General features: G+C 36.9%; 3 protein-coding genes across 7 annotated transcripts; 1 reads left to right on the top strand and 2 right to left on the bottom strand.

Annotated features, from left to right (window-relative positions):
* Positions 1–7,252: 7,252 nt before the first annotated feature.
* Positions 7,253–11,969, bottom strand: LOC127810287 (protein POOR HOMOLOGOUS SYNAPSIS 1). Of its 3 annotated transcripts, XM_052349674.1 has the most exons (9): positions 11,641–11,969; positions 10,757–10,873; positions 8,866–8,931; positions 8,671–8,774; positions 8,350–8,540; positions 8,199–8,257; positions 8,011–8,038; positions 7,693–7,797; positions 7,253–7,556 (listed from the first exon to the last, which is right to left on the bottom strand). In XM_052349674.1, the coding sequence occupies exons 1-8, from the start codon at positions 11,896–11,898 to the stop codon at positions 7,739–7,741; spliced, it is 882 nt and encodes a 293-aa protein (XP_052205634.1). In that variant the 5' UTR covers positions 11,899–11,969; the 3' UTR covers positions 7,253–7,556; positions 7,693–7,738. The 3 variants fall into 3 exon arrangements, with proteins under 3 accessions (XP_052205634.1, XP_052205633.1, XP_052205635.1); XM_052349673.1 differs by lacking the exon at positions 7,253–7,556 and having other exon boundaries at positions 7,571–7,797; XM_052349675.1 differs by lacking the exon at positions 7,253–7,556 and having other exon boundaries at positions 7,571–7,797; positions 8,199–8,254.
* Positions 11,970–13,348: 1,379 nt separating this feature from the next.
* Positions 13,349–20,136, bottom strand: LOC127810684 (ribose-phosphate pyrophosphokinase 4-like). 2 transcript variants are annotated; one of them, XM_052350277.1, is made up of 7 exons: positions 19,695–20,131; positions 18,724–19,039; positions 18,479–18,574; positions 18,046–18,114; positions 16,364–16,492; positions 16,145–16,244; positions 13,349–13,884 (listed from the first exon to the last, which is right to left on the bottom strand). In XM_052350277.1, the coding sequence occupies exons 1-7, from the start codon at positions 20,039–20,041 to the stop codon at positions 13,751–13,753; spliced, it is 1,191 nt and encodes a 396-aa protein (XP_052206237.1). In that variant the 5' UTR covers positions 20,042–20,131; the 3' UTR covers positions 13,349–13,750. The 2 variants fall into 2 exon arrangements, with proteins under 2 accessions (XP_052206237.1, XP_052206238.1); XM_052350278.1 differs by lacking the exon at positions 16,145–16,244 and having other exon boundaries at positions 19,695–20,136.
* A 37,932-nt stretch (positions 20,137–58,068) lies between these two features.
* On the top strand, positions 58,069–65,851 carry LOC127810210 (glutamate--glyoxylate aminotransferase 2). Of its 2 annotated transcripts, none has more exons than XM_052349551.1 (14): positions 58,069–58,355; positions 59,306–59,411; positions 60,115–60,180; positions 60,319–60,436; positions 60,937–61,018; positions 61,130–61,217; positions 61,358–61,516; positions 62,313–62,486; positions 62,575–62,706; positions 63,065–63,130; positions 63,308–63,372; positions 63,874–63,965; positions 64,068–64,224; positions 65,490–65,851. In XM_052349551.1, coding segments are annotated over exons 1-14 (1,437 nt in total). In that variant the 5' UTR covers positions 58,069–58,353; the 3' UTR covers positions 65,620–65,851. The 2 variants fall into 2 exon arrangements, with proteins under 2 accessions (XP_052205511.1, XP_052205510.1); XM_052349550.1 differs by having other exon boundaries at positions 58,070–58,355; positions 59,210–59,411.
* The last annotated feature ends 6,238 nt before the right edge of the window (positions 65,852–72,089 follow it).

Genomic DNA, 72,089 nt, shown 5'->3' with positions numbered 1-72,089 from the left:
ACATTGCCTTGCCTCTCACCGATCGTCGCAAAGAGGGAGGATCCGCAATAGTCAGCGTGAGGTAAGGTGACACAGCTGCCAGAGCGAGGCGAAGGCGACGAAAAGAAGGTGGCGATTGACGATTGCAACGAGTGGCCGTGGGAAAAAGAGGGGAGAGAGGAGGAAGCCAAAGGTAAGGAAAGCAAAATTGCAATTTTTATAAGGATATTTTAATTATTTATGCACTGAATGCAACCCAATGTGTGACCCTCAATATACAATAAGCGTTTTCCATGATCTTAACTTAATAGATCACGCATCAATTTAAAAAAGTAGACCCATGGGCCTAAGTTCAATAAACTTTGTTTTCAACTAAATCCATAAACTTTATTTTACCTTGAAAGCTTTGATCAAATCAAGACACGAATTGGTCTAAATTTTTAATTCAATTGTGAATAATGTTCCATCTAAGGTAAGTATGTTCCAACCAACTCAATTCACTGACTATAAAATCCATAACAAATGAGAGTGTTTAAACAAATTTTAGATCATCATAATTGTGTCTCTAACAAAATTGAGATTTTGTTAATTATATATATTCACGAAAACAACATGCAATGATAAAAAAATCTTCTAGAATGAGTTGTATCAACCCCAATGAATGCAATATAAGGCACACTTGTAAATGATCTTGTTTATTTGTTTATTTTTTTTTTTTTTGGTTTTGCACCACACGAACGCCCCCCCTGATGCCCCTTCTAAGGAGGAGAGTTAAATCTAGCATATTCGAGCAAGTGGCTGTAAAGAGATTCGAACTTGGGATCTAAGCTTTCCCACCCTTTGCAGAAACTGCTCAGGCACCCCTAGGGGGCATGATCTTGTTTGTTTTCTCCCTAACATTATCTTTTATCAACTTATAAGAGATTGATACTAGTTAAGGTTGCAATTGAATCGAGCCAACTTGAACTTCGTGAGCATCGACTCGATTCGGTGAGCTAGTTTCTAAGCTCAAGCTCGAGTTCACCAATAGTCTCAGGCGTACCAGAACCTGTTGGCGAGCTCAAGCTCAAACTCGAATTTGTTAGAATTATTTTTTAAAAAACTAATAATCTGATATGTAAATAATTAACAAATATAACTTTAAATCAAATATGATAATCAACAAATATAACATCATAATCAATTAATAATAACTTCAAATTATAATAAACATAATATCGTTCACCATGTAATAAGAAATCAAATTACTTGTCTAGTTGTTTTCAAAATACAACATAATAAGAATTGCTTTCAATTCAACTTTAAACTGGTTGCTCCAAACATTAACCTGCAAGTTCAAATTGTAATATTAATTAATAATCACAATTATATATTTCAAATCACATATCAACCTACAACTAAAATACCAACATATATTTCAAAAGTCTCCAAGAATCATATACCCTATTTTGTTTCATACAACAATAACTCTATGGTATAAGAATGCCAGTGATATCTTTGTCCTATAAATAAAAATATAAAAATTAATATTTTTTACTAATATCAACAAACAAGTAATAAAGGAGAATAAAAAAAAAAAAAATTATACTTACTTTTATTTTCCTTTTGATGCCATAAAAAGCTTTAAACCATTCTCACAACATAGCAACAAATGTGTCTGTTTCCAAATTCAAATGATATCGATCTATAACCCATCCACCAGCATTAAAAGTCACTTTTGAAGCAACTGTGGTAATAGAAATTGACATGACGTCACAATCCATCTTGGATAAGATACGAAACTTCAAATTATTTGTCCTCCACCATTCCAACACATCAAAGACATTGTCATCTTCATTATAAATGTAAACAACTTCCTCCAAATAAACATCTAACTTTGACTTTGCCAATTCAATGGTGTCAATAGTTCTTATAAAACTATCAAATTGTGTCCTACTTACTTTTCCTTTGGTGTTCAAACTATTGTCTGAAGCAATTTTATGAATTTCAATTTGTTTTTCATTGTTGCTTAATCTATGACTCTCAATATACTCATTATATAACTTGTATAAAGTGTCTCAAACTTTTTAAGTGAATAACAAGAATATCATTAGAGTAAATCTTAGAAAAACACCATTCTATCAACTTCATCTTATTTTTTGGATTCAAGATAGCTGCAATTGATTTAAGCAAATAGCACTCACCATAATACTAATCAAACTTTTTTTTTTTTTTTTCATTTTGATAGCCGTGGCATTCATGAAATCGTCATCATTCAAACTTGCATCATCTAATGTTATTTTTATGTGCCACAATTTAGGAAGAAACAAATTTGAAGTTGTATATTTACTATTAGAAATTATTTTAGTAATCTCATTTGTAAAAACTATGATAATTTCTCTTTCATTTACAATAGGGTCAATCACCCTTTATATACAATAAAAGATTTACAAAATAGGAAAGAATATGAAAGGAAACTATGAAACAGGAAGCATAACAATTGGAATCAATGTGTCTGCTTGCTTAACCGCTTCTCCATTCCGCCAACTCCTTGACACAGTTTTCAAATTACAACTTTTGTAAAATAAAGACTAAAATAAGCTCCTCAAAACTTATGCCTCAATATATACTCAACTGAATAATTATTACATATTGAAATAAATCAATCGAAACACTGTAACATTCATTCATTTATACAAAACTCATGTTCATCCTTAGGATACATCCACTTTTGCTACTGTTTAAAAACAATTTTGAAAACATATATACCGCATATGTCAAATAATACAACTCAACATCCAAACATGCATATCTAAATTCCCATTTTGATGTCCAATGTGAATCACCACACAATCATCAACAACAAAGTATGAAGAACAAGTTGTTTGGCTGCTGGAACCGACAAGAGTCAACTTCTACGTGCCCCAAAAGTTGACTTTCCAAAGCCCAAGAGTCGACTTCTCAATGTCTTGAGAGTCGACTCTCCAAGGAGGAAAAGTTGATTTTTGTTGTTGCACGCAACCGCGAACGCCCAACATTTGTTTAAGCTAAAATTCATTGATTTAATACTATATTTGACATATGCAACTGCATATATGCATTAAATACAAAGCTGAGACTCTGATACCACTGATGAAAAACTTGTGTACAACCGTATGTAGAATTTTAAAAATTTTATGCCAATAAATGCACACCACAACAAATGCACACAACAAAATATACACATACATGACATACACGTAGCTTGACTATTTAAACAACACGCATATTCATCATCTAAATATAAATACACACATACCTGTTGTCCGATATAGATAGGAACATAAACAATTTTTATACTGAGACCAATCCACCTCACGATGTGGTGGTCCCAGTCAATCCACACTTATTATGATGTCCGGTACTCTTCCAGTTTCCCTTTCCCGAGCTAAACACAGGGGTTGTCATATCTCACCTGTACCTATGTCTCAAATCTTCACGCGTAACTATTACACATATTAATCTTTTGTGGCCACAGAATTTACATAAGCAAAAGAAGACAACAACGTGAAGTAGTATACACTACTACTTCAATTTTGTTAAGCTCAAGGGTAAGTAAATATGATTTTGATGATAACAAAAATATTTTTATGATATAAATGTATTTTTTATTTATGCAAAATGTAAATTTATTTTGAATTATAGGTGGATTGTCTTTAGACATATTTCCTTGTTTTGATCATTTATGTCTCAAAAGTTTATGTTTAATTTTTTTTATATCTTGATAAATGTATTTCTTACTCATGTATAAAGTAAATTTATTTTGAATTAAAGGAGAATTATTTTGAGACATATTTTCTTTTACTCATACAAAAAGTAAATTTATTTTGAATTAAAAGAGAATTGCTTTTAAACATGTTTTCTTGTTTTAATCATTTATGTCTTAAAAGTTTATATTTGAATTTTCAAATCTTGAATTAAAAGAGAATTATTTTTAGACATGTTTTCTCTTACTCATGCAAAAAGTAAATTTATTTTTAATTAAAAGAGAATTGATTTTAGATATGTTTTCTTGTTTTAATCATTTATGTCTCAAAAGCTTATATTTAAATTTTCAAATCTTGCTTTCTCATGCAAAAAGTAAATTTATTTTGAATTAAAGGTGTGACATGTTTTCTTATTATTTGAGAAAGCCTAAACATTTTTTGAATTTCAAACTTCATATTAATCTTTTCTTTAATGACTAATGTGTTTGAAAGATGTAAATATATAGGATAAGTATGGAGGCTCAAAGTGTAGAACAAACTTGATAGAGCATTCAAGCAAGAGTGAGAAGGTTTGAAGTGCTGGAAGTATGTTAACTGGTGGAATTCTCAATCGCTGGTGACTTGTTTGTAATTGTCTCTGATTGTAAGTTTGTTATTTTTACTCACTTTTTGTGTGAGGGGATTGTATTTGCTAATAGTGTACTAGTGGTTCTTGTTTGGGCAAGGGATTGTATGTTGGTTCTAGCTACAATTAAAAATTAGTGTTAGTTCTAGCTCCAATTAAAAGTTAGTGTTGATTCTCTCTAGTGGAACCTCAAACTAAGTCTTGAGAGAGAGGATTAGGCTCTTTAGAGTCGAATCTCTATAAATTTTTTTTGTTCCTTGTGATTGTGTGATGTTATTGTTATTAATCTTACTGCAATAATTACATATTAAGATCACAAATTTAAGAGTTTTCAAAAGAGTTGAAATTATTAATTTCTTTGAAAAGCCAAATTCACCCCCTTTTGGGTATTTTTCTAGGCAACAAATTTATACTACCCGAAATCAACCACCACCAAGCCCCCAGCCTCTCCCAATTTCTCACCACGTGGCTCTCAATTACGATTGTTGGGTGGCATTGAAAGTTGACTTTTCAATAGGCAGAAGTTGACTTTCGAGGAGGCAAAAATTGACTTCCGCCACAAGAAAGTCGACTCTTTAGGCTAGCAAGTCAACATTTGATTCGTTAATCCCTGATACTTTAGGCACATGATGCTAATACCAGATGTGACGTTGCATTAAACTTTATCATACCAAGATGATGCTTGCAATGCATGCATTCAACCCTCAAAAAACCATCAGAAAGTGTAACTTCTTTCAAGTTATCCAAAACTTTAAACGTCTTCTTTCTTTTTGTTTTTTTTTTTTTTTTTCTCAGAAGGATTTTCATCTTTATCATCTCCAACATCCACTATATTCTCAACTAGAATTCCTTGAAAATCGTTGCTTGTTTTATCAATTACATTCATAATTGGAATTGAAGATAAGTCTTCAATAGATGGAATGCCAATAGAAGGCACCAAATCGAAACTAGCAGATAAAATTTGTTATCTTGAAATAACATAAAGAAAAATCTAAGTATATAGACTACTAAAATTAAATAACACAACCCCATAACCAAAAGACAAATAAAAATATAATCACTAAAATTTACTTATCAATCCATTACTTCTTTTGAGGAATGGCTTTATGTAGGATATCTAACCTTATTCTCAAAAAAGTGCATATTGATTTAGCAAAAAAAAAAAGAAAAAAAAATGCATATTAAAAAAATAACCAAAACTGAAATTAACCAATGCAGAATAAATTAATCGACTACAAAAGAAAAGATAGCACATAACAAGAATAACATAATTTAAATCTTAAGAAGTTATGTAAAAAAAAATTAGATAATAGTGGAATCAAATATTGGTATGGTATTCAAGAAAACAACCACTGAAATGGAGATTGTGCAGTGGTGATGGCGGAGAAGGAGAGGGTGTGCGGTGACAACAAGTGGTGGTAGAGAGGGAGGAAGGTGTTGAACAACGAGTTGTAATAGTGGACGGTGCTTTAGAGAGGCGACAACGAACGACGATAGGCAAAGACAAAGGATGTGTGGCGACAACAATGAAAAGGCAATAACAAGTGACAACAATGCAACAAGGGTGTGTGTAGTGGCAGCAGGGGAACACAACACAACAGGTGATGACAGAGTAGTGAAAAATGGTAGGTGTGATGGCAGTGATTTAGCCTTAGATGGAGGTTTGCGGTGATGGTGATGGTGGCAGTAGCGACGACAGGTGCTGTCTGTGCTTACCTCTTTCTCTTGGCTTCCTTCCCCTTTAGCCCTCAATCTTATTCACTTCTTAGGGTTTTTAATTTAGACAACTATTTATATATATGGTTTTTGGCTAAACCTAATTTGTTATTTTGCTTTGTTATATATACATATATTATATTATGTTAAATGATTAAATTAATATATATAATAATTTTAAACATATTTAATTTAACTATATTATTATAATAATTTAAAGTTTGATACATTTATGTTAAATAATATATTTATAAATAAATGTATTAATGTATTTATAAACGAGTTTATTCGCGAGCTATTTATGAACTTCTAATAGAGCATATTTATGATCCTCTAATCAAGTCTATTAGTATTCATAAGTTTCTAATCGAAAATGTTCGCAAGTTTCAACAAACTAACTTTTACTGAATTTAAACTCAACTAATATATATTAACAAATGAAATTGAATGAGTTTTTGTCAAGTTAAACACCAAAGCATTCATGAACAGCTCGACTCATTTACCAGCCTAATGGCTCATTAACCAACACCTTTGTTTTGATAACTAGCTTAGTTCTTTGTTAGGTTTTACAAGTGCATTCAAACCTTCAAGTGCCTTCGCCAGTAAGTTTATCATTGGCTAAAGCATTAGAAAATCTTCCCGAGCAAGCTCTCAGGCAATCCTAACAAGTTGTTTTGCAAGCAACAAGTCCAATTGTTTCAAAATATTCACTGTTATCAAAGCCAGAACATAAAGCCAGCACCTCACCTCAATCCAAATCATATGAATTATTTGGTGCAAATTTTCAAAGCATCAATTATACTAGTGTAAAATTTTCAATTTCATTACTTATGTTAGCAATATTGTGATATATTTTAGACAATAATAACATATCAAACTTTAATCATATTAATTATATATATTAAATATTTTTAATATTTAAATATAAACAAATTATATTGTCAATTTTCTCTTCAATTCTATCTATTATTATAAAGTTTTTTTTTTTCTGCCTCCTTTTATATATATATATATGTATATATATTTAAAAGTTGATATTGTTAAATCTCATGCCCGAGTATCACATTAAAGGAACTGTTCCATTGTTACTTAAGCATGCAGCGGACCTAGGTGACAATGCCATCATCCTAGAAATTATTGTGGCTCAAAAGTATCAAGTCAACAAAAAAATCCTAATGACCAAAACCATTGAATTAGGGTCACATGTTAATGGTAAAGTTAAATTTGTAAATGCATTTGTGTTATTGTTTTTTGGTCAACTTGCCTTATAATTATTAATATGATTAGGTGAGAGTAACTGATTTGGGACATCATAACTTGTCGTTGACGTGTGCCAGGGATCCACAAAATTATTTCTCTGTTGACTCAGGCAGCATTTCTTCAGATTCAAGCAAAACAAGGGGTGCAGGCAAAAGTTACTTCAAGTTCAGTCACAACTTGGTTTTCCAGGTCAAATTATAGCAAATACTTGAAGTTTGCCTTGGGACTCTCTGTCCAGCAATACTTATTATCTACACAGGTTTGATACTGCTATCAGAATAGAGCATAACGGGAATGAACGCATGGGGGATATCTAAGGACTTGAAGCAAGCAACATTTTACAATGCAAAATGGATTTACATGGATTTGATGGAAAAGAAAATTTACAATGATTTGGCATCCAGCAAGTTTACGAGGAAAAGCAAGAGAAGGGTTACAGCCTCGTATCTTCGTCCATTTCACTGAGAACTTTCTCTACTTTGCCCAATATATCTGGCGGTAACATAAAGCAGATCCAGACAACATTATGAGTGAGATACTTTCTGAAGCCAACAATTTTTAGAGCAGAATTCAAGTATTAGCAACTCAGGAATTTTCGGTGCATTATCCAGTTTGCAAGTGCATGCCTGCTCTTCTATTTGGCATACAATGGATAAGCTTCACAAAAACTGCAAATGGGTTAAGAGCATTCAGAAGAACGCATACCTTGGAAGGAAGGATCTCCCAAATACCTCTGCAACACAAACCCAAAAAAAAAAAAAAGAAAGAAATAGTGAAAAGAAAGAAAAGAAAAAGGGAGAATAAGAAGAAAAGAAGCAGTAATATCACACTTTCAATTCTGGTACTAAAGCATATTCGTTAGTGACATAAAACCACTGAATCTGATGCAATACCATGATTTGGGATTTAAGATCAGGCTGATCGGCTTCCCTAGATACAATTGGCTGTGCTGCTGCTTTGCAGTTTAGATCAAGGAAATGGTTATTAAGATGAACCATAAATAGAGAAGCCTTAACGCGTAATAAGTGAAGGTTCTCAATATACCTTTCTCAGGGTGACAGCTCATCAACAATGATGTGAAACTGGGTGGCAATGCCGTAAAAATGCTTTCAGGGTCACAATTCAGTAGAATCTCCTGGGAATTTGAGTTTTGAGCAACTTCATAATTCAAATCTGATTGGACCTTGTAGGCTGATGTGTCTATGGTAGCCACACGATTCCAGTCTTCTGTAGCTCTGCAAATGTCAGAGATCTCAATCAAGCTTCATTTGGATAAAACCATTGTTCATTATGTTCAAAATTCTTTTAAGTAGTATGTAGCTCCAAAGGAAAAAGAGCAGCGTAATAATTAATCTTATTCACTACCTGTGTTGGGGTTCATCAGATGGAACATACTCAGATTGAGACGAAATTTCAGATACATAGTTGTCAGAAAGAAGCCCTGTGCCACTAGCCATACCCATGATCTCCTGGGAAAAAGGAAGAAAACATCAACACCAAGAATCACCATTTGTTAAAAAAAGGTCAACAATATAATAATTATTTGTTGCAATACTTCACCTTCAGAGGATTCATGAATGTTTCTATTTCATGGATTGTTGAAAACCGTAATGCAAACTTCTGGATCTGAAATCAAGGGGAAAGGATTTTAGTTGGTTCAGGTTTGCTGCAACAAATGGAGGTACAAACATCAAATTATCATTTCCCAAATGATGTCAAAATTAGATTGCCAATAGGATAACTTCAAACAAATGATGGCGAAAAAGGGACAGTAGTTATGACGGAAGGTTCTCTGCTAGTTACATGCCACAGATCAGTGTGTAAAGCACATCATTTTCTTGATCAGATCTTCAACTATTCCCTCATGTCACAGTTTGACACCCAAAAGATAAGCAGCATATAAAGATCCTTCACTGATGAAAAGAAGTAATATTCTTTATCATGTAAGGATTGTGCAATTAAAGCATGTGATTGTTGTTGTTGTTTTCTTTATTGTGTAAATTACAGTCTGGTAAATTCTGAAATAACTTTCAGATATTTGTCTATGTTTGATATCCCCACAATTATTGGAGTTAAACCTGATAAATGACGTTCTAGATAATTCTAAACACATACATATTATACATGAATGCATATATTTATGAATTAGAATTTACATGCATGTACATATTTGTGTCTTTGTGTATTTATGCATATAATAAATGTATTAATGTCTTAGGTATATGCATAGTTTAGTGCATGTTGTCAGAGACTATAACTTCCTTGCGTACTCCAACCAAGTTTTGTATGGTCAACTAAAGTGTGGTCAAATGGTATGGCGAGGTAAGGCCTTATAATGAACCATTATCAACTGCAATGAAACAAATTAGAACGGATATTTTTCCTCCATGTCCCCTAAGTATTACTTGTGTCAGTTGTGTGTATATGCTAAGTGGTACAGTAATTTGCCTACCAAATCTCAACAGTCGTATCAGAGCTAGGTTGATTATGGGAAGTAGCCATATAAGAGCTAAGTTAATCTTTTGAAGTTATCATATCGGGTCTTGATTGATTGTGAAAAATTACCATTCAGAGGTAGGTGGTCATGGGGAATCTCTATATCAGAGCTAGGTTGATTATGGGAAATAGCCATATAAGAGCTAAGTTAATCTTTTGAAGTTTTCGTATTGTCTTGGTTGATTGTGAAAAATTACCATTCAGAGGTAGGATCATGGGAAATCTCTATATCAGAGCTAGGCTGCTCAGGGGAGGTTGTTATATTGAAGCTAGGACAAACATAGGTACTTGCCATTCCAGACTTTAATGATGGGAAGTCACCACAAAAGCCACGGAGCTTGCTAGGTGCCACGCAAATTATGGAACATAAAAGTTGGATGCGTTCTAGAGATGATTTGGAGGCCAAGAAAAAATGTACATTTCTTGTGAGAAATTATTGTTCTCCTAGTAGTATGATAGGGATAAACATAGGGATATTTTGACTGTAATGAGTAGATTTAGATTTAGATTAGGATCTATCTTGTTTTGTTTCCATTTTTATTAGCTAATTATAGTTATGATCATAGGAGCAGAACAATGAAGGGAAACAAATTAGTAAACAGTGTGCAGATTGCAGGGGAGCTCCATCCTCCAACCTGGAGACTAAAGCATTAAGACAAGGTTTCCAGGTCTTCAACGATCACAAGAAAAAACTTCTAGAATTTTATTTATTTAGTCTGATTTTATCACAACTGAAATTTGGAGTAATTAGTTTAGTTTGGATTTTATCACTGTTGAAATGTAAACCTAAAGATCTTCTCATGTATCTCCAATACGCTTCAGTAAATGGGCCATGAGACCTTTTCCTCTTACTTTCCTTGGATATTTTCTCCATCCGCAACATCAGAAAGATGGAAAAAAGGATCGAGCAAAAAGCTATATCAATTTAGATATTGAAGAGTATTCTGCAGCATGCCTGGCCTGTGCAATCTCTGTAGCCCACAAAAACAACTCTGCTGCCCCTGGTAGGAAATCCAGATACACATGCCACATGAGGCCAGGTGAAATTCAGCTTGGAAATATAGTGCTCCTCCTGTAATATTAAAAAATTTACAGCCCTAAAAATGCTCAGAATTTCACAAATATTCTTTTCTTCACAGACTCAGTAAAAAAAAAAAAAGGGGGGGGGGGGGGGGGGGGGGGGGAGAGAAACAGATATACTACTGGATTGAAAGACACCTCATCACATTGAAAAATTAGATATTATGTAAATGCTAAAACCATAAGACCAATTGCAAGCAACTGGAATAGAAGCACAAGTTAATTCAAACACATAGAATAGAAGTTCAAGGATAACCAAAACACCATAGAATAAGACTTTTTAAGTTCTCCAGAAGGAATTCATGCAGGTTCAATCGCAAAGCAAAATCTTCGCCAAAAGTTCGCTTGACCTAATCCAGATTGTACCAGAAACAACATATATAAACAACTGACGACCGAATTCAAGTAATTCAAGCAGGATCCATTACAATATATATATATATATATATATATGGTCGAGATTTGGCTTGATCGAATCCAGATTAACTATAAAATGATACGAAAACCTCGATTCACAAGTTTTTGCATAGTCAAATTACTAAGATTGTATCCAATTGATGAGTGAATTCAAGTAATTCGTTCAGGTTTTATTACAAAAATAATAATAATAATAATAATTCGTCAACATTTGGCTTGATCAAATCCAGAAGAACCATAAAATCATACAAACACCGAATTCACAAGTTTTTGCATCGTCAAATTACAAAGTAAGGCCGAATTCAATCGGTAGATATTCATTTGGAGTATTGCTAGACTCACGTGGATTTTTTGGAGGAAAGTGACGGTGAGGACGTAATCGGAGATGGAGGGATCGGGGGTGAGTTTGAGAGAGGCGATGGAAGAGGAGGAGGAGATCCAGGTGCCGCGGAATCGGTGTCGCCATTGGTCTGTGAGAGGATCGAGAGAAGAAGGACAGGAGGAAGTGAGAGAAGGATAGTTGAAGAAGCGAGAGTACTCCACCTCCCACTCCACTCCAATGGCGCTCGACGTCGACGCTACGACCAGAGATCCCGCCATTTTCACATTCAACTCAACCGTCCCTGTGTCCTCGATATGGGGGGCTTTTTATATTTATAAATAAGTTTCCAGTATAATTTGGAATTCCTTCCCGGTTATTTCATTTCAATTTGGACCATCGACTCATAGATGGATATATGATACATTATAAATGATTAAAATATCTCTTGTGTCTCATCGCCTTATCTCATTACGTCTCGTGTTATCTCATCACCTTGAGTAATAAGTATTTTAATTATACGTTTTAACATTTTACGTCGTCTTACCGCCTCACTTCATCACATTAAATGTGGGATATTTTAAATATTTTAACTACATTATGTCGTTCCTAAAATACTTAAGGGTGCGTTCTCTTTGCTTTTCAATTTTTAATTTTGAGTTTTGAATTCATTTTCAGTTTTCTGTTTTAGTAATCTATTTTTAGAAAATTAAAAACGCGTTCTCTTTGTCATTTTGAAAAACTATTTCTCAAAACAGAAAATTAGAAAACGCGTTCTCTTTGAAATTTTAAAAATAATTTTTTTACGATATTTTATTCAATAAATTTGATTATTTAGTAAATTAAAAATATTTAATGTTTATAAGTTATTAAAAAAATTCTATATTTTAAAGTTAATGAATTTTGTAATATTTTTTTATTATAATAATAAAATATAAATAAATAAATAAATAAATATATTTTAAATTTTGAGTTTGTTTTAGATGAAAACACTCAAAAACAACTTTTTGTTGTTTTGAGTTTTTTTTATAAATATGTTTTTTGTTTTCAAAAATGTATTTTTAAAAACAGTAAAGAGAACGCGTTTTCATTATTTTAGAAAATTAAAAACTAAAAATGACTTGAAAACAGCAAAGAGAACGCAACCTAATAGTATTTTTCTTTTAATTTTCGTTTTTCTTGACCCAACAAACTGTGACCAATTATGTTTTTACTATAGACAGAATTTAGATCAATTATCTCATTTTTTATTTTTGAGGTAATATATTTTATATTTTATTTTTTTATCCCTATAACCATTGAATAACAAATACTTATCAAACACTCGTTCCCTAATTAATTTACACATTTAAAAAATATTTTATTCTTAAAAATTAATTTGTATTTGATCTATGTATTTTGTCAACATGTAAACGCCCACAGTCCACGTCTTATATTACTACTAGAATTAAAAAAAAATAATGAAAAGAAAAACACAACTAGAGATAATTTTAAAGATTCAAATATAATATTGAAAATTAAAACATAATTGAAAAAGTATTTATGTTCATATATTACAATAAAGAGTAGAGACTTAAACATTAAGAAAATATCTTTTAAATTTACATAGAAAATAAAATAAAAACTATGTAAAAAATTATATGCAGGTGGGTAACGGGTAGGTGACCCGCATTCAACCATACTTCTTGAACACAATCATGTTTATTGTAATAAAATAGCCCACCTTAGCCGTGGCAAAAATCTAACGGTCATTGACTCATTGGTTCCGTACTTGGAAGAGATCAAATAGAATAAATGTACAAAAAAAAAAAAAAAATACAAACAAACAAACAACAAAATTGTGAATAGAAGAGGTCATGTTCAGTAGGAACTAGGAAGAAAGACTCAGTATCCAAGTTTGAAGATGCCAGAATATTGACAATTTGGCATCCAAATGAATCCTTCAGAATGATTCCAAGCTTAACATGGCCAAAATCTTTCAGATAAGCCGACATGATTTTATTACCTAAAGCAGCAAGATGAACGCCAATCCATTCCTAATGCGTCTCTTGAAACTCCAACGCTCTGAAGGAATAAACCCATGATCTTCCAGTCACTAAAGTGCCGTCAATCCCTTGCAAGAAAAAATGCTACCTAAATTTGAAGGGTAGCTGCTATCGGAGCTGCAAGGCTAAGAACTTCAAATGGCGGTCTGCCCTTTACAGCCCGAACTGTTCGAGGACACGAGTCCGTGATCCAGAAGTACGTAAATCCCTTCTCGGGGGACCCTGTTAGAAGAACAGGCGAAAACAAAGGAAAAGGTGATGAAACATGTACTCTTATCCATGTGTAAAAAAGCTTATTCAACTAAATAAACTCATCAAGAATTTCCAGCATGCAAGTCAGGTGCAGGACAAATCAAGAAAATTAAAATCCTCCGAGAAAAAAGTTATTATGGAAATAAAGTTCTAAAATGTGAGGAAATAAATTAATAAGGAAAATTTGGAAAACTCATTTTAGGAGTTCTCTAGGTTCAGTTCAATTTTCAAGAACCGTGGTTCCCAAATCTCCATTCTCAATTTAGAAAATTTTTGTATTTGAAGAAATTTTCTAATTTTTTATTTTATGCGGAGTAATTTTCCAAAAAACTGGGGTTGTTTTCCACAATTATACAGCCCTTAAGTTTCTGGAGGTTACGAGGCTAGGGTTCTAAGCCATTGCAAAGAGGCAGCGAGGCCCCTTCATAGGCTTAGATAAGCTCACCTTATTGTGAGGTGAAAGTGACTCCAGACAACGGGTGATGACTCTTAGGCCAACAATACAGATGAAGAGTTAGCTTCCAACCAATGAAGCAGTCTTTCTCCGGTTGGTTAGACAACAATAAGATGTTGCAGAGAAATAGGTAGACAAATGCCTGAGGCTGAGGCAGGAGTGCACCAAGCCAATCTTGGGTGAGGTGACCCTATACTCTTTTGGTTCTATGTTGCAAGGTACAGTCCCTCATGTGCTACCCCAGCCAAACCATGCAGATCCCCTTCAACCAACTGCTCAAGAAAGGGGTATTGATGGCCATGAGCCAACCTAGCATGTTGGAACCATGTGGTTGCCCAAGAGAGAGGCCTTGATGGTTGGAGGATGTTGTGTGGCAAATTAAGATATCACAACAACATGGAAGGAAAAATTATTCCACATGTGGGGCCAGGGTCGAGCAATGTGAAGGCCGTGGAACAGATTCCCACAATAGCAAAGAAAAGGCATGTGGTTCCCAACACCTAAAGGGCAATGAGAGACAAAGAAAAAGGCAAAGAATAGTCATGGGATATGACAATGTATTGTACATGAATATGCTGGCTCTTTGAGAGTTCTTCAAGGTATCCAAGGTATCCACACTTGGGTTACTCATCATTTACTAGTATACTAGAGGCGTGTACTTCTTGGTCCTCTTGTACTAGGGAAAGGTCTCCTCTCAATATTCTAATGCCTACAGAATGGTCTATCTAATACACAAATGTATCTCTATTAGAATTTCAATTATGCTCATATTCATCACTGTAGGAACAGGGTTCAAGCTTCTACAAACACCTTTTTATTAATGGACTCCTGACATAATAAATTCCTACCTCTTATCTCTCAAAGATTTGTATTTTCAAAGTTCCATAGAGATATGCTATCCCCATCTGGCCTAAGACAGAACTCTTACATATTTAAGTAACAATTAAGGTGAAATAGGATCAGGATCAATAAATCTCTTCATGACAAATAGATCTGAAATTGAAGGAACAAGTTTGACAAAATATCACAAAAAATACACTACCATATTATATTCAAGAATCCCATTAAGCATCACAAACATTTTTGTTCTCACACCATAAATATTGTTAAGAGCTCCAAGACATGAAAGAGTGTGAAAAGGTTCTTGTTTTCTATACTTCCTATCCAATCGAGTGGTTATTGATGCAAGAAACTGTGACCGTATTGGGTTAGGTGGATCATTATTATCAGTAGTAATTCTAGCCATTGAATTTTGAAAAGACAGATTTTTTACACAATCAATCATTTATTAAATGAGTTGTTTTCTATTGATGAAATCCAATATGAAAGGAGTAATTTTTTGGAGATACTTCTTTTTTTCTGCTAATTATTAACAATTGGGTATTTGGAGTTATTATGCTATTAGAATTAGGGTTTATCTTTTTAAGTATAAACATTCTTTTGTAGGAAGAAAATAGGACATCTGTTGCTCGAATAATGATGAGAAGTCTTCCTTGCTCAACAATTAACACCAGAAACCAAGGCAGTTAACACAATGGAATTGGAGACATGATAATTAACTCGCAGACATTCTTCAGATATTCAACAAGAAAAAAGTTATATTATGTCAATTTAAAGCAATTTTAGAAGAGACTGTTAGATTTCAAATCTTACAACTTGATTCTGAAGTGGACGTTTAATTATCTCAGTGACAACCCCCACCCCACAAAAAAAGAAAAAAGAAAAATTATGGAACACTATGAACAAAATGGAGTATAGGAAGATGATATTGCATACCTCCATTATCATGTTCAAAGCGTTCCCATGACCTATTGGGAAAAATCCCATGTGTCACATAGGCACTAATTTTTGCTGCTCCATGTTTTGCCAACACTTTCTAGAAAATAGGGGAAGGTAAGTATCACTGTAAAAAGCATAGAAAAGAAAGTCTTTGGAGTTCATTTTCTACAATCAAAGATTCAAAAAACAACAAAACAAGAAGTCTGACTTTCATACCTGGCACTCAATGAGAGTGCTACCTGATTGCACCAGATCATCAACTATCACAACATGACGGCCTCTTGGGTCTCCTTCTTTGAGACGTACAATCCTTTGATCACCATCCCGAACTTTGGCACAAACAATCTGAAGATCATGAAATGGATTACACACATATAGCATAAAGGATGATGCTGTGGAACAAAGGTGAAGGAGAGACCAAGTATTTCTGCTGGTGAGATCACATAATAGGTTCTATAGATGGTGTATAACCTCATGCCTCCAGCATAACTCACAGAATAACACATCACTTGAAATAGACAGGAACACAGCTGTCTCAATAACCTACAATACGATCAGGTGCAGAAGGATCTGGAATCCAGTCCAGATGGAGGAAAATAAGAGAGGCACCGAAGTTACAAAACAAATATAGCATTTGAAGATAGAAGAACCCATTCTTTTGGGAGGACAAAAAGGGGTGGTTAAATATACTTTGTACCCTTATATTCTCACTCAATCCCACTTTGCTCCTAATTTAGTCAATCCTAAAGTCAACCCCTGCACAACATTGGCCAAGAGGTGCATCTAATCTCTAGAGAAGCCATGCCTTTTACTACCATGCATGTTGCATGTGATATTTTTTCATTGGAGTATTTAATAGAATATTTCTAGTGAAGGTGTACTTCCTATTCAATCCCCAATAAAGAAGAAGGGTTTCCTTAGGTAACCAATAATAGCGTAAAACTTGTCGAAGCAAAACATCATAAATTCTAGACAAATGAGAGGTCAAAGATATAGAATTCACATAGCTGACCCCACCTAGTAGGACAAAGGTTAGCCTGTTGTTGTTGCAGTAGTTGTAGAGTATTTAATAGAATTTCACATCCAAGCTAATATGATGCAAAAATGCAACTACCAAGGGTTGACTGTAAGTCTGACTAAATTAGGGGGTCACTTGGGATTCAGGTAAAAATAAAAGTGTGCAGAGCATAATTTACACCCCCCCCCCCCCCCCCCACCAATAGAAAGAAAGAAAAAGAAAAAGAAAATTCTTTTTATGTTTTTTATGTCTGTTGTTGTATCATACATCAAACATCTTGTGAAATATCCTAGAATGCACCACATTAACTTTCAAATAATTTTCCAAAAAATAGTAAATTAATTACCTCTCAATCATTATGCAGTGTTACAGAAAAAGTGAAGTCTTGCAGTTGTTATAGAACAGGTTCACCAAATAGAAAGTGGAAGGTGACTATAAGGTCTAAATAGGTGTACTTGAGAAGATCATTGAAGCTAAGGGCCAGGCTAAAAAGGGCAGGTGAAATGTAAGGCATCAAACTCCTGTCTTGCATCAATCACAGTGGCATGAGAAAGACTTCCTATCTTTGAGTTCTTGCTTCATCAGGACCCTGTTAAGTAGCAACTCCAACTCAACAATCAGAGGTTTAGAACTCCATGTAAAAATACAAATACTTGCACCTAATCAACCTTCTATATATACATGACAATCAAAAGGTTCACTCAATAACTTTGAACAGAGTAGATGCAATCTCCTATGCACAGCGGCATGCAGCTTTATTAGCAGAAAAACAACAAACAATTGGGTGACGAAATTCATCCTAGAGATGTTTGGTTGATTTGATATGTATCCAATGGGGTGATGGTGGGAGTAAAGAAACATTTAAGGTCAGGAACAATACCATAGGGAAATGCTGCAGCTGGTTGTGGAACCGTTTCCATGCACCATCATCAGGAAAAGCAATGGATATCTAGAAAAAGATGGGACAGACAAGATGTCAGATATTGAAAAAAAGGATAATCAAACCCGTCATCTAAGCTCAAGTCCACAATGTCCATCTGATCACACTACTGAATTTCAGCTAAAAACTCTGGGTTCATTGCAAATTATCTGGTTTAGATTTCCAACAGAATTCTAGAAGTTGAAATGTTAAAAGTCCTTACTATTTATCATGTTTACTTCTTATACATTTGTATATTTGATTATTTTATGTCATGGGTGCCCTTCATGAGAACATTGGTTTTATGAGCAAGAACCCATGCAAGTTAGATGTGCTTCACTTGAGAAGGTGAACTCAGAACCAAAATGTTAAAGAGAGCAAGGGGGGGAATTACACTGTCTGAATCAGGGAGCCGTTGAAGCCTATTCTTAAGCAAAGGTATCCCACTATCAAAGCAAGGTAAAACATTATCACCAAAGTAGAATCTCTCCTGAAATGCAACAAAACAATTAGCACAAAAGTGTTCAATTTATTGGAAATACCACTCCAGCTAAAGAGAATTATAAAAACTCAAAAACATATCAATTACGGCACTACGAGAATAATGCCAAATTATCAATGCCAACATATAAGTCAAACCTGCAAAGCATGGATATCGAAAATAACTAGACTAGTAGGCCCTCCCCTTGAAATTGGAATATTTGACAGTATCCTAGCAAGAGTTAAAGCTGTTGCAACATCTCCTTCATCCTCCATCCGCTCAGAAGTGCCCGTTGGGAAAAATGGAAGGACAAGAGTGAAAGAGGAGACAAATAGCTTGGGTAATGCATAGATAACAGAGAGTTGCTCAAAAATCACTCCTGGAGAACTAAATGAGGCAAGAAATGCTACGTGCTGTCCCCGAATTCCATGAGCATTTGATATGAACAAGTTTGGGAATCCATCCTCAAATGTCCTAATTCAATACATAGCATAAAGTTTATTCAGACACAATAACTAGGTGAAACAGCATCGAAGGAAATTGTACAGCCTGTTTGGCATGAAAATGAAATCATTTTGTTTTCAAATGAAGTAATTCATGACCGGTTAAATTGAAATAAGCTAATATATGAGACATGTGGGAACCAAACATAATAGCTTACTTCTCAATATTTGATTCCAGGACATCTATGTTTCGGAAGAGACAATAAAACTCCAATTTTTCACAAAGCAAATAAAGTTGTCTGTTTGCACTCTCAAAATTTCTTTTCAAGCTTGGCTTTCATTTGTGTTGGTCTCAAAACAGGAATAACAGAAACTTCAATCAATTCCATTTTTGTAGGAAAAGGCCCATTTGGCAATGATTGAGATCCCAAATTGCTCAGCTCATCCAAAAAAGAAAGAATGAATAAGACCTGAACCCAACGGGTGGTTTGGCCGCAAACACAAATTATGAACCTTGATTTTTTTTTTTTTTTCCTGGCAATGCAAATAGAAAACATAATTCGGACCCGCACCAAACGCAGCCCAAAGTTTCCAGGTCTTCGAGCTCTACAACCAATTGCCATTGCATTCGCAGACAAGCCAATTTAAAATGGATAAAATTCACAATTTAGCGACAACGGAGCTACCTCCAGGTGATGTTACGGAGCTCAATAGCATCGGATTGAGCGGCAACGCGCTCGGCGAGATCCTTCATCTCGGCACAGTAGAAGAGGCACACTCTCTTGGCGCTCTTCAAACTTGAATCCAAAGCCGCAGCGGAAGCCATTGGAATCGACGATGAAGGAGGCGGCTTCAGGATAATGTGAATCGGATCGCTTCCGGAGACACAGTCAATCGTCCACTTCTGCGAGCCCTCGAATCCCCTGAGATCGCATCGAATCTGGATCTTCGAAAACGACCGAAGGTCTGGAGGCTTTAGGGTATTGGTAGGGTTTCTGGACGGAGAAGAGAGTGGATGCGGAGAGGCCGACATACGAGCGATGCGGTTAGGCTACTGGCGTTGGAACGGCGTCGTGTCCCTCCGGTTTGACGCACTTCCATTGTTCGCTGCGCGCGTAATGGGAAGAAGATGACCGTCATCTCTCGATTTCCAGTTATGCCCTTGCAGATTCAGTGTTGATAAGAGTGAATTTTGTCCTTGATCGGGAAATAGAGATTGTTTTTGGTGGTTAATTTGTCTATTCATACAAGCTTGTTTGTCTATTCATACAAGCTTCCACGTGCCATCAAAGACAAAATAAATATTCATATTTGTCAAGTAATAATTATTATAATTTTAAGGATGAACAGTCAAAGTAATCACGTTTCTAGTTAAATTGATTATTACATGTAAAAATTAAATAAATTAATTATATTTTAATTTTAAGATCAATTTAATTACTATATTTTAAAAATTATCAAATAAGATACTATATTTTATATTCAAGCAATGTTTTCTTAATGCTATTTAATAATATTTTTAATTTTATTAGTAATATTTACTTTATTTTTTTAAATAAAATAACTCATGCCATCTCTGGATTAAACTTTAAATTCATATTAAAAAACTCTACATAATTGCATTTTACGTCTTTTTAAAGTATAGTAGTCAATATATTAAAGTGTAATAATTAATTTAATATTAAAATTAAAATGTAATTACTTATTTTAAACTATACTTTTATTTTTAAATTATAAGATACGGAGATAAGAGTGAAGGCCATATCTAAAGACACTTCATATTTTTATATATCATTTGAAAAAAATAATTTTATTGACAAAATAACATATTTCATGTAAAACATTGTGTTAAGAATAATTTTACCTATTTTTGTCTTAAAAATAATATTTTATAAAGAGAAAACCAATTTTTTGTTTAACCTTATGTGTGCATATATGTACATGTGATCCTATGTTAAAATATAGAGTGGTGTTTTTTTTGTATTTGAATTTTAAATTTATTTTCAGTTTTATATTTTGAGTATGTGTTTTGAGATTTTTGAAAATACATATTTTTTGTTATTTAAAAAATTATTTTTAAAATAAAAAAACTAAAAAATGCATTTACTTTTAAAATTTTGAAAAAACTTATTTTATGATATTCTATTTAATAAGTTTAATTATCAAATAATAAAATTAACTATTTTTAATGAAATTTTACTATTAAAATAAAACAATAAATTTGATTAATAAATTACTAACATACATCTTAACAATATTTTATATTAAATTATACACTTAATAATATATTATATGTTATCCTATTTTTTTTAATTATAATATAGATATACTACAATTTTTTAAATTTTAAATAAATATATAATTGAATTTTCAAATTTTAATAATAAATTTTTCTTTTTTTTTTCTCGTCTTCTCTTTTTTTTTTCTTTTTCTTTTTTTCTTTTTTCTTCTTCTCCTACGCCCTGCATCTTCTCCATCGTTAGCGACCACTGCTAGTCGAAGATTCACACGATTAAAGCCTACTATTAGAAACTCCAAGTTAAGGGGGTTAATATATACAAAAATGAGCCAAATTTAATAGTTTTTTTTTTTTAATTTTTGACCATAAGTGAAAAACGTACTGCTATTTGCCACTGGCCACCGTCGCTGGTACTTTTGTAAGCACTCCCGCCCAGATATCTCAAACACCCGAACTACCTGAACGGGAGCGCTTACGATAAGAACAAGAATGGAACACCAAACGCGAAAATTACCCTGGCATGCATACATACGAAATACAACAGTGGAAGCAAAACTATATCTATGCACACACATGAGTACTTCGCTGAAGTAGCGGGCACATAGCAGAAAAAACATATACACACACCTGTGCCAACAATGGAAGATACAAGAAACGACCCGGCACAGTAAAAAATAAAGGAAAAAAATCCTGCCAAACACCAGAGACTACAGGGGCAAGCTAACTGTACACCCTACCAACACGGCTGGCTGTTAGGTGGTGCGATCCTCGACTTCAATTTTTGCTTTACCCTCACCTGGAATAATGTAAAACAAGATGAGTCGCAAGATTTAACAAGTTTATAAGAAAATGAATGCTATAAATTAAATAGTAGGAGTGAACTCTCCAAATACAGTCCCACATGTACACACAAGTCATGAGACGTTACAACACATTAATAAAGCATAAGGAAAGCACATACCGATCCTTGGGGCCCACACAAGACACCCGGCACCCAAGTCCCATACCAACCTGCCGCTGCCCTGAAAGGCAATATAAGTCTTCCGCAAACCTGTGCGCATTCCTCGGGTCGGTACTCCCGACACCCGAGCCTCTGAATAACCGAGCCCTAGGTTCCATTGGAACGGTATTCTCGTTCGAGACCATTATACATATAGTAACCGTGCAATGCACATATAAAATGCAAGGCGTAGTAAGCATCAACTAGATACACTGACGCCCATACATCCAGGCATCAGGCAGATGCTTCACCCACATAGTAAATCACACACGATGCATATGCTTGTACTAGATGCAATCTAACCATGCTATAATGCCCGTGGCCAAGCATAACCAGAACATGGAAACCCCAGCATGCTGCCCATATCCATCTGTATAACAAACCATGCAACAGAAATAAAATATAACTAGTCATGCTATAACCACATAATAGTAGAGCTAGTCAGCAGTGACTGGCATCGGTCGACGGTCAGTGGCTAGGAGTGCTCGGCCGACGGCCTAAGAAAGACCGTACCATAGCCACTCCAATGTCACTAAACAGCCGACCCCTACCCCCACTGCTTAACAACTCTAGCCTATTAGCAGCCACGAGTCCATAATCTAAGAACCTAATCCCCAGGTGAGTATGGCATCATTCCCACAGGCATGGGGTTGACACAAACCCCCGTAGGCAATCAATAAATAAAACTCTCGAAGCCAGCTTATTAAATTAAATTTAAATTGAACCACTTAAAATTCCATAATTAATTAAATGGCTAAAACAAACGAAATGAGGCTGAATAAATTGACAACGAACGAAACACCGTAAAGGGAATAAAGAACTTGCCTCGAGGGAGATATCCTTGGGCTCGTTCTGTCCCAAAGTGCAATAATTTGCCAAAATTAATAAAATTAAGCTCTAAACGAAATTCTAACCGTACAGAATAATTAATACTAGCTTCTTTACTTACCTGACTAATTAAATCCTTGATTAAATTTGATTTAATCCTGATTTTCCTCACCAAATTCTTCCAATTTCCTCGCGCATGCGCACTATTTTTTTTCCAATTCTGTTGGCTGTTTCTGCTGCGAGAAAAACGCCCGAATTAGGCTTAAATTGAAGCAAAAATGAGCAGTTGGGATGAGGCCACATGGCAGCCGCTAGGACCAGCGTTGGAAGCCACCACCTCTTAATGAAACGACGTCGTTTTTGGACACCCAAGGTTGATTAAAAATTAGCAAATTCCCAGCCTCGCGCTCACCCCCCCGTGGAACGAACTCGTGACCAGCCTCCCATGGACGCCGACGACCACCCGCGCCACACGCTGCCTTCATACATATAACGCGCGCATTAATATATAAGGGGACCCTTGGTCTCTTTTTCGAAATCTCACTAGCGCCCCCCCTCCATCTTTTGAAATTCATACTCCAGCCCCCTTTTATATTTACACTAACACCCGAGACTTCCAAAAATCTCCCAATTCAATTTATTTCAATGTTTCCCTATTTCCTTAAAACAAAATAATTTATTATTAATAACAACAAGATATATTAATGTTCCTTTTAAATTAAATTACCCCAATAACGAATAATAAATTAAATTATGATTTACGGGTCGCTACAAATCCTCTCCCCTTAAAAGAATTTCTTCCCAAAAATTTGTATCTGGCTAGGCAAATAATTGAGGGCGAAGTCGCCTTATGTCCTCTTCTAGCTCCCAAGTAGCCTCCTCAAGGGTATGTCATTGCCACTGGATCTTTACATATGGAATCGTATGATTTCGGAGCACTTTTTCTTTTCGATCTACAATACTAGCTGGCAACTCGGTGTATGATGCGTCCTCTTGCACCACGAGAGGGTGATAATCAATAACATGCCTGGGATTTGCCACATACTTGCGAACTATAGAAACATGAAATACATCATGTACGTGAGCTAGTTGAGGGGGTAAAGCTAACCGGTAAGCCAACGATCCGACTCACTCCAGTATCTCGAACGGTTCCACATAACGAGGACTCAGCTTGCCAGATACTCCAAAGCGTCGAACACCCCTCATTGACATGACTCGAAGGAAAACATGGTCACCCACAACAAACTCCAAAACCTGGCGTCGTCTGTCCACGTAACTTTTCTGACGGTCTTGAGCTACCTTCATCCTAGCTCGAATCAACTGGATCTTCTCTATCATCTGCTCTACCAACTCCGGTCCAAGCAATGCTCGCTCCCCAATCTCAATCCAGCAAAGCAGTGATTTACACGATTGCCGGTACAACGCCTCAAAAAGTGCTATCCCGATATTGGCTTGGAAGCTATTATTGTAGGCAAACTCCACTAACGATAGATGGTCATCCCAGCTCCCATAAAAATCTAATACGTAGGCGCGAAGCATGTCCTCCAAAGTCCGTATGGTCCGCTCTGACTGCCCGTCAGTTTGAGGGTGGAAGGCTGTACTGAAAGTCAACTGGGTCCCCATAGCACTTTGTAACGCCTACCAAAATCGCGAAGTGAATCGAGGATCCCTGTCTGATACAATACTAGCTGGTACTCCGTGCAGTCTCACCACCTCGTCAATGTATAACTTGGCCAGTCGATGAATAGGATAGGTCTGCTTAACAGGTAGGAAGTGTGCTGATTTAGTCAACCGGTCGATAATCACCCATATCGAATTGAATCTCCGGTTGGATCACGGCAATCCCGAGATAAAATCCATAGCTATGCGTTCCCATTTCCACTCCGAAATAGCTAAAGGTCGTAACAACCCCGCGGGTCTCTGATGCTCAGCTTTGACCTGCTGACACACCAAACATCGCAATACAAACTCCGCTACGCTCTTCTTCATGCCGCTCCACCAATATTAACGCCGCAAGCCCTGATACATCTTCGTCGCTCCAGGATAGATATTGTAGGGAGAACGATGGGCTTCCTCTAGGATCCTCTGCCTGATGTCCTTGTCATTCGACACACAAATCCGTCCATGGAACAATAGCAAACCGTCGTCTCTCTGGTTGTACCCCAATGGTCCAAATCTCTCCATATCAACCATGATCTCGCCAAGCTCCACATCTTGTTGCTGTCGATCCCAAATCTGATTCTCTAGATCTGAATGGATACTCATGGCAGCACAATAAAGGGTAGGATTATCTGGTGCCACAGAGATGGTAAGATCACTCATCTGTTCCAGTAAAAACCATTCTTGCACCATTATAGCTGTAATTGATGCTCCACGGCGACTTAAAGCATCTGCTACCACATTAGCTTTACCTGGGTGATAAAGGATCTCGTAGTCATAGTCTTTGAGTAGCTCTAACCAATGGCATTGTCTCATATTGAGTTCCTTCTATGAAAAAAAGTACTCAAGGCTCTTGTGATCGGTGTATATCTAGACTCTCTCGCCATAAAGATAATGCCTCCAAATCTTCAATACAAACACTACGACCGCCAACTCCAGATCATGGGTAGGATAATTCTCTTCGTGCTTCTTCAACTGTCTGGAGGCATAAGCGTTCACTCGGCCGTCCTACATCAAAACGCACCCTAACCCTGCATATGAGGTATCACTGTATACAGTAAATAACTCACCACTCCTGGGTATCGTCAGTACTGGCGCTGAAGTCAAACGTCGCTTCAACTCCTGGAAAGATCTCTCACAAGACTCGTCCCATATAAATCGACACCTTTCCTCACCAACTTTGTCATCGGAGATGCTAGACGTGCAAAGCTTTCTATGAACCATCGATAATACTCAGCAAGACCAAGAAAACTCCGAATCTCTGTCACTGTCATTGGTCTCGGCCAATCTATCACTACTCTAATCTTCTCTAGATCTACTAAGATACTCTCACCTGAGACCATGTGTCCCAAGAATACCACTCGGGTCTGCCAAAACTCACATTTAGAGAATTTTGCATACAACTGCTCATTCGTGAGCTTTTGTAGAACCATTTTCAGATGCACCTTGTGTATCTCAGGGCTCGGTGAGTAGACTAGGATGTCATCAATAAAAACTATTACAAAAGAGTTCAAATACTCCTTGAACACCCTATTCATCAAATCCATAAACACTGCAGGGGCATTGGTCAGCCCAAATGGCATGACCACAAACTCATAATGTCCGTAACGTGTACGAAACGCCGTCTTTGCAATATCCTCATCTCTGACCCGCACCTAATGATAACCTGACTGCAAGTGTATCTTGGAGAACATTGATGCACCACGCAACTGATCCAGTAAATCATCCACACGGGGTAGGGGGTACTTATTTTTAATTGTTACTTGATTAACCTGTCGGTAATCAATACACAGTCGCATAGACCCATCCTTTTTACGCACAAATAATACTGGGGCCCCCCATGGCGATGTGCTCGGTCGAATAAAACCTCTATCCAAAAGATCTTGTAGCTGCACCTTGAGTTCCTTTAATTCATTAGCAGCCATTCGGTAAGGAGTCTTGGAAATGGGTTGCATACCTGGTATCAGATCGACTGGAAAATCAATCTCCCGGTGCGGCGATAGTCCCAGCAACTCATCTGGAAATACGTCTGGAAAGTCTTGCATCACAGGGTAGGCAACTAACTCCTTCTTCTCCTCAGCTATCACGGTCACAAATGCAAAATAAGCTTCACACCCTCGTCGTATAAGCCTCTCGGCGTGCATAACTGATATCATCGGCGTAGTCACAACTGGCTTCACACCCCGGTATGTAACAACTGGTCTCCTTGGGTACTCAAACGAAATCACCTTCCGCCGACAGTCAACTTAAGTATAATGCCATGAGAGCCAATCCATACCCAATAGTAAATCAAAATCCTGAATAGCTAGAACAATAAGATCCCCTAAAAATACCTAATCATGAATCCCTATCTCGTAATCCCTGGCCATCTCACTCCCCAACAATACCATCATTTCGTGTGTCGTAACAGACAAATCATATGGCAAAGGGTTACACGAGATCAGGATCTTATGTAATAGATGGGGTGCTATGAAAGAGTGTGTAGAACCTGTATCGAATAAAGCACGCGTATCATGACCATTGAGAGAAATGATACCTTGTACCGTGTCGCTGCCCTCAGCCGCCTCAACTCCTGTCACTGCAAATGCCTTCCCTTGCATCTGCAGTCTCTCTGTGGGCCCTGGGCACTGTGCTGTTAGTAGGGGTAATGGTGCTACTGGACCCTGTGCCCTCGGTGTAGTCTGCCTCTGAGCTGGCCTGGGTCTCGCTCCTCCAGTCCGCAACCCTCCTATCTGGGCTGGCTGTGTGCACACATTCGCCCGATGGCCTCTTTGTCCACAATGAAAGCAAATGATGTCCTGACCTATAGCTGGTGTGGCTGGTCTAAGCCCTTGTGGACAATCCCTCCTCAAATGCCCTGGCTGGCCGCATCGATAGTACACGTCTCGGGGCACATCCCAGCACTATCCCTGATGTCTCTGTCCGCACTGCCTGCAAGGTGGAAATCCTGAACTCTTATTGCCAACGTCCCACTTCCTCTTCTTACTGTTGCCTCCTGTGCCCTTCATCACTAACTGATCCGATCGAGTCTCCAATCGGTCCCACTCAACTACATGAGCTCGCTGGACAGGTGTAGGAAAATCGGGTGCCTCAATGCCGGCCATGGCATGGCGTATCTCAACTCGCAACCCTCTCTGAAACTTGCTAACTTTATAAGACTCAGGGGTCACCAACTCCGGGGCATAACGTGATAAGGCAACAAACTCTATCTCGTACTGAGTGACAGTTTTGTTCCCTTATTTCAACCCAATGAACACAAATACTTTCTGCTCTCGGACCCAAGGAGGAATGTAAGTCTCATTGAATGCTGCTACAAACTGTGCCCATGTCGGGCCCCTATCACCAAATCGATGTCTGGTAGTCTCTCACCAGCGCTGGGTGTCTCCTTGTAAAAGAAAAGTTCACAGTCGGACCTTATGTGCCTCTGCACAACCCATCGACCTCAGGTGCTTCTCTACTGCCAACAACCAGTCCTCTGCCTCTGTCATGTTTGCACCTCCTCTAAACTCTGGCAGACGTAGTTCCATAAAATCTTTGAGTAGTGCATCACCGGAACTATCATTTGGACCCGACGTACCTGAGTGTGATGCTTGGGCCGTAGTGGTCCCATCTTCATGACTGCACTGCTGACGTAACTGCGATGCCTCTAGTACATCCACAGCCCGTAAAATGCTCACTAATGTCTCCTGCATACCCGGAGGCCCTGGATGTCACTCACCTCTTGCACCTGTCGCCGGTGCCTCAAGAGTAGGAACAAGATGTCCTCGACCTCACGCCGACGGTCGACCACGACCTCGTCCGTGGCGTGCGTCCATGATTCCTACATAACCAAGAATAATTAGAACACATTTTAAAATTAAAGACACAACCTAACATCCTAATTTTACCTAACAGCCTTGGTGTACAGTTTACTCGTTTCCCCAAAACTAACTCAACGACGCTCTGATACCAACAATGTAAGCACCCCCGCCCGGATATCCCAAACACCTGGACTACCTGAATGGGAACGCTTACGATAGGGACAAGAATGGAACACCAGACGCAAAAATTACCCTGGCATGCATACATACAAAATACAACAGCGGAAGCAAAACTATATCTATGCATGCACATGAGTACCCCACTAAAACAGCGGTCACATAGCAAAAAAAACATATACAGACACCTGTGCCAACGAATGGAAGATACAAGAAACGACCCTACACAGTAAAAAATAAAGGACAAAAATCCTGCCAAACATCAGAGACTACAAGGGCAAGCTAATTGTATACCCTACCAACACGGCTGGCTGTTAGGTGGTGCGATCCTTGCCTTCAATTTTCGCTTTACCCTCACCTGAAATGATGGAAAGCAAGGTGAGTCGCAAGACTTAGCAAGTTTATAAGAAAAGAAAGGCTATAAATTAAATAGTAGGAGTGAACTCCCCAAACATAGTCCCCACATGTACACACAAGTCATGAGACATTTCAACACATCAATAAAGTATAAGGAAAGCACATACCGGTCCTTGGGGCCCACACAAGACACCCGACACCCAAGTCCCATACCAACCTGTCGCTGTCCTGAAAGGCAACATAAGTCTTCCACAAACCTGTGTGCACTCCTCAGGTCGGTACTCCCGACACCCCTAGGCTCCCTCGGAACGGTACTCCAGTTCGAGACCACTGTACATATAGTAACCATGCAATGCGCATATAAAATGTAAGGCGCAGTAAGCATCAACTAGATACACTGGCGCCCATACATCCAGGCATTAGGCAGATGCTTTATGTAATACCCCATGTTTTTATAAAGTTGCCACGTAATTTCGATGAGTTTAGAATACCGAAAAATTGGTTTAATAGTAGTAATAAGTACCGAATCAACTATAGGGAATGTCTCGGAGTGAAATTGTCTAAAGAAAATAATATGATTTCGATAAGCATTCCGAGATAGGATTTATGGTATAAAAAAAAATTGAATCGGGAACAATTTTCGGTACAGCTAAAATATAGCTACCATTCAGGCTAAAAAATCGAATCATTGTAGGAGGCTCCCGAAAAAATCAAACGGAACCCTAGGGGGGCTCCGATTTTGTGTAACGAGCAACCCTTCAGTGGTTTCGGGATGAAACAATAGCCCGGTGAGGACACTGGGGTGAATCGTCCTTGTTCACTAAGTTTTGAGTTATTAATTTTGGAATTTCGATATTGTAATGCAAATTGATTTGAGGTTTAAGGACGTAGTTGCAATTAGGGAATTGCACTAGTGTAATAGGGATAAAATTTGGGGTTTAATGTATAATTTTAAAATTAATTATGCAATTTTTATATATATTAAAGTAGTATATAATTATATATATATGCATGTGCGTAGCAAGCGCCCTGCAAATCCACCCATGCCCAGTAAATCGGCCATGCTTTTTGCACCCGCGATTTGCGCAAATCCCTCGCCTCTACAAATTCATGGCAGCCAGTTGAGCGTGTCAGACACAATGGGGTGTGGCCAATGAGGTGAGAGAGCAGCCGAGCGCCTATAAATAGGCATGAAGCTTGGCAAATGAGGAGCAGTAGGGAGATAGATAGATAGAGAGAGAGAGAGAGAGTTGAGTGAGAGGGGAAGCTTGGGCTAAGCATGGCCGAGAGAGCGAGAGTTGTGCGAAAGAGGGAGGCCAGTCGGAGGCAGCCGCGGGGGTAGTCAGAAGCAGCTACAGCGAGCGGACAACCACCATGGCCGCAAGCCGCGGCCATGGCAGAGCATGCGGAGGTCGGCCAGCAGCTGGGGCGAGGTCCAGCAAGCTCAGGCGATGTTAGCGAGGTCGGGAGAGTTCGTTAGAGGCTGGAGCATCGACCGGAGTGGCTAAAGGCGGCCAAGGCAGCCGCACAGCAGCGGTGGCTAAGGTAGCCCGTTGCAAGCAACAGCGGCAGGGGCGGTGCGCGGGCACTGCAGCGCGCATAGGAGGCTGCGACGGCGGTGGCTCACGGTGAAGGGCATGGTGCGGGTGGCGACGGTGGCGAGCTGAAGCTGGTGCGTTGCAGGTGTTCGCGCGGGAAGCAGGGGAGAGAAGAAGAAGAAGAAGAAGAAGAAAAAAAAAAAAGAAAAAGAAGAAAAGAAAAAGAAAAAAAAGAAAGAAAAGGAAAATAGAAAAAAATTCTGAAAAATCCTAGAAAATAGGAAATTATATTTCGGTAATATCCCAGAGATTTTGGAAAGAAAAATGATATGGGCACGTGTTTCGAGGATATGACACTCATATCGAGAAAGCCAGAGATGCTAAGTTAATGATGCTTTGAGGAATAAGTTGAAGTGACTTATCAAATTTTGAGGTTGGCACGCAAATCGAGGCAATGCATGAGGTAAGGCACGAATATCGAGGTAGCTCGATAAGATCTAGAAGGTAAGTGGTACTCCCTAATTAAAGTTAGTTTTATAGAAAATGGTTGGTTTATAAGTGATTTATGTTCCTCAAAAATGTTTCATCATATTGACATGCCCTGATATGTATCCATCACGTAGACTGCATACATGACATGACTATGAAATGCATGAATACACGTTGATATCATTGATCACTCGCATTTGAGGCCGTAGGGAGTACGAACTGGCATCGCTATTTTACCAAGGGTGCACCCATACACCTTAGCTTCGAAAGAGGGTGCCGCAAAAATGGTAGGTAGCATGAGGGGTGCAGTTGACACCTACGAGGAAAGACACTGCATTCATGCACGAAATATGTTTTCTGTACCCTCACTTAGATGATTCATCATCTAATTTGGGCTTTGCCCCTGGAATATTCAAAAGTTCTAGATGGAGATTGTAGCAGATTCGAGGATAAATGATGCATGCAATAGCACTTAGCAGAGTGCATGAAGAATGAAATGTATGTTACGTAGCCCCTATATTTAAGTTCTGCTACTTTAGATTCTGAACGTTTTGAGGAATGTTGAAGATGTAAGAATTTATTTATAATTAATGTTAAGATATCAGGTTTTGATCTTTGCTTCCGCATTTGATGTGTATAGTGATTATCTTTCCAGATAAATGCATGGGAATTCTGGGACGGATTCGAGGTATGATGTGGTTTAGCTTTAGTGTTTGAAAGAAAAAAAAAAATTATTGTCCCAGAATTGTCCCAAGTTATAGCGCGCCAGGGAAAGCGGGGCGTTACAGTTGATATCAGAGCTTAAGTTGATTGGAAGCCTTAAGTGAATCTGATGTAGTAGATATCAGAGATAAACCCTAGTTGGAGATTAGGGAATAACAATTTGGGGACTTAAGAAGATCCGATATTGATAGAACCAGTTAGTAGGAACCCCAAGTGGAGGCCTATGGGAAAGAGATTAATGGTTCGTAAGACGAAATCTTTATTTAGGAGATTTGAGGATTGTCAGTTGAAGGCTTAGAGGTTACTGGATTTAAGTGTTGTGTAGTGGAAGTGCATGTCTAGGCAAGTTCTGGCTAAGGAAAGACTTGATATTTAAGTGTGTCCATTTGTGACCCACCTCTCTTTCCTGAGAACTTACTTGGTATACTATTCACGTACAGACACTATTCCAGTATACGATTACTGTTCTCGATGAATAGTAAAAGCCTGATGGAAGATAGTACAATGATCTAACTATTGAAGTTAGGATCTGATAATATGATTCGGGTGTAAGGTTGACTCAGTAACCATAATTATGGATCCGAGAGATTTAGAGACGGTTGATTTATGATCATTAGTCGAAATCTCTGCAATGAAAGATAGGATAATTGATGATTATCAAGGATGATCAAATCATAGATGATTAGTCTGATGTGACAAGGCCTAGCTAAAGAGATAAGATCAAATGATAAGTAATTTCAAGGATCATTTGGTGTCTCGAAAATGAGTTGCGTAGATCAGGGATCAAACTGATTGGATCAAGCGAGAGACTGAAGGTGGTCAAGTGATGGCGTATGAGTTGCGCAATCGATGTGACTCGTAAAGACGGGATAAGGAACTCTAGCAACGTGACGACACTACTAGTTCAGTGTTTACAGTGATAGATTTGGATCTAGGGACCCACGTGCAGATGGTTTATGGATAGCTTGCGATAAGGTACGGGAAGCCCGTCGACCAAAGTATCATAGCGGATTGCCTGGGAGACAATTAGATGCTGAAGATCTGGAACAACCCATTAAGGTAGGTACCTTGTATAGGTCTAAGTCCCAATGGTCTAGGATGAGAGGGGTGCCACTAGCTATGATTGATCGAGGTCGGAAGCCTAGGAAATCAACACAAAGTGAAATGGATTGTATATGGACTGAGTTTCCTATTTAAAGAATTGTATATAGGTCATCTTAGGAGTTGGTGACACGACAAGAGCCGTGAGGCTCGAGGGGTAGAATACCTCGGTATCTAGTATGGCAATAGGATCATGAGATGGTAGCCTCGGTTCAAAGTAGAGTTCGGATACCCTAAAAGGAAAGAATTGCTTGATAGGTTGTATCGATCGTAAAAGGAATGATGAGGCCACCTAGTTAACAAAGGTTGTGACTACAGTTCGGTGTGCCACATAAACCTGTGGAATTAGGTAAAATTGTCGGTGGTCAACCCGACGAGAAGAACTCGGAAGCACCATGATGAATGGTGGATTGAGAGCAATCGTTGTAAGGAAATAGAGTTCTCGAAAGATGATTGGAACTAGATATCGTGATCTGATTCGAGATTTTTGGAGTTAAGTCGGTTTGGGATTCTTGAGAATTTCTTGGAAGAATTGATTAAGGATCTGAGGATTCATGAGGAAACTATAGAGTTTTCAGGAAAAAAAAAAAATCCAGCAAGGATTGGAGTGCCGTAGGTGACGAAGGTACCTGCCTGCTCTAGCTGGCAGTATAATTATGGATTGTTATCTAGAAGATTGTGAGAATCTTAGATGTGATAGAGAGAATCAGGTAATGATAGATATGCCAGGATGTTAGTAATAGATCAAAATCTATCGGAGATCTAAGATTTTTGATTTTGAAGAATAAAGGTCCTGTTGGGCTAGACGATTAGTCTAAGATAGCCTTGATGGGCAAATCGAGGATGTGTAGCTGGGCGATGATTAAAATGAGGTCACTGAGTAAAAAAAAATTATTATTATTATTGGGATTATTTCTTAAATGATGAGTCTGAATTTATCAATGATGGCTTGAGATTATTGGATGCTAAGCTATGTGTGGACTAAGAGGCTAAAATAGTACGAATAAAGTTAATAGAACTATTACCAAGACAAGTAGACAATAGAGTTAATGAGCAAGTCCGAAGATTGCGAGTTGTTAAGTGGGTATGTGCTACGATTGACTAGAAGTCAAAAGAGCCAATGATCAAATGCGAGGAAAGAAATTAGATGATGTCCATATGATAAAGTATGATTGGCATGAAATGGTGCCTTAAGAATCAAGCAAGACTAGAGTTAGTTGATATGAGATGTTGTTACTCGAGGATTAGCTCAAGCAAATTGAGGATTAAATGGTTAATCTGATGATATAAAATGTTATTTGAGGATCACTTTGAAAAGTGAGAAAATTTATTTAAGATATGGGTATTAGTTGGGCGACCAAGTAACAAATGAGCAAGCGATGCAAGGAAATTAATATTGAGAGACTCGGAAGACAACGTTAAATTTCGGTCGATGTTAAAAGTTAGATTATGAAAGGAAGATTTGGAGACAGATATAATCTACTAATAAGATTTCTTGAGAAAATAGTAACATGATTAGAAGATGATTGTGGTTAATTGACAGAAACTTGAGATCATGTTAGGAGATGAATACCTACAAGAATGAGGAAACAATGTGATAGGACCACTGACTTGTTGTGACAGTCTGGAAGCCTATGAAACAACCTAGGGATGACAAGATATGTGATGACGTGTATTTGTGATATGATCCAAGGGTACGTGAAATAGTTGATGATATAAAAATATTTCCTTGAGGATAAATTTGATAAAACTCAAGATGTATCAAGATTATGAACTTTTATGCTAAGTTGGAAGATTATCAAAGCATGATCGATTAGTTCAAGAGAATTGAAGTCATGAAAAATCGGTAATAAAGAAGTAACAAGAATAAGGATATCGATTGGATGACTTAGTAAAAAGAAAATTGAAAATTGAGGATGTGGATATGAGAGCTGTGGGCTCATTATAATGATGTGGGTACCGGCTCAGATGGGAGTTCAGGTTAAGGCTCATGGCCTAAGAACCGAGTTATGCAATTATGATTTGAAAGGTATGCATGGTTGACAAGTATACTTGTCTAGGGATTGATAAGTGTGGTTAGCCCAAGAGTTATAATTTTGAGGTTTAGAATGTGGCAAATTTCGAGGATGAATTTTTTGTAAGGAGGGGAGGATGTAATACCCCATGTTCGTATAAAGTTGCCACGTAATTTCGATGAGTTTAGAATACTGAAAAATTGGTTTGATAGTAGTTATAAGTACCGAATCAACTGTAGGGAATGTCTCGGAGTGAAATTGTCTAAAGAAAATAATATGGTTTCGATAAGTGTTCCGAGATAGGATTTATGGTATCAAAAGAAATTGAATCGGGAACAATTTTCGGTAAAGCTAAAATATAGCTGTCATTTAGGCTGAAAAATCGAATCCTTGTAGGAGTCTCCCGAAAAAATCAAACGGAACCCTAGGGGGGCTCTGGTTTTGCGTAACGAGAAACCCTTCAGTGGTTTCGGGATGAAACAATAGCCCGATGAGAACAATGGGATGAGTCGTCCTTTTTGACTAAGTTTTGAATTATTAATTTTGGAATTTCGGTATTGTAATGCAAATTAATTTGAGGTTTAAGATCGTAGTTGCCATTAGGGAATTGCATGAGTGTAATAGGGATAAAATTTGGGGTTTAATGTATAATTTTAAAATTAATTATGTAATTTTTATATATATTAAAGTAGTATATAATTATATATATATATGCATGTGCGTAGCAGGCGCCCTGCAAATCCACCCATGCCCAGTAAATCGGCCTTGCTTTTTGCACCCGCGATTTGCGCAAATCCCACGCCTCTGCAAATCCATGGCAGCCAGTTGAGCATGTCAGACGCAATGGGGTGTGGCCAGTGAGGTGAGAGAGCAGCCGAGCGCCTATAAATAGGCATGAAGCTTGGCAAATGAGGAGCAGCAAGGAGATCGAGAGAGAGAGTTGAGTGAGAGGGGAGCTTGGGCTAAGCATGGCCGAGAGAAAGAGAGTTGCGCGAGAGAGGGAGGCCGACCGGAGGCAACCGCGGGGGCAGCCGGAAGCAGCTGCAGAAAGCGGATAGCCAGCATGGCCGCAAGCTGCGGCCATGGCAGAGCATGCGGAGATCGGCCAGCAGCTAGGGCGAGGTCCAGCAAGCTCAAGCGATGTCAGCGAGGTCGGGAGAGTTCGTTGGAGGCTGGAGCATCGGTCGGAGTGGCCAAAGACGGCCAAGCCAGCCGCACAGCAGCGGCGGCCATGGCAGCCTGCTGCAAGCAGCAGCGGCAGGGGTGGTGTGCGGGCGCTACAGCGCGCGTAGGAGGCTGCGGCAGCGGCGGCTCGCGGTGGAGGGCATGGCGTGGGTGGCGACGGTGGCACTGGCAGCGACGGCGGCGAACTGAAGCTGGTGCGTTGCAGGTGTTCGCGAGGGAAGCAGGGGAGAGAAGAAGCAGAAGAAGTAGAAGAGAAGAAAAAAAGAAAAAGAAGAAAAGAAAAATAGAAAAAAATTCTAAAAAATCCTAGAAAATAGGAAATTATATTTCAGTAATATCCCAGAGATTTTGTAAAGAAAAACGGTTCAGACACGCGTTTCGAGGATATGACACACATACCGAGAAAGCCAGAGATGCTAAGTTAAGGATGCTTTGAGGAATAAGTTGAAGTGACTTGTCAAATTTTGAGGTTGACACGCAAATCGAGGTAATGCACGAGGCAATGCATGAAAATCGAGGTAGCCCAATAAGCTCTAGAAGGTAAGTGGTACTCCCCATATGGAAAATACTTAGTTTCTGTACCCTTACTTAGATGATTCATCATCTAACTTGGGCTTTGGCCCTGGAATATTCAAACGTTCCAGATGGAGATCGTAGCAAATTCGAGGATAAATGATGCATACAATAGCACTTAGCAGAGTGCATGGAGAATGAAATGTATGTTACGTAGCCCCTATATTTAAGTTCTGCTACTTTAGATTCTGAACGTTTTGAGGAATGTTGAAGATGTAAGAATTTATTTATGATTAATGTTAAGATATCAAGTTTCGATCTTTGCTTTCACATTTAATGTGTATAGTAATTATCTTTCGAGATAAATGCATGGGAATTCTGGGACGGATTCGAGGTATGATGTGGTTTAACTTTAGTGTTTGAAAGAAAAAAAATTTATTGTCCCAGAACTGTCCCAAGTTATAACGCGCCCGGAAAAGCTCTAAAATAATACGGATGTAGGCAAATAATGTCTAAAATAACTTTAGGGTTTAATTGTCCCAAGTTAACTTTAGGGTTTCATCCAACTTAATGTCTAAAATAATAATCTTTTAAATAAGATATTAATCGACTTTATTGTAACTCTTTTAGAAATAAAGCTCAAATCTACAATAGCTTTATTATTAGAAATATTTTAACCGTACTTTATTATTTGCACAATGTAATACTTTAATTGTTATATATGTTAGTTGAGGCACTATTATTGTAAATTTGGTCACATTATAAATATATATTTGAAGAGTAATAGTTTGATAGCGTTGCCTAGCAAAAACAAAAAAGGTGCAATAATTTGATTTATTTTTACTACAAATTTTATCTGCAAATTTCTAAAAATTGTTTTTTTTTTTTTAATTTCAAAACAATAGGCCAAGTAGGCTACTTCATGTGGTACATTCCGTTTGACAACTCTTAAGGCTAGACACGAGATTCTTTTTATTAAGGATTTTATTTAAAATAAAATTACATGTCTATAACTTTCATTAAATTAAAAAACAAAATAAATCTCTAAGAGTTAATTTGATGGAAAGAGATTACTGATAGCTTGTTTGTAGTATGTAGGCATTGTTACTGACTCTAAGGAAGACATAGAATTATAAGTAATAGAATTGGAGATAAGGTTCTAAAGTACAACTCCTTAACTCTTTGTTTTGAGAGATAGGATACTAAGTATAACTCCTAAATCTTTTTCTTATAACTATAGGAAGATCCAAATTGGAGATGCTAAATGTAGAATCAAGCTCAATATTAGTTATAGAGATTTGATTATAAATAGGAGATTTAGGGTCAGTGGGGTACTTACTAGTATCAGTGGAGTACAGACAATCTTTTTGGCTAGGTAGAGTGTGTTGAGTGGCTTGTTTCCAGCGAAAATAAGTCAATACCTCTCATTTGTCAAGTCTATTCAACTCCTGATGATTTGCATTTGTGATCCCTTTATCCAGCTGACTTGATTTCTCACATGCATCCCCTACTCCTTTCTCCTTGCTTGGCTTCTTATAACTAGTAGCTTCTTCACCCGTTTCCAACAATTCCATATCCAACGTATCCTTATCTTCCTTCTCCTTAGTTACATCATTACTACTTGCAGTCTTCATAATCTCCAAAGTTTCAATCCACTACACGGGATGATATAGAGATCTTACTGACATCTCTTCCTGTTTCCAATCTCTTGGACTCTCCCCTTGAAGAGGTGATAGGGCATATTGAAAATAACTCTTATCTTCCTAAGGGTAACATCCATACTTACATAGAATTTTTGGGTAGGTGGGTGGTAGTATTTGTATCATTTTTGAGTAGCAGAATATCCAATAAAAATGAATTTGAGGGCTCTAGGATCTATCTTACTTGTTGTAGGAGTGTGATTCCTTACATAGCTAGTACAATCAAAAACTTTGGAAGGGATAGTATTGGCTGATACTCCCAATAACAATTCCAAGGGAGTTTTAAAATCAAGGGTCATAAGCTGTTAATGAGATAGGTAACTATGAGGACAACGTCTCTCCAATAAGTCTTTGGAACAAGCATAGTGAATATGAGAGACCTATCCACTACCAAGAGTTTGATGATTATCAACACAACTAGTTTGATGTGTGATACCCTATTCCCTTAGATATTCCTTGAAAGTTTTTATCCCTATACTCTAGCCCATTATCACTTCTCAGAACCCGGATTTTTGCATCAAACTAAATGGTGACCATTTTGTTGAATGTTTGAAAATAGCTATTAGCCTCACTTTTACTTGTCATAAGATAAACCCAAGTGGTTTGACTAAAGCAATCAATAAATGTTATAAAACATCTACAACTAGTAATAGGCTTAGTCCTACTAGGTCCCTAAATATCTAAATGAACAATCATAAAAGGTTTAGAACTTTTATTATTAGTAACAAGGTAAACATGTCTTGGGTGTTTAACAAACTCACAAACCTCACAAGACACATTTCTCATACTACATTGTTTTGTTAAACCTAGAACAAGTTTCCTTAACACTGAAAAAGAAGAATGATCTAGTCTTTAATGCCATTGCATTAGTTGTTCATTTGAGTTTAAGCAGAGTTGGCCCAATAGAGTTGGGGGCCTTAGGCGAAAAAATTTGTTGAGGCCTTTCAGTATTAATTTTTTTTTATAAATAAATAAATAATATATTTTTTTAAATAAATATTTTATCATTTTATTAAATAAGAAAAAAGTTAAAATTCAATCAATTACAAAATATAATAATCTCTTAATGATAATAAATTTTCAACTAAAATATAATGTCTCAGAGATAAGAAAAAAACAAAAGCCAAACAACTTAGAACAATAAACAAAAAGAAACAAAACTAATTTTTCTTGAAAGTCTAAAAAGATCAGTGCGAGTAAAAAACTATACATTCATGATTCTTTTATAAAGATAAACAAAACATAATATTAAACTGATAGTATTAAAGGATAAAATTCACCAATAGCAACTTTTCATTCTACAAATATGTATTGGACTATGTTTATCTTTATATAAAATCAATTTTTCTTGCCTTTTGAGATGCAAAATTGTTGATTAAATCTCCATAATCAAGTTTATCTAATAAATCATATTCAATAGATAATATAGTTAATCCATTCAATCTTTCCTGTGACATAATTGACCTCAAATATGATTTTATCAATTTTAATTTTGAAAAACTTCTTTCTGCAGAAGCTACTGAAATTGGAATTGTCAATAATATTCTATAAGCAATATATGCATTCGGAAATGAATTGACTCTTTTGATGTAATAAAGAATTTCCATTGGACTATTTTTTTTCTCTTGAAAAGTTTATCTTAACATTCTTAATTCTAAAAATAAATCTAAACCATCTATATCAGAAAGTTCATCAAATTTAAGAACGTTTTCAAGATTCAAACAATGCTCTTTTAAAATATGTTCATCCATTGATTTTAATTTCTTAAAATTGCATAGAAATCCAATTTTTTTTTCATATATTCTAAATTGCTCAAACCTATTTCGAAGTGAAGAAATGACTTGATCAATTATGTATATAAAATAATCAACTCTAAAAGATTCTTCAGCAGATTGTGTTTTATCATTATCGACATTTTCATCAAATTATTTTTTCCTACGAATCACACGTTTTTCACAAAATATGAGTTCTATTTCCATTTCATTTGCAAGTTTTTTGGTAGAAACCATAGTAGATTCAAATCCGTTTTCCCTATAAGTTTCAAAAAAAGAAAGAAAACCTTTTAATTGATCTATAGCAACATCAATATGCATATCTTCACTTTGAAAGCTCTTACTAACTGAATTAACCGCACACAAAATATCATACCAAATAATCATGTCTAACAAAAATTCAAAATTCTCTAATTCATACATTGCAAGACATTTAGCTTCACTCTTTATTTTAGGATCATCACTACTTTCTGCTAATTCAAACAAATCATCTCGTATTTTTGGAGTTTGAAACTAATTGCCTTACACTTTCAATTCTACTTTCCTAGCGAGTTTGTGATAATGATTTGATAGTTAAATTAGATATGTTATCCTTTAATATTTTCCATCTTTTGGGTGAAGAAGAGAATAATGAATATATGTGTTGTAAAACTCCGAAAATGAAACAAGTCTAACACAAGAGGTGGCAACATCAGAAATTACTAAATTAAAACTATGACAACCACGAGGTGTATATAATGCTCTAGAATTTATCTTCAATAGTCTTTTCTGTACACCTTGATGCTTTCTTTTCATATTAGACCCATTATCATATCCTTGCCCTCTTATATCATTGATATTGAGATTCAAATTTTCAATTTCTCTTATAAGTTCATTAAAGAGGCCTTTTTCAGAAGTGTCATCTACTTTTAAAAATCCTACAAAGTATTCTTCAATTATTATTGGACTAGTTGAAATATCCACATTTGTTCTTGATGACTTAAATTTGGAGTACAATCAAGTAAAATGGAAAAATATTTTGCCTCTTTAATTTTCTTCAAAATCATACTCTTGACTTCATGTGTAACATATGTATCAATTCATTTTAGATTTTATGTCCCAAGTAATGATTATGAATTTCACCATTTTGAATACGTCGGACATGTTCTTGTAATACTAGATCAAATTCAGCTATCATCTCAATAAGACTTAAAAAATTTCCATTATTCACATGATAGATCTTTTCATTAGTTCCAGGAAATGCCAAATTATTTTTAGTTAGAGCTTTTACCACAACAATTATTCTTTTTAAAATATTTCTCCAATGTTCTTTTTCTTTACTAATTCTTACTTGCATATCCCTGTCAATTTCTCTACTTTTAAAAAATCTCAATTATAAATCAAACCAAGCATTCATGTTAAATAAGTGATCCTTGTTTCATGACCTTTCAACCTTGTACTAAGATTTCTCCAATCTTTAGTTCCTTCATTGCCAAATTGGCTCCCACTATATTTTGTACCAAACAGTTTGCAACAAAAACAATAAACTTTGTCAAAATCCTTTGAATATACCAACCATCTTCTATCATAAGTTTCCCCATTTGATAGTCTCCTAGTATAATAAAAAGTGGAGAAATGCCTAGAAGTTTCATCGTTCGAAAAATCTATATCACTTTCTCTAATTGGACATTTTTCAACTAACAAGTCTCTTAACTTATATCAATATTTTTCCATCTTCCCAGATCATAAATATTAATAAAAACATTACTCGGGTTATTGTCAATATCCTTAGTTTCCACGTTAATTTCCTCTTCTTCTGTATTTTCCTAACATTTTCCACCATCCATATTATTATCACATTTTTCATCGTTATAATTCTCTATGGTTTGTTTTACCATTATCTCATTATCTCCCATTTATTTAAAGTTGTGTGTTCAATTGTTTCATTATTTTGACTATTTAGATATCTCTTATTACTTGTGATAAATTTTTCAAGAGCGCCTTTTTGAGATTGAATCAAACTATCTATTCTTCTTTTTTTCTTAAGTTTCTCATACCTCGATATATATTTTCTATTGGACATATTAATTTAACAATAAAAATTAAGCAATTGAGTAAAAAGAAAGGTATCACCTGGAAAGTCTTATAAGCTCCAAGTATATAACAATCCCGAATATTTCCAAAATCCAAATTAGATTCTTCAGTGATTTTCCTCAATGATGATCAAATCAATTGAATCCTAACATGAACCAAAATAAATTTCTGAGTGTTAATTGAATGAAATCAATTGAATCATAACATTCAATTTTTATAGAAGAATATAAATACAAATTGGAATTCAAAAAAAAAAATTGAGAATAGACAAAAGAGGGTTGATGACACTAATACACTCTTCTAAAATTCTTAGATTTAAACCATAATAGTATAATAGTCATTTTTTAACAAATATCAAATCCTAGATATAAACCACAATAGATAAAGTCTTTGTAAAATTAAACTTAAATAATAGATTATTTGAATGGAATTTATTTAAAAATTGAGTCTAATTCCAACATACCCATTATTTAAATTTCATAAACATACTCTTCAATAAAAAAAATGGACACAAATTGATGAATCCAACACCAAGTATGATTAGGATGTAAAAGTGAGATTAACTGTGACGCCCCGACCCCACTACCGGGTGCCACCATAACTCACATTACAACCCTAGCATGCTACAAAGGACGATTATACCTTACCAATATAAAGCATTAAAATAATATGGGTGCCCTGGGTGGGGTCCAGGCTTCGCCGCCTTTGACCGATCAAGATCTCGGGAGTAAAATGTGTAGGCAGCGAAAACTCATCCGAGTCCTGTACTTGATTAAGCTCTTGGCGTATAAATCCAATTTCAAATAAACAAAAACCAACATGCACAATAAATTATCCCAACCACCAAACATATTTAAGCATATCTCAGATTCCAACTGTAACCGACCGGTACAAGTTCCCTACACCTACTGGGTTTACTCATAGCGAGAACCTTAACTTGATTCCTGTTTACTTCTGGTTAAACCATAATCGTGACTCATGGTTAACACACAGTAAATATATTACATGATTAACATAGGAGTTAACCCACACCCTCACTATCAATGGTCACTGCCAACTGGCGGCTCATCTATCAGCACTGCCTTTCCTTTCTCGGATCCCGAGCCACCTGTTGGGTTAGTGGGAAAAATATAGGGGTGAGTCCCAGGGACTCAGTAAAGGTAATATGAGTTGCAGTAAATTAAAATGCATGACAATTATAGAATAATGTGAAGTGTATCATGCATGCATGCAAGCCTGTCCACCTCACCCTAATCTGGATTTTGGTGGCTCCACTGATTTCATTTAGGACCTCATCTCGAGACTCACATGGCTCAAATATACAGTCACATGCCTAGTCACTTCTCCCATAGTCTAATACAAGCCATTCCAAAATAAATTTACACACAAATTATATTAAACCTTACCGCACGTTAACCACCTGCTTCGCGTCGATTTCACGTCCCAATTTCCTATACGATTATAAGATAAAAATAATTTAATTAAATGCATAGTTAATTTTAATTATCGCCATTACATTGCTAATTAATATAGCTAAACATGTGATTAATTTATAAGTAGCACTATTAAATAAATTTAAAATATTTTTATACCTCACGTATATGCACGGGCAGAGTTTCGGCGTGTTAAATTTTACAGCGTCTAATAGTAGTGAAAACACTATTATTTATAGGCGTTCGACAGAAGTTCGGATGAAAGAAATGCAAGGACTGGGGTTAAAAAGGAGGCTCCCCATAGGCTGCCACGTGGTAGCAGTGGAGAGAGGAAGGTGGCATATGGCCACGCCACGCCACGCAGCTTGGGGCGCACGGTTGGTGTGCATGGTCGCGTGGCTGGGAAGGACAAGGCTGCGGGCGCCCGCGTGCATGGGCGCCGCCTGACGCCTCAAAACGGCGTCATTTAGCGCCCTAGCTGGTTGGAAAAAATTCCAACCAGCTCTCCCTTCCCGCGCATTTATTGATCCTGGCATGGAACACAATACGGATGAAAGACGAATTGACCTCCGTCTTTAGCCTATATCGCTTCTAACCTTTCTCTTTCCTTCCTTTCTAGCCTACCTCTAAAGTTCTCTGCTGTCACCTAGGCCCGAGACATGCCTCTTGTCGTGCTTTCCCTCCTGCCCCCTACTTAAGAATCCAAAGGTGAGTTCTCTCCTAACTGGCTTGCTACCCGAGAAGCCCCTCTACTCTGACCTCTTTGCACTCAACTGCTTTGGCATAGGGTCCGGGGGGTTATAGGGCAACTAAGGGCGGTCCTGGGGCCTTCCAATTTTTTAGAGAAGCGGAATTTTTGCGATATTTTGAAATGTTTCAAAGCGGCGAAACCTCGAGATACCTTTCACTTGTCTTCTGCGAGTCTGATACCTTACTTCTGCAACTACTCGACTTTTACAAGTCCTTATCTCGACAAAATCCCCTTAAAGTCTCCTCTATCTCAGAGTTTATTCTAAAATAGAAGGAATCCACCAATAGCCCTATAATGGATTGAGTTATATAGTGCCACCCAGGTTTGGAACCCACTTTTTAGAAGTTCATATGCACGCATGCAAGTGTCATCACCTCATTGGTCGAGGTCCAAGGGAAGGGGTCCATAGAATAAAAATTGTCTTTTTTATATTTTCTTTATTATTAGATTCTTAGTTGTTCTTAGAAGAGAGAAAGAGTAGAAAAAAAAAAGTAAGCTCTTTAGAAGATTTGCTCGGGGCTGTTAACTTTCACTTGGTCGCCTGCCATCTTGAAACCTCTTTTCTTGCGGGGGCAGGAGTGGAAAGGTTTGAGAGAGCGTTTCGCAAAAGAATCGTGTGGCGCGGTGAAAGGTTTCCCGTTGGGGTTTCCGGCCCTCTTGGTCTTCACCTACTTGTGGAAGAGGGGAGGTGAGTTGATACTCAACTCTCTCTCTCTCGCGCGCGCCTTTCTTCAGCTTGTTCCTGTTCGTCTATTCGGGATGGGGCAGGCAACCCACATAGATGAAGAGAAGAAGATAGGGGCCCTATCGGTCGAGCGGTCGAAGAAGACCACAAGTGGAAGCAACCGATGCTTTGGTCATTTAGTTGACTCCTTGCTACCAGTTTGTGCTTGCTGTCATGCTGGCAAAAGCAGGGGTTTCGGTCGGTTTTACCTACTATTGGATTTGAACCAATGACTCTCGCCGTATGAAAGCGATACTCTAACCGCTGAGTCAAGTAGGTCAAGCTGAGTCAAGTCAGAGAAAATAGATCCCTACAAGAGAAAGCCGCGTAACCAAAATTCCCCAACCTATACAAGGGGGGCGGAGCGCTAAGAAAGAGAAAGCTTTATCACTATACGAAATGAAGCAATGGCTAGCACGCTAAGCTAAGATCAACCACTTGGAAAACGCGGAGCCCGGTCGTCTTTCAACATAAGGATTCTGATTCATGCGATCGTTCTCTGCTGCATTGGTGCACTCCTCACTCTCCACCATAACAAAATATTTTCACTATCTCTCAGGAGTAATCAAAGGAAGTACGGCGGGTTCAAGTAGGAAAAAATGAACTAAGAAGTAGGGCATACAACAATTGATCAATTCATTCAATAAGATTCCTTCGGATCAGACCAGGATGAATGGGATTTGTCTGACCTCTCGTTCGGATGGTTGACTCCCGCCGCCGACAGATGTCCCATGCCACGTTTCGTGAACAACTATGCTTGAGAATGAATGAATTGTGATATAGCGTCGAATAAGCCACTGCTCTATTCCCGACTCGAAATCCATAAAGGACTTGTTGAATAGGAGGCCTATACCATACATTCTGCTGCCTCGGGACAACTGCACGTTACATTATAGCAGCACGACCAAATGGAGGCAGAAACCCGGTTGGGCGCTAGCGCTTTATACTAATAACATATTATATTAAGGGCTTTTCCCTTATTAGTAAAGTTGCTCGAGGCCTTACTATAACCAACCTCACAGATCAAACTCCATCTTTTACACTGATGTATCGTACTCTCTCGACCAGGTCATCATAAGAAACTACTGCTAAATCTTTTCGAAGTGAGAAAAGGAGGGAAGGCACGAGCGCGTGCATGGGCGCTGCCTAACGCCTCAAAACGGCGTCGTTTAGCACCCCAGCTGGTTGGAAAAAATTCCAACCAGCTCTCCCTTCCCGCGTGCTTCCCCTCCCACTCGATCCCAGGTTGCCCAGTTGGCCCCTGGCGCGCGCGACCAGTTGGGCTGGCTGCTCCCTCAATGAATTAATTACATCTGTTTATATTTAAACTACTTCTTGCCTTCCTTTAGCAAAATGCATTAAATACAACATTTCTTTATTAATTTTTCCCACTCCACTGCTATTCTATAATTCATAATTAAATCCTCATAATCACAATTCTTTAATAAATCACAAACAATTCATTCCAACCTCACAATTAACTGATAATCATACACAAATCACCACAAACCTATTGATTAATTATTTTTCAAAGTCTAGGGTGTTACATTAACAACAATCACCAATTTAATAACTCAGGATTGATATGTTGCCCGCGTCGGGCAACAATTATGTTGCTCGACGCTAATGTGGCAAAGCTATATTTGGGCAAGATTAAAAAACTTCTCCACTCACCCATACTAATTTAATTAGCCCCTTACCCCACATATACCCCACCACTCTATGCCCTCCCCAAATTACAATTAAACCCCAACACTCACAAATCCCCCCTTGAACCACCCCCAACCCCCCTAACTAAACCACGCACGCACTCACAAAGCCACCCCTTAACCACTCCACTCCCTAAACCACTCACCCCACCCCCTGTTAACCCCTCTCCTTCCCCTATTTAAACCCCAATCCCCCTCCGATTAAACTCTACCCATCAAAATTTCTCATTTACCATAAGTTTTTATTTTCTTAGACTTATTTTTTTTATCTCTTCATTTCCCAATATATTTCACTCCATCATTACCTTCGGTAATTTACTCATATTTTTTTATTTTATTTTTGTTAATCCTTTTACTTAATATATTTCACTCTGGGAAACTTTTTATTTATGTTCTCTTCCTTTCCCAGCAATTTGATATATCTTGTATTACCCTATTGTGTTAATTCTAAATGGAGCATAACTTTTTTTTTTTTTTTTTGTAGGCATGGAATCACAAAATTCTGATAATGTATATCTTCCTCAAGTTTCCATTAGTCGAATTTCGAATATTGGCCAGGTATTTGAATTGCACGAGGAGGCTTACACTTTTTACAATCTATATGCACGAGAAGCAAGTTTTAGCACTTGAATAGCAAATAGCAAAAAGAATAAAGAAACAAGTGAAACCATATGGAAGTTATTTGTTTGTCCTAAAGAGGGAAAAACATATGAGACCTATTAGATGTCTCGTAAAAATGTTGTACCGTGAGTTGGCGAAAGAAATCGTGGACAAACACGGCTTGGGTGCAATGCTAGATTGTCGGTGGTGAAGCAACAAACTGGCAATAGTTGGGTGGTTAGATAATTTGTAAAGGAACATAACCGTGGTTTAACTACTCCCAGTAGAGTACATTTGTTAAGATCACACCGAAATATATCAGCCACAAAGAGGCACTTGCGCGACAATTTTCCGAAGCCAATATACCAACAAGTCAAAAATTGCGACTCATGGAGATAGAGTCGGCCGGCAGTCCATCATCAATGGGTTGTACTGAGAGAGATATTAGGAACCATGTAAGGGAATTACGTCAGGAACAAATGGGTCATGACGCCGAAACACTAATCGAGCATTTCACATTTGATAGAGAAAAAGGTCCAAACTTTTTCTTTGATTACGATATGAACTCAGACAATAGGATGCTTCGTTGTTTTTGGGCTAATTCTGAGTCAAGAAGATCATATGCATTCTTTGGCAATGTCGTGGTGTTTGATACAACCTACAACACCAACAAGTACTTGATGATTTTTGCCCCATTTGTTGGTGTAAATCATCATGGCCAGACTATTACTTTTGGCTGCGGATTATTGAGTAATGAGACAACCGAATCATTTGTTTGGTTATTCTCAAAGTTTTTAGAAGCCATGCCAAACCAAACGGCTCCTGCTGTTATAATCACTGATCAAGACGCTGCAATTTCAAAGGCATATCACCCGCACTATTCTTTTGATGTCACGCAAAATGATGTGCTCATGAATATTATCAATAGCAACTATGAGGATGCGAATGTCAATTTAAATAATTACTTTCTGTGATAGTTTGATTTGTTTCAGGGTGATGTAAGACTAGTAATTTTCTAATTTAGTTGTTATGAATATTAATAGTGTTGGCGATGAATTTTGAGTATTGTGTGATCAATAAAAATTATTATCTCTATATATAATTATTGTTGAATTTAAATTTAAATTTATATACTTTATTTAATATTTTATTAAAAATAATTTAATTATTAATTTAATTTGAAATGGGGTTGGGAGCGTGGTTTAGGGGGTGGGAGGGTAGGGTGCGTGGTTCACAGGAGGTGGGGTGAGGTGGGGTGAGTGGTTTAGGGAGTGGAGTGGTTAAGGGGTGCCTTTGTGAGTGCGTGCATGGTTTAGTTAGGGGGGCTGGGGGTGGTTCGGGGGGGATTTGTGAGTGCTGGGGTTTAATTGTAATTTGGGGAGGGCATAGAGTGGTGGGGTACATATGGGGTAAGGGGCTAATTAAATTAATGTGGGTGAGTGGAGAAGTTTTTTAATATTGCCCAAATATGGCTTTGCCACATCAGCGTCGGGCAACATAATTGTTGTCTGATACGGGCAACATATCAGTCCTATTTAATAACTTATTTAATATACAAAAACCCATAAATACAAAGACCCAAAACTTATAAACACCAATCACTTATTTAAACACCAATTTAATATAGGACCTTGCTATTAGGATAGAATTTATCTAGATAGAATTGTCCTTTTTTGTCATTTCAATTATTGATGTTAGGATAATTATGTCATTTAACATTTTATTTACCAACAATACCCTTTTCAGTCACAATTCAAAATTTCATTCTCTTTTCCTTGTTAAATTTAAATTTTAGTCTCTCACCTGATTTAATGAATTTTTAGAATCTCAAGAGTCATAATGGCTTTAAATATAGATTATTCTACTTTGCTAGAATTGATTGACGCACGAGATCATTAAGGACATCAAATAAAAAAAATATCACTAATGAAACCCGTCCAGTAGTTTAGGCAACCTCTAATTTCTGGCAGACTACATCTAAATGCAGTCCGCCAGATGCAGTGCTGGCGAACTACATCTTAGATGCAGCCCGCCAGCACTGCATCTGGCGGGATGCATCTTAGATGCAGCAGTCCGCTGCGCATCTTAGATGCAACAGAGCGGACTGCATCCTAGATGCAGCAGTCCGCTATGCAGTATCCAGCATCTGCCGGACTGCATCCTAGATGCAGCAGTCCGCTATGCAGTATCCAGCATCTGCTGGAGGGTTGCATCTAGGATGTAGTCCGTTGCATCTTAGATGTAGTAGGCGGACTGCAGGCTGCATCTAAGATGCAGTCCGCCAGCACTACTGCATCTTAGATGCAGTCCGCCTAGTGTGGGCAGACTTCAATACAGATGAAGTCTGCCCGTTTAGAGCATAGGCACTAATTGAACCACCAACAATACTTGAAGTAAGATTAACAACAAACACCAAAGACCCATAAAAGACCAATAAAAGCGAGACCCATAAAACTGACAATAAAAGTGAGATTAACACTAATTTAATATAAACACCAACTTCCAACAACAATCACTTATACAAAAGACCAACACCCAAAAGACCCATAAAAGACCAATAAACAAAAACGCCAATCACTTAAAGTGAGATTAACAACAAACACCAACTTAAAAGTGAGATTAACAACACCAATCACTTAATAAAAGACCCAATCACTTAAATACCAACAATAAACACCCAACAAAAGACTTATAAAATAAAAGACCCAACAATCACTTAAATTGACAATATTGTACAAAGACCAAACAATAAACACCAATAAACAAACACCAATCACTTAAATACAAAAGACCCAACACCAATAATAAACACCAAAGTGGAAAAGCAGCAATCACTTATTAGTTATTAACAATGGCAATGCTCACCGATGGATACGCCTGCTGCTGCGGGCTTAGTACTCATCGACGGGAGCCAGGAGGTTGCTTCAGCAGTGATTGCGTGCGTCACTTTCCAGCCAATCACCAGTGACGCCAAACAATTTGTTGTTTGCTTGTTACTGCTCGTCCACAGACCACTAATGATGACGTTGAAGCCGTCAACGAAGATGAAGTTGTGCTGTGTGCAGTGCAGTGAGTCCAGTGACTGTGCGCAGGAGAGAAAGAGAGAGATAGAGAGAGAGAGAGGAGGGAAGAGGGAAAAATGGGGAAGAGAAAGTGGGTTTTATGGGGAACAACATAGCAACATTAAAAAATGGAAAAGGTGAAGGAAGTTAAAAAAATTTAAAATATTTTATATTTAATTTTAATAAAATATTAATTATTAAAAAAATAAAAAATATATATAAATATTACAAATTTTTAAAATCTAGGGCTTTCTAATTTGGGGGGCCTAATTCCATGACATAAATGGCTTAACCATTGGGCCGGCCCTGAGCTTAAGTGGCTAGCTCTTAGTTCTTATCGATTAGGCTAAGAGATAGAATCATTGTCCAATAGCTAAAAGCCATCAACTAGTTTACTAGGGCCAAGAATTTTCCTTATGCTCACTTCTTGGAAATTACAACGAAAAGGAAAAAGAGTAATTCTACAATTTAGGCCATTAGTAATAGAGCTCACATATAATAAGTTATTCATAAAGTTAGGGACATGAAGTACTGAGGAAATTCTAAATTATTGATTACAATTAATGGACCCTTTTCCAAGAATGGGAGAAAGAGTGTCATCTGCAATTCTAACTTTGTCTCTGCTAGAGCATGGAATATAAGTTAGATAGGAATTAGAGGAACCTGTCATATGAGCAAAGGCTCCAAAGTTTATAATCCAAGATGGTTTTCTAAAGAAGTTGAAGTGTGTGTTGTAACAGTACCTTGACTAGGAACATTACCAGCTTTACTTCCTTGGGCATAGTGAGATGAAGAAATTATAAGAAAGAAAGAAGATGGAGTAGTTGATTCCATCTTAACCTTAGTCATCAACTACTACAAAAAAAAAAATTACCCTTTTTTTTTTTGAAAGGTTGGTAGGTCCAATCTCAACACATGGTATAGTGACCCGATAATGGTTTCGGGTTAAATTTGATAATGCATCATGTTTGTGGTAGTTTTCCGTAATTGGATTAAAAATTTAAATTGTTTAATATTTTTGCAAGAAGATTTAAGTGAGTGGAAGTTTGTAAGTTGAAAATAATTAAGTGAAGAATAGCCAAAGTCTTAAGTGTTGAAAAGTTAAATGGTGTAGATTTGGCCTAGTGAAAAATTCCAAGTAAAATGAGTTGAAAAGTCAAAATAAGTAGGCTAAATTGAATGTGTTAGTCGGTTATGTGTATATGTGGGATTAATGAAGTTAATGAGGGGTAATTTGGGAAATGAAAAAAGAGATGAAAAAAAATAAAAATAAAAAATAACAATAAATATATATATAGGAAAATTCTTAACAGCCAGACATGATACTTACAGAATAGAGGCTAAAAGACTAAAATGCCCTCGTCCACATTGCATTGCACTTTTTTCAATGCAATATGGGTGAGGGCATTTTAGTCTTTTAGCTCCGATTTTGTAAAGTGCAATGCAGTGTGGGCGAGGGCATTTTAGTCTTTTAGCTCCCATTCTGTAAGCTTGTCTGGCCCTATAGAAGAACTCATATATATATATATATATATATGTAAAGGGGAAGAAACTTTCTTATTTTTCTCCCTTCTCTCTCTCGTTTCTTCATTCCCCTTGCTCTTTTCTTCTTACTCTTCCATTCTTCAATCCTCTCTTGGATTTGAAGTTTTTGGAAGTGAAGTTGGTGATTCTAGCAACTTTGATTCTCTTTCCATCCATCAAGAAGCTTTTAAAGACAAATTCTTTCCTCTATCTCTTTATTTGGTGCAAGTTTTCATTCTATCTCTTCTTCATGTCAAGCTTCTTTTTGGTCTCCTGTTGGTGCAAGTCTTGGTCTTTCCCTTCCATTGATGACCTTTGTTCATCCATTTTCGGGTTTGAAATTCATAAAACCCTTAGGTTGAAAATGGGTTTTTTTGTATAAATTTGGTTGATTGCATCTCGTGTCGTTTTTCTTGAATTTTTGGTTAACTGTATGTATCATCTAAATAGAGACTTGTTTCACTCCATATTTTTAAAAGAAATGGCATGTTTATTGATAGGGTGTAGTTACGTGTAAGAATTTGGAGTATATTACATGTATTTTTTGGTGTTCGTATCTTAATTCTCGTGTTTGAGGGTTCATCTGTCAATTAAATTGGTCGAGCTAGTCGACAAAAGGCTTTTAGGTATTCTATTAGTCGACTAATGCCTTAATTGCTTCTCATTTGTCGACTATCTTGGGCATTTGACAGCTCGAGCATGCTCCGTTATTTTAAACATAACTTTCTGTAAAAATATCAGAATTGACATCCGTTTGTTGCGTTGTAAACTAGACTCGATAAATTTCGTTTTGGTATATAATTCAAATATTTGGACAAGTTTTGAATGGTCTCCTTTTGGTTCCAAAATTTGTCTAGATGTTCTTACCTAATTCTTGTGCATTTTGGTGTGTTTTGTGCATGGGGGACTTCGGGGTGCAATGGATGCATAAAAACATGTAGAGAGGGATCCTTTCATGAAAATAGATCTTTGATTGAGATGGGGGGTCAATAACCTCATGAGAATGCATCGTTTGCATGTTATGTTTAAGAATGAGAATGCATATCTCTTGCATTGGCATACATGTGTGCTCTTATATATATATTGTGTGGTGGTGTGTTTACGTTAGAGAAAGAATATCCTACCAAGCTGGCAAGCTTATGCCTGACCATAGGAACTATGGCTCGAATTGCTGCCTAGCATGGACTAGGTGTGGGGGGTGGATAACGGTCCACCATATACTTCTTTGATTGCATCAAGAAAATGGGACACCCTTTCTCGTTCGCATTGAATTCTTCCATATAAGTTCAAGTTCCATCGTGCAACTATATTTGGACATGTTTCTTCAAATGCGTCGAGGTATCTAACCATCTTGAACCAAGAAAAACACGTGTTAAAAGTTTTAAAGAAAAACTTCTCAGCTATTGAGTTACATTTTCCTTTGGTTTTCGAGATTCACTCTAATACCAACTGTAACGTCTTGCCTTTTCAAGTGTGTTACTATGATAAAATAAAGTTACACACACACACACACACACACATATAACAATATCAAATTTCCTTATTTCATTAATCGCGACACTTGGTTTAAGATCAAACCTAATAATTGAAACTTAATCCTACTTATACTAGATATTGAGAAATAAGCATTCAGATTGTCATATATATATCATATCCAAAACTTTCACAAAAAATAATTATTACAATTGGTTATACGTAGGTGAGTCAATTAATAAATAGGCATGAACTTTTTCCTTTTGCTTGAAAGTACTTGGACTACTTGACATTTTGAATAGTTGGGAAGTGATGAAAACACTTAATGAAGCTCTCAAATCATTTTTTTCATGCATATGAATGCTTATGATCTAACTATGCATGCCTTATGACCAAATGGTTGCAAAAACATTAAGGGCATGTTCTCTTTACTGTTTTCAACCCCATTTTGAGTTTTTATTTTTTCAAAATACTGAAAACGTGTTCTCTTTGTTATTTTCAAAAATGTATTTTTGAAAATAAGAAAAAAAAAATTATAAAGGAAACCCAAAACACAAAAACATTGAAAATGGGCGCACACCCCCCACCCCCCGGCAACCCTCAAATCTCGCATATATCTTCTCTCTCTCTCTCTCTCTCTCTCTCTCTTTCTCTTTTCTCTCTCTCTCTCAAGCCTCGGCTAAAACATCGCGACTGTCCCCACTATCTTTTCCGTCACCACCCCCTCCCTTCCAGACTCTATCTTTTCCTTGTCGGCCATCGCAGCGCCTACCACCGCCATCTTCTCCATCACCGCCCCATCTCTTCCGAACTCCCTCTTTTACTAGTTGCCCATCGCAGCCCTTGCCACCACCATCTTCTCCGTCACTGCCTTTTCCATTCCAGACTCACTCTTTTCCTTGTCAGCCATTACATCGCCGCTTATGTCGTTCGCCACTGCCGCTGCCTCACGTCATTTGCCTACGCCGTTATCCTTTCTAGATCCGTCGTGCCTCGTCGTTCATTTGCATCGTTCTCTCTTCCAGATTCGCCATACACATCTGCCACCTCCACTGCCACTGCCCGCCATGCCAAGATCCATTATCGCTTGTCATTTTTGCCTCATGCCCTTCTATTTCTTCCTTATTTCTTCAGCCATTTCTTCATCCGTCATCGCTCTCTCTCTACTCCCAATTTTTTGTTTTAATTTTTCTTTTTAATTATATTTTTAAAATTTTGAATAAATCAATATTTTGTTATTTTATGATTTATTATTTTTTTAATATTTATGTTTTGGGTAATTTAAATCTCAAAATCAATGTCAAATTTTAATTTGTAGGTAAAAAAAAATTTATCATGAAATTAATAGTTGAGTTAAATTAAAAATAATTTTAAAAAATACTTTATAATTTTAATGTATTATATATGGTTAGATTATCAATTATCTCTTGTGTTATATTTTAAATTTTTTGAATTAAATTTATAATTTATTAATAAATATTTATAACTTTGAATCAAATTTATTAAATAAAATATTATAAAATAAAATTTCTCAAAATTTTAAAGTAAACGCGTTTTCTAGTTTTTTTATTTTAAAAAATAATTTTTCAAAATAACAAAAAGAACGCATTTTCAAAAATCTCAAAACAAACACTCAAAACACAAAATTCAAAATGAATTCAAAACTCAAAACTAAAACACAAAAATAACACTACCTAATTCATGTATTATTTGAACCGAACACCATGGTTTGGGGTAATTAAAACATTTACCCATCGATAATGGATTATAGTATGTCTTTACAAGTCACCTGATAATAAGGAAATGACATGACCATGTATGCATGTATAGTAATAGTAAATTAGGATTTAATGCATTTAATACAAAACTTTAAGCACGTGTGTTATATTTCAATGATTTGGGGCTAATATGCAATTTTATGAATTCAAATATGCATAAAATGCCAAATTAGTGGTCATATATGCATTAAATAATAACTTACAGGCTCCTAATAAAAATTTAGTGGAAATTTAAGGGTATAAAAGAAAATCTTCAAATTTGTTTGGGTAAAACTATAACAAAACAAAAGTTTGGGGTAAACGCATCACCATCAAAGTTTAGAAACTTGTTGAAATTGCAAAAATTACACGCGTACCTCTTCTCTTTAAGAGCTTCTTTCATCACCAGCAACTTTCTTTCATCGTTAACAACCTTCAAGCCAACCCTTATCATTCTTGGTACTGCCTGAAATTGTCGTGGTCATGCTTGGGCTTTCTTTAACCGTTTTCATCTCCGATCAATGTTGAAAAACGTTGAAAGTCACTAAAAACTATTATGATTTGCCAATTTATCGACAATCTAGTTTACTAGACTAGTCTTTCTAGCAACCCAAATCTCTCCATTTCGTTTTCCTTTTTATCATTTTTGGGGACACTTTTGACCTTTCTATGACTTCCTTATTGTTTGATGCCTTAAAATTGAAAAAAAAAAAAAAACTTGTTATTTATAGGCGAAACTCACCATTATCACTATCAAATATCAAATTTGCACGAATCTAACCACTATCACTTCAAATGTCATGCTACTATTGTTGCAGATCATCCCTTGTAATCTAATGTCGCTCTCACTAGTAATTTGTATTATTGTCAGATTTGATTTGCAATGACAATGATGATTATTGATTCGATCATTAATTTTTCCTTAGATTTTTGCTAAAACCAAATATAATAGATGGATTTGGATCAAATTCGAGCAATATTTGATTGTTTCATGGCTTTAATGGATAGTTGTTTGGTGTTCTTTTAGTTCTTTCTTCCTATTGTTTATTCAATTTTGACTTTCAATTTCTTGTACAATTGTGATTGAAATCACCGAGTTACTTTTTTCCATGTTATCATCAAGATTCATTCGTTGGTTTGTTTTAATCGACGATTGATCATTCTAAAATTGAGTTCAAAGAAGATAATTTGAATTAGTTTTGTGTTTTCAGACATATTTTTTGTCAAGTTCGATGCTTAATATCTTAGACTTGATTAATTAAATTTGAGAGTCGAAAATCCCATTGAATCCTCGTAATCTCTATTTCAAAAATCCTTCATTAGTTTAGCCTTTTTATATTTTATTTCAGTTCAAAGTCAAGTTGAGTTGGTCTCTCTGAGATTAACTCTATTGATGCGCTTAACATTTTTTTTATTGAAATGAAGTCATGCAGATTTGCCTCAATCTTGTCCATGAGACCCAACAATAGGCTTAGACTAATTTGATTTCATTTATTCAAATTTTGCATCGAAAGTAGGCTCCCTGACTTAGAGAAAATGACTCATTAACAATTTAGAACAATTATTCTCAGGCCTTGCTTTTTTATCAATTTATTTCTGATTCCCGTAAATTTTTCTTACGGTCCAATAATTTATCCAATTATCGTCGAATTCTCTTATTAGGATTCATTTCTTAATTAATTTAAAATTAATAATTAATATCCAAAATTTACTAAAAATTTCAAATATTACTAATGGAGATAGTGATTCCCATTAACCAACTGCATTCTATTTCGGACCACTCCATCAATTAACTCTACTTTGCTGTAAGTAGAGTTAGAACTTTAAATCTTCTATCATAACACGAAATCATAAGTAAAAGATGAGAAAAAAATGAAATTATCTTTAGACCAAATTACCCCAATCAAAAATTGCAAGCACTACACAGTCAATTTTGATTAGCCAAACACATATAACACTAAAAGGATATCTTGGATGATTAAGTCACGTGCTAAAATATTTTTCTTAAGAATGACAATTTTGTTGCTGATCTAGTCAAGTGAACCAGCTAGATAGATCATCAAAAAGCAACAAGTGGGGGGGTGAACACTTGCCCAATTTAGTCATTTGTTTGCGCAAACATTACTAGCATCCTTTTTTTATAAAAGTAATTTATAAGATAAATAATTTTAATAATAATAAAAATTTTACAACGATACCAAAATCAACCCACCCAATTAGGCCTAATCACAGTTCTGTTTGAACTGTGAATTGGATTAAAACCATTCTTTTAAAAATTGAATTGAAATTTTCTTTTCAATTTCAGTTCAAAAATTAGAATCAAAATCGAAAACTTATGGTTCGGTTTCAATTCTTAAAAATAAAGAATCGAAATTGGTTCAATTCGTTAAAAATAAATTAAATAAATAGAAAACATATGATATAATGCATATAATAACTGATACTTTCCAAACTAATTTTGATTAAGATAAGGGAATTGTAAATTCAAATGGTAAGTGAACTATATGAGTTTTGATAACTCCCAAAAAAATACATAGACAATCTGATTTATATAAATTAAACCCAATCTTTTTTTTTTGTTTTTATTAAATCGAAATTATTTATAGATAATTCAACGGAATCAGAACTGAAATTATTTATAGATAATTCGATTCCGATTCCACTAGAAAGTGAAATCGAAATCGATTCCAATTCTACTAGAAAGTGAAACTGAAATCGCCTATTCCAAAATCGTTGGCCAGGCTTGCTCCCAAGTCCCAACCCACCCAGAGAAATCCAACAAAATAATCTAATCCCAAATTCTCGACAAGCACGTGAGTGAAGAGTAGAAAGTGGCCAAGAGTGAAAGACCCCGGCAAGCAACGACAGTCAATCAATCTCTACCAAGAGCCTTGGCACTTCAAGCTGCACCACACTTCTTGCATGAGATTTATCCCCAAACCCTCAAAACTCCAAACTCCAACTCCAATAATCCATCTACTGTATTTCAGTGGCTGTGGTGCTGCCTCCCTCTTCGATATATTATATTCCCACTGGCTAAGACAAAACGCCACAAAGCACAATTATTCCTTCCCACTTTGCACTGACTCCAGAAGCTGAGTTTCATAAGCTAGCCGCCTTCACTGACCTCCGACCAGCCCCAAATGTACGAATTCCATTTAATTACCCTCTTATTACAGACATTTAGACGCTTGATTCGTGTGATTGGATTGGTCTTCCATGTGAAATTCCGGTTCTTAAATGGGTGTTTGTGTCGTTCTCATTGGAATTTGGATTTGTGGTTTGATGCTAGATGGGTTTTCAGAATTGTATTCTTTCTTGTTTTCTATTGATTGATTCGGTTTTCATTTTACTGGTAGATGGGATTTTCTTGCCCAACTGTAAAATGTACTGGGTTCCTGTAAAATGCATGGTTTGTCATCTCTTTCTAATCTGTAATTCTGAATGTTTGCCTTTTACCTTTGGATGAGTTTCGTACTTTAAAAGCTCTGCAGATTCAAGTCGAAGTATAGTTAATGATGAGTTTACAGTTTAGCATCTCCGCTTTCATACTGGTGTCATATCTGCAATTTAGGGAAAATGATGGGTTATACAATTTGATTTTGATCACCAGTCTTTATTTTAAATTTGATTTATTCTGTTTTGTTTTTTCTTTTCTCCAAATCTTTATAATTTTCAATTTGAGGGTGAGTCTTGTTAGCAACGGTAAGGGTGCTCATTTATGACTAGAGGGCCATGGGTTCTAGTCACGGAAATAGCCCCTTTGCAAAGCAAGTGTAAGGTTCCTCACCCAATCTTCACAAAGTGCAAAGCCACATACATTTAGACACTGAAGTCTTTACAATTTGAATTTGACCATCTTTCAAGATACCCATGGCAATATTATTGGGATAACAGAACAAGAATCAAGATGAAAAATTTTATATTTGTCATACCCCTGTTTCAATCAAAAGCCAAATTATTATTAATTCTGTTAATATGAACTGTGAACTTTCCCAGGATATGAACTGAATGCAAAGATTGCTGTCTGACCTTACAATCTTGAAATTTTGGGGGGCATAATTTGAACAACATCCATTTCACTATGTCGCCCAGGGCCTTGGACTATGAATCACTAAATGAAAATGTGAAGAAGGTTCAATATGCTGTTCGAGGCGAGCTGTATCTTCGAGCTTCTGAGCTTCAGAAGGAAGGGAAGAAGGTATACATGCCTAACAAGTTTCTTGTCAATGTTTATACATATTTTGCTTCTTTTTTTCTTTTCATTTTTTTATCCATCTTTTACTTTTACCCTTTTGTTCCAGTTGTAGCAAAATGAACTTCAATATGTTCTTATGGACTTGTATCAATATGGAGACTTGGGCAAAAACTTCTTGTTTTTTTTTGGCTCAAAATATTGGTGTTAAATCTTGTTTATTTAAAAATGCCTTACGAAAGATATTAAATATTTATCTAGCTTTATTGCATCCTTTCATAAATGTCCATTTTGGTGTGAGCCCACCTTCAATACCCTTTGAGCATATGCGTGAGTAGTTGTTCTGTCTTATGATTCAACTTTTGTTGTGGTGCATCTATTCATTTGTCCAAGATTAAGAAGTCACAGGTGACAAAACTTAACCGCCATATGAGAGACCTGATCGCCCTTCTCTCAGTTATAGTTATGTCTCATATCAAAACTGTATGGAAAGTTCACAGCACATATCACATATTATTTCTTGTTCAGGATTTTATTAGAAATCAGAATGTATTTTAATGTCATGCAGTTTTATGGAATTATATAATGTTTCATAACATACTGTTCAAATTCTATATCTTGACAACATTATATAGCATTTTAGACTGTAAAAGGATGTGCATAAACATGTGTTTGTTTGAGGATATAATCATTATCTCCATTGTTGCAGATTATTTTCACAAATGTAGGCAACCCTCATGCCCTAGGACAGAGGCCATTGACTTTTCCCCGTCAGGTAAATTACATCTGTAATATTTTTATTTGATCAATTCATATATTGTAGGATGTCTTATGCATTGTTCCAATTGGATTGCTTGGCTTGCTTGAGAGTAGATAATACATTTAAATTCATTGAAATAATACTCTATTTTAGGTGGTTGCTCTATGCCAAGCCCCATTTCTGTTGGATGACCCTAACGTGGGACTCATATTCCCAGCTGATGCCATTGCAAGAGCTAAACATTATCTTGCATTGACCACAGGAGGTCTAGGTATCCTTTTTGTTTCTTACTAATTTAGTTGACACCATATCTGGGTTTTTCACAATGATTCTTCTTATGTAGTTTTTTTTTTCTTCCCTTCTCTCTCTCTCTCTCTCTCTATCTGTTTTTTTTTTTGGCTTTTTGTTCGCTATTTAATTCATATGCTTACACACACATGTACTTTGGGCGAGATGGAGGTATAGTTAGTTAATTTAGTCAAAGCCCTGATTATCCGTTTTAATTTACTTAATTTAGTCAAAATCTATTTACTCAGTCATGGCATACATGATTTATATATTATATTCCATGACCCTGTTTTCCTCCTGCACTTCTATAGTGTTGCAATCTTACCAACATTGCTTAGCATGCCATCCATGGGTCTAACGGCATGTTCTAAACAACTACATCTTTCTAGAGTTGCTTTAAGAAATTTTGGTTATAAGTTTGGAAGGCAAGAGGGAAAGAACTTTACCAATCTTGTTTAATTAGTTAACTTGTCAATCAATTAGGTGCTTACAGTGACTCAAGAGGCCTTCCTGGAGTCAGGAAGGAAGTGGCAGACTTCATTGGACGTCGCGATGGGTATCCAAGGTGATCAGGCTTGATATTCTTTTATATCCAAGTCTTTTATGACGACTGAATATTGTGAACTTATGATATAAACATCTGAACATATTTTATTGGTTCATGCACCAACAACAGTGATCCAGAACTTATATTTCTCACCGATGGTGCCAGCAAGGGAGTTATGCAGATGTTGAACGCTATTATCCGTGGTGGACAGGATGGGGTAACTGATCTTCAGATAACTTTTCTATTCCATAAAATATATGCTTCCTGTTTGCTTCATTTACCACTGCCTTTCTCCATGGCTATTTGTCTCTTCTTTTTCCCAGCATACTTCTGAAACTAGTTTTGTTGTTTTGCCAGATTTTAGTTCCAGTTCCACAATATCCACTTTACTCTGCTGCAATATCTTTATTTGGTGGTTCTCTTGTTCCATATTTCCTGGAAGAGACAGCAAACTGGGGTCTTGATATTAATAATCTTAGAGAGTCAGTTGCACAGGCTCGTTCTAAAGGAATAACTGTAAGTATGTCTATGTTTTTTGTTTGACCGAATTAAACAACAAATGCAGTGGATATCTAACTCTACCAATGAATGTTGGCTGGTTCAACACTAGATTCGGTGGACCTTAGCATGGGGAACCTAGAAAATCTGTTTTGTTGTCACTTTTCATGTGACATAATTTGCCATTCAACTTATTGGAAAAATAATAATAATAATTTGAGACATACATCCTGTAGAGCCCTTAAAAAGTATAGCATTAATTCAGGGTCCTAGTTTTTCTTGCCTGGCATGTGACTTTTTGGCCAAACTCTGAAGTAGACATGTAAAACAAGCATGCTGGGTCTTGGCATGGCCCAACATGACAGTGGGCCCTGGCCTGGCCCAGCCTGCTGGTCTGATAAATAAAAATTACTATTTTCAAAAATTATAATTGTAAATAAATATATTGAGAACAATTTTTAGCATATAAATTGTTTTACTGTATTATTTGTAATATTGTACATTATAATTTGTAAATTATAAGTTTGTATGTACTTTATAAGTTTCCATTTGTCAACATTTTGAGACAGTAATAATTTGAGGTACTACTGAATACAAAAATTTGTACAATCAAATCACGTGTATGATTTTTTGGAAAAAAATGGTAAAAAAATTCAATCCAACATTTGTATTGTATTATACAAAAAATAATATTAATTAAAAAAAGTGGGCCATGCGGCTGATCTGCAGGGCCTGTTTTACATATTTACTCTTGAGGCATTTATTTTCAGTAATTTTTTCATTGACCATCATTTATATTCTTGACTGTGATTAGGTTCGAGCAATGGTGATTATCAACCCTGGAAATCCTACTGGACAGTGTCTTAGCGAAGCAAATCTGAAAGAAATATTGTGGTTCTGTTACCGAGAAAATCTAGTCTTGCTTGGTGATGAAGTCTATCAGCAGAACATTTACCAAGATGAGCGCCCCTTTTTAAGTGCAAGGAAGGTTAGACATCCTTGTGCTACTATGTAATTGTCTCTGAATTTATTTATGGAGCATTAAGTGAAGTGACACTGTTGTTTCCCTCTGAAAGGTCCTGTTAGACCTGGGACTGCCTATAAGCAAGGAGTTGCAGCTTGTATCTTTTCACACGGTCTCAAAAGGGTATTGGGGTGAATGTGGACAGCGGGGCGGTTACTTTGAGATGATTAACATACCTCCAAGGGTATGCTATGCTGCAATTTGTCTAATGTTCTTTTACATGATTCCTGAATTGTGAACCTGACCTTTCTTCCTTTTAATTTTTTTTGGAACGTATCTCAAGATTCTGAACTTGAAAAAGAATCTGTGGTTTCAATGAAAAGTTAGGACTCACTTTGATTATTTGTGATCGAATTTAATTCTCACTTTTTGCTATTTCTCCCTTTTATGCTTTCCAGTGTTTTCTTTGGTAGGTTATTCATGCCACATGCATATTACATAGTTATGATGATCCTAGTTAGCTTCTTCTTGGAAATAAGTTAATAGTTTTTAATATGAAATTATACACATTCATAAAGACAGTTCATGTTTATCATCTGCAGACTGTTGATGAAATCTATAAAGTTGCATCAATATCACTCAGTCCAAATGTTCCGGCACAGATATTTGTAAGTTTGCATCCAATTGGCCATAGTTTTGTGTCATTGAAGAAGTGAATTAAACTGCTCAATTACAAATACTTTTTTCTACCCTCAGGTGGTGAAATCTATTTTTCTAGATAGCAAAGTTTCATTTATGTAGACTACTGTCTCTTGGAGAGGATGCTTACTCTCTACCTTTTGCAGTTAGGACTAATGGTCAATCCACCAAAGCCAGGAGATATCTCCTATGAGCAATTTGTCAGAGAGAGGTATATCACTGAGTTTCAACCCCATACAAATTGTCATTGACTCTATCATTGATTAAATAACCCGAAAAATCCTTATTGTTCTCCATTAATTTGATCATAACAAAGTCTTTGACAGGTAATTGAAACAAGTGTCAATACTTTTCACTGCCCCCCCCCCACCCCCATTTTGAAGCAGTTCCACAAACTAATTGGAGCATTCTAAATATTACAACATTTTGTTTTCTTCTTTGATTTCTGTTTCTTGTTTGTGGGGTGGGTGTGCGAATAAAACAACTGCAATGGAGGGACATAGTGAGTAATAAATATATAAATAAATGAAAACTTTGCAAGTAGCAGACCAATAAATTCTGTAGAAGCATGCCTATAGCAAACGGTTGGCTTTATGCCTCTTCCCTCTTAAGTCTGTGTGGGTGGGTACTTAAAATTAGAAGATATTTAGTCATCCAGATTTTTTTTTTTTGTGGGATTGAATTGTTATATTTCTCCTAATCATGAATGCAGCAAAGGTATTATTGAGTCACTGAGAAGGAGAGCTCACATTATGACTGATGGGTTCAACAGCTGCAGAAATGTCATTTGTAATTTTACAGAAGGTAAAACATATCTAGTTCCATTTTCAGTTTCTTGTCACCATCCTCTGTGTGTGTGTGTGGATAAAAAATCAATTTTATTTTGCATTTTGGATGAATGTTTAGGGGCCATGTACTCCTTCCCACAAATACGCTTGCCTCCAAGAGCAATAGAGGCTGCGAAAAGGGCTGGAAAGGTTCCTGATGTTTTCTATTGTCTCAAGCTCTTGGAAGCCACTGGCATTTCCACTGTCCCAGGTTCAGGATTTGGACAAAAAGAAGGGTAAGAACTGATCTGTTTCCTATTCATTGCTTTAAAGGCCATATTCCTATCATATGCATCACATTGCTTAACATCTCAAAATCAAAGCATTTAAAATGATTGCTTAGGTTAGCTTCTCTTGCTCATCTGTTCTGGTGACTCTTTTGCTTTTTAATGATATCTGGTAATGATTAATGCTTTCTTTGAGAGTAATCTGGTATGCTTAGCCTCATAGGGACAAGGATATGGTGTAGTTATATTCTTGCTTTCCCCTTCTTTTCTGGTCCAATGGTGAGTGTCTCTGCAAGCAATTGTGCTTGTGCCCTTCCCATGGCACTCTCATTTCCCAAAATGACAAGAACAATAATAGGACCAAAGCCTTAATCTCACTAGGTGGGTTTACGACCAAAATGATAACAACAATACGACCAAACCTTAGTCTTAGTCTTACTAGATGAAATTAACTAGATAAACTTTTAGGTGCTGCTCATCTCTATTCATAATCATACTTTTTGTGAAGGTCATTACATCCATGTTATGTCTAAGAGTTTCTCATTAGGTTTTTTTAGGGGTCCTCTACCTCTTTTGTAATAAACTTCTTTCATCTATCCACTCTCCATGTGGACATGTCCATTTGTATTTGGTTTACATGTTGAACTCATCTTAAATGCATCTATCTTTAATAGGTTTCATTCCAACCTTATTAAGAAAAGCCTCACTTCTAATTTTGCCTGATGTTTACCCTCCATAACATCCTCAACTTAGTAAAGCCCATGTTTTGCACATGTTGATGCTTAAACGACCCGTTATTCTATGCTATAAATTAGAGGGAGTACTAGAAAATAGTGTACATTTACCTAAGGCCTATACTAGTGCCCAACACTCTCTTGCTTCTCTATATGGTGAAAATTGAAAACTAGTCTGGCCATTAGGAGTTAAGTGCTCTATTGGGTGTTCCAATTGTCATTCCTGGCCCTAGTAGGCTACCTAGCCTCTGGTATATTTTCTCGAAAGATAGAGAAATTTAAGAATTAACGCCCTCTATGCAACTAAATTCATATTTCTAACATGATTAACAATTTTGTTACATGGCATGATATAATATGTGCCGGGTTATAAGCATAGATAGAAATGACCGGTGAGGTTGAATTCATATAGCTGCTGGGAATTAAGGCTTGACATATTGTTGTTGTTGATGAGGAAATAGTAAATCATCTACAATTATCTTGCCGATCAACCTTTTTGCACATAAATGCAATTTGATCTGGTGACTTGCCTTGGTATAGGGTCTTCCACCTGAGGACAACCATCTTGCCAGCTGAGGAAGAAATGCCTGAAATTATGGCCAGTTTCAAGAAGTTCAATGATGAGTTCATGGAACAATATGAAGACCACAGAGGCTATTCCAGGATGTAAAAAAAGTGCCTTGGTTTCTAATCTGTAGAACTCTCTTAAGTTGGTGCTGTCTAAGTGTACACCTCTGGATCAGTCTCTATTCTTCTTCTTCTTCTTTTTCCATACAATTTGGGGATATACATCTCTTTCTGTTGAAAATTACAGCTTATCTTCGCCATTTTTGTATCTCCATATGGAATAGTGGTTCTAATGTTCAGAATATGGCTTCCACGCTGGAAGTAGTAGTTGGTAAGAGACTGTGTGTGTGTGTGTGTGTGTGTGTGTGTGGCTAAATTACTCAAACTGCACCTTTTTTTTAGGACAAGAGGGGGAAAAAGGGTACAAAATACGACTTAAGTGGAGTGAATAGATGCAAGTATACCGATAAAAAGGAAGGCTTAAATTTAAATTTGCAATTGCCCCTCTTGGGAGGCTTTTGTTTCTAGTTTTTGTTGCTTGTTTCCAGATAAATTAGTGAGTTGTGTACAGTAGTACTATAACCTTTTGATCACCCTCACATTATTAATAATCTTTTGATGATGTGTTAAAGTGACTTGTTTACGGTCTTTGAAACAAATTATAATTATAATTATCAAACAATGTGTTATAAGTTCTTATTTTTCAAATGAATACAAAATTTAAACACAACAAAGTAAAAACTTAATCAAATAATCCCTTGGCAAATAAACTTTTGAGCAAAAGTTAAATTGATTAGTACTAATAAATAAATAATGATAATATTTTGTTTGCTAAGAAAATAAATAGTAGGATTTGAATATGTATAGATAATAAATAATTTTCAAATGGTTTGATTATATTGAGTAGTATTATTGTACCATTCAAAAATAATTTTATATTAACATAGTAGCAAAAAGGTAATGTCATGTCATGTAGTAGACAGAAAGAAAGAGAGAATATATTTCAAATGATAATTGAAGTGCATAAGCACTAATGTATGTGACATCTATAAAGTTAAAATCAAATTAAAGTATATACCATAAAAATAATTATTTTCATTTATTGTCATAAATATACCTAAGGGACTAATAGATAAATTTAAAACGTTATATCTATATATTCAATTATTTAGAAGATCCATTTGGGAAAATATTTAATAAAAAATATTGTTAAAATTAAATTTGTTCCTTTTGGTCGGGATGATAAAATAGAGGTCTTGAGGCAATAGTGATTTGCACGGTAGGGGGTGACATCTACAAGCACTCTGACGCTCAAATAAGTAAGAGTTTAAAGCGGTAGAGTTTCTGTTGGATCGAAAAGAACATATCTTGGCTGATGGTTGGTTAACTTATATAGGAGATAGGAGAGAAAAGGAAAGCCCCTTACGCATCGTCGGTTGTTATAGGTGGATTAGGAACCGAGGATCTCAGGTTAGTTGAGGCCTATTCCGAGTGTAAGGATCTTGTCATGGCGAGAAAAGGGATGGGAGATATTGTTAAACTGATGTTGATATGATAGGTCTTGGGGACCAGGCCTAGTATCGAGCAACAGACTTATTGTTGGGCCAGGCTAAGTGGAATTAGTACGGTTCACAACCCCCCAGGTTGGATGTTCTCAAGGGTGAGCATTCGAGCTCGAGACACAACTAATGTGCTTTAATCGTTTTGGCTTGCCTTGACCTTAGGCGGAGCTTGCTAGGGCTGAGCTTGGCAGGGACGAGCTGGACAGTTTCGGGGGTCATTTTCCAGGCACTGACAAGTAGTGCACACGGTCTCGAAACTGGAGGCACTTGTTCTGGAAAATGGGACATCTTGAGTGGAATGGGAGATGCCCCGTTATTTTGACTCAGGGTGTTCAATGCATGTCAAGAGGCATGATAGGTGGCACGATCTCTACGGGTGATCGACGACGCTTAATTTTTGTCCGTTGGATGCATCGTGCGGTGCTGATTTGTCATTAGGGATGGGCTTAGATCGCAACCGTTGAGCGATATCTATATAAGGACATTTGTAGGCCGTTTTCCTACTTCTCTACTCACTTTTGCATTTGCGTTTGACTTTCAAACCCTAGTTTTTTGAGAGCTTCAGTGTCGTCCTGCCTTTAATCGCTTGTGTGCTTCCCGCTTGGGCTAAGTTCTTCTTTCACTTTTCTTCTATAGATTTCGTTTGCTTCATAGGTAATTCCTTGAGTCTGATTCTTTTGATTCTTCTCTCTTTCACTTTTTTCGTTGTTATTGAGTGTTATAGCGAGTCCGGGGAGCGAATCTAAGGAGAGGAATGATTTAGTGATTGTCGTGGGAAAGCTCCCGATGAGGAATCTAGCGCCTATGCATAGGGCTAGCCATCATGCTTTGCTAGTTGAGCTTAGGGGAGTGATTCAACGTATAGATCGAGATATTCGAAACATAGTTTGAAGTAGGCATGGGGTATCGACTTCTGATAGTTTTGTTTTCTCTGGTTCCCCCAGGGATAGTGTAGGTGCTGCATCTATGGCTAGGTCACCTTAAGTCCGCTTTTAGGTGTGAGTGGCGATTATAGCTGGGTGAGTGAGGACGTAGCCAAGCCTACCTCGATATACGACTCCCCGGGCAATGTCGCCATGTTGAGGTTGCAGATCTTTTTATCAGTGGCTAGGGACGGGGGTCTATTTGAGTCTTGACCTTGTGGGGAAGAGGAGTGAGTCTTCTCGGCTGCAGACTCGGGGTCAATCTTTGTGTACTAGACATTTTTCATGTGTTTTCGTCTTTGACTCCCATTTATCGAATCCCGTGCTTAGTGTTGGCGATGTTGAACCTCTTCTAACCCAATTGCACCCAAACAATTGGGCCTTTGTGAGGGTCTTTGAAGTGTTGTCTAGCTTTTTAGGTCAGGAAGTAAGCATGGGGGTCTTATTTTCTTTCTTCCAGTCGAAGGGAGTCAGCAAGGGTAGCTGCGTTTCTTTGAGTGGGCTTTCGAGGATGAAATTGCTGAAGGCCTTCGACAACTCTTACAAAAACTTCAAGGCCAGCTACTTTAAAGTAGCTTCTTGACAAGACGAGCTTGCTTTCTTCTTGGACAAGAATGCGGTTGCCAGATTTGTAATACCCGAGAAATTCTAAAGGACTCAAGGGTAATTTATCTTGGGGCAAAAATGGAATTTAAGGATAAATTGAGGGTATAAGGGTAATTTATTACCGTATGAATGATCGAATTGACTGCCGGGAGTGCCCTGGAGCTGAGATGCCAAAGGAAAATGATGTGACATTAACGAGCACCCTGAGATAGGATTTATGGTGCTGAAAGAAATGAGATCGGGAATGATTTTCGGTACAGCAAAAAGGCAGCTGCCAATTAGGCTAAAAAATCGAATCTTTATAGGAGACTTCTTGGAAGTCAACGGAAGCTTGAGGGGGCTTCTATTTTTCATGAGGAACAACCCTTCAGAGGTTTCAGGAAGAAACAAAAGGGTTTGAGGCCAAAACAAAGATTCAGGCCTAAGTGCAATTTTTGAAAATTGCTAGAGGGAGGTCGAAACAAGGTTGTTTTGAAATCTTCGAGGGTCAAAATGATGTTTTAGAACTTAAGGGTTCTAATTGCAATTAAGGAAAGTTGAGGGGTTTAGTGAAATGGGCCAAAATGAGATAGCCCAAAAGTTGAGGGGCAAAACTGTAATTTTTCAAACTTTGGCCAAAGAATCCGACCATGGCACGGACGGTTGTCGACCAGTAATCTGAGGCACGGGTTTGCAAGAGGGTGGTCGGGGGACCAACTTTTGTAAAGGTAAGAGGCATCATCGATCACTAGAGTGGCCGAAAAAGCAAAAAAACTGACCGAAAGTTCGGTCAGTTGGTCGCGGCACCTGCAAATCGAGATGGTGGTCGGATGAAGCTGCTTCGAGGTCAATCCAGGGCAGGTCGAGCCTCCTAAGGTGATGGGTAAGGCGGCCAAGGCCGTTTTGAAGCTCAATAATTACCTATAAATAGAGCTCGAAGAGGCCGAATTTTGGAGAGGTTGGAACTTCAAATTGAGGCTTGTATCGAACGAATTGAGAGTCAAAACCATGGGTCTTTTGTTGCCCATGGCTTGAACTTGTATTCTGGAGATTTTGAGGCGTTTTGGTGTTGGTTTGATGGTCGATCGAGGCTTCGTCGAAAACCTAGGCAGTCTGCCTAACCGAGGCTTTAAGCCTCCGGTTGAGGCCCTTCCGGCCGTCCTTTGGGGCATCAAGATAGCCCAAGGTGATCGAATTGAAGAGAGGAACAAGCTGGTGGAGGCAGCTCGGATCACCGACACAGCCGTCGCCGGAGAAGATGATCGGCGTGTGCCAGTCACGTGCGGCATTCCACGCTCCGTCAGTCGCCCTAGCACGTATGGGTGCGGGCGGGCTCGGGAAAATTCTGGAAAAAATCTCCAAAAATCTAGAAAAATGTTTTATGGAGGTTTGTGTAAAAAGTTTTGAAGTTGGGATTCCCGATGTCTTGGTTTTTGCACCAAACAACCTCGTTTTATGTGAAAACGCAATATCTGGGTAAGTTTAGTATTTTTCCCTTGAATTTTATAGACTATTATGAATTGTTGTGGAGATAGATTTGAGGAAATGGTCCTGAGATATTTATTGGGATTTTTAGAAAGAAAAATAAAAGAAAATGAAGGAAAATAGGAAATAAATGGAATATTGAGATATTTAGTGATAAAATATCATTTTTATGATTGAGGTGATCGAGATGATGTGATTAGTGCAACTTTTGAGAGTTGGCACAAGAATCGAGATCGAGCATGCAATTCGAGGTGATGTGTGCTTTTCGAGAAAATGCAAGTTTATCTCAAAAGGTGAGTTGTCCTATCCTAAGTATGATTTAGTGATTGGTATTCTCACAAGAACTTATATTTATGATATGATTGTTTATATGCATGCTATTTATGAATGCAATATTCATTTTGTCATATTGCATGGAAAGTCGTGATATTTGCATGACATGATATTATTGTTATATTGATATTTGTGCATGGGAATGGGATGTCGCCCCCAGAGTGTAGCCGTAATTCCCCAAGGGCGTTGAGGGAATAAGGTTAGGCTTATCTTGTAGAGGTTCGGGATTTGCCTAGGATTCCTAGCCGGGCTTGCGGGCCAGGGAAGTTACACTAAGGGCAAATGTTGTTCATGTTATTGCATCATGCATTCATATATACATTTTTGGACCCTCACTAGAAGTTTCATCTTCTAATGGGTTATGCCCCTAGAACATTCAACGTTTCAGTTGAGACTTGCAGTTAGGGCAAGGAGCAGGTTGGGATATGACGACACGTGATGGCGTGGCCGATGGATTCAGCAGGAGATTCCAGTATTTTATTTGTTGAGAAATGGCTATGTATGTATTCGAGGTTTCATATGATTTGCACCTAGGGTGTTTAGATGTTATCTCGGGAAACATGTCTAAATGTATTTATGTATTTGAGGATATGATGGTAATATATGGTACGGATTCTTATATTGTTTTAAATATAGTGAGTTGATTATGTACCATATCAGGTTTCGATTATCGCTTCCGTATTTTTAATGATTTGCTGGGGGGTTTCCCTTTGAGATACGGTATTTGATGTATGAGAAAAGTATAAGGAAAGGGATTATGTATGGATACGATGGGCCCCAGCATAGTGGTATCAGAGCGAAGTGTATTAAGAGCCTTAAGTGGGCTCTAATATAGTTGGTATCAGAGCGAAGTTGAGTAAGAGCCTTAAGTGGCTCTGATACAATTGGTATTAGAGTGGATTTTTTTTGGAAAAGAAGTCCGATTGGAAGTCTTAAGTGGTTCTGATATAGTTGATATTAGAGCGAATCTAAGGAAAAGGTCGTGTGTGGCTAGATAAGCAAAGCCACCGTAAGATTTGGGTATTGGCAGTTATTGGATAAGTGTGTTGTAGTAGAAGTGCATGTCTAGGAAAGTTCTGGCTAGGAAATACTTGGTATTTAAGTGTGTCTATTGTGACCCACCTCTCTTTCCTGGGAACTTACTTGGTGTACTATTCACGAGCAGACACTATTTTAGTAGACGACTATTATTCTTGATGAATAGTAGAATGCCTGATAGAAGCTAGTTCAAGAGGAATGATCTAGTTATTGGAATAAGGATCCAATGAAATGATTCGGGTGTAAGGATGACTAGGTAACCGTGATTATGGATCCGAGAGATTGAGAGGCTGATGATTTAAGGTCAGTAGTCGAAATCCTTACAATGAAAGACAGGATAACTGCGGTTATCGAGGATGATCGGATCAGGGATGATTAGTCCAATGTGGCAGGGCCTAGCTGATGAGTTAAGGTCGAAGGATAAGATTTTCGAGGATCATTTGGTGTCTCGAAAATAAGATATGGGATCCCGCGGATTGGGACAAATGAGAGGCCAAAGATGGCCAAATGATGGCGCGTGAGTGCGTCAATTGATGAGCTGAAAGTGGTGCAACCGATGTAACTCGCAAAGACGGGATAGGAAACCCTAGCAGCGTGACGGCACTACTGGTTCGGTGTTCTAGTGACAGATCTGGATCTAGGGACCA

The sequence above is a fragment of the Diospyros lotus genome, chromosome 9 (assembly GCF_014633365.1).
Source record: "Diospyros lotus cultivar Yz01 chromosome 9, ASM1463336v1, whole genome shotgun sequence".
Classification (NCBI taxonomy): domain Eukaryota; kingdom Viridiplantae; phylum Streptophyta; class Magnoliopsida; order Ericales; family Ebenaceae; genus Diospyros; species Diospyros lotus.
This window is presented reverse-complemented; position numbering and strand designations above follow the sequence as displayed.

Excerpts from the sequence above, each read along its gene's own strand:
- LOC127810210 (XM_052349550.1), top strand. The coding sequence starts at position 59,295 with ATGTCGCCCAGGGCCTTGGACTATGAATCACTAAATGAAAATGTGAAG. Across the intron at positions 61,218-61,357 it reads TCCGTGGTGGACAGGATGGG|ATTTTAGTTCCAGTTCCACA; the intron begins GTAACTGATCTT and ends TTGTTTTGCCAG. Across the intron at positions 62,487-62,574 it reads CCTTTTTAAGTGCAAGGAAG|GTCCTGTTAGACCTGGGACT; the intron begins GTTAGACATCCT and ends TCCCTCTGAAAG.
- LOC127810287 (XM_052349674.1), bottom strand. The coding sequence starts at position 11,898 with ATGGCGGGATCTCTGGTCGTAGCGTCGACGTCGAGCGCCATTGGAGTG. Across the intron at positions 8,932-10,756 it reads ACAGAGATTGCACAGGCCAG|ATCCAGAAGTTTGCATTACG; the intron begins GCATGCTGCAGA and ends CCTTGATTTCAG. Across the intron at positions 8,039-8,198 it reads ATCTTAAATCCCAAATCATG|AGGTATTTGGGAGATCCTTC; the intron begins GTATTGCATCAG and ends TTTGTGTTGCAG.
- LOC127810684 (XM_052350277.1), bottom strand. The coding sequence starts at position 20,041 with ATGTCGGCCTCTCCGCATCCACTCTCTTCTCCGTCCAGAAACCCTACC. Across the intron at positions 16,493-18,045 it reads AGCTGCAGCATTTCCCTATG|ATTGTTTGTGCCAAAGTTCG; the intron begins GTATTGTTCCTG and ends CATGATCTTCAG. Across the intron at positions 13,885-16,144 it reads CTTTGAACATGATAATGGAG|GGTCCCCCGAGAAGGGATTT; the intron begins GTATGCAATATC and ends TTCTTCTAACAG.